Source organism: Myotis myotis, unplaced genomic scaffold (genome assembly GCF_014108235.1).
Source record: "Myotis myotis isolate mMyoMyo1 unplaced genomic scaffold, mMyoMyo1.p scaffold_m19_p_4, whole genome shotgun sequence".
In the NCBI taxonomy this organism is placed as follows: domain Eukaryota; kingdom Metazoa; phylum Chordata; class Mammalia; order Chiroptera; family Vespertilionidae; genus Myotis; species Myotis myotis.
In genome coordinates this window covers 42,220,704-42,292,792 of record NW_023416346.1, presented here as the reverse complement: position 1 = coordinate 42,292,792, position 72,089 = coordinate 42,220,704, and the positions used below count along the sequence as shown (strand labels likewise).

The 72,089-nt window shown below is 40.9% G+C and overlaps 1 protein-coding gene and 1 pseudogene across 1 annotated transcript; both read right to left on the bottom strand.

Annotated features, from left to right (window-relative positions):
- Nucleotides 1-7,136: 7,136 nt before the first annotated feature.
- LOC118653274 (dolichol phosphate-mannose biosynthesis regulatory protein-like) lies at nucleotides 7,137-7,614 on the bottom strand. The gene is made up of 2 exons (XM_036303969.1): nucleotides 7,522-7,614; nucleotides 7,137-7,297 (listed from the first exon to the last, which is right to left on the bottom strand). Exons 1-2 carry the CDS (start codon nucleotides 7,612-7,614, stop codon nucleotides 7,139-7,141), a joined length of 252 nt encoding a protein of 83 aa, XP_036159862.1. The 3' UTR covers nucleotides 7,137-7,138.
- Nucleotides 7,615-47,469: 39,855 nt separating this feature from the next.
- LOC118653383 lies at nucleotides 47,470-48,105 on the bottom strand (annotated as a pseudogene).
- Nucleotides 48,106-72,089: the final 23,984 nt, after the last annotated feature.

The following is a 72,089-nucleotide window of genomic DNA, read 5'->3' as shown; positions in this document are numbered from 1 at the left end:
AAGGGAGAGTAGTTAGAGAAGAGGGGATAAGGACCCAGCCCTGAAGCACTCCCACATTGAGATGTTAGGAGCACAATGAAGAATGTGCAAAGTAAACGCACAAGATGTGGCCGGGAAGGTAGAAGGGAACCCAGAAGAGAATGAACGGTATTCTGGAAGCCACGGAAGTTCAAGGAAGAGGGAATGATCAATTGTGAAACATATTTCTGGTTGGCAAGCAAGAATTCTCAATAGACTTTAGCAACATAGAAATTACAAGTGGCCTGCATAAAAGCTGCTTCAGTGGACAGAAGATCCATTGGAGTGGGTATAAGAAAGAAAAGGAGGTGAAAAATTGTTGATGGGAATATAGACAAGTCTTTTGAAGTTTTACTGTAAACAAGAGCAATGAGACTGTAACTGAAATGGTGTGTGGGATCAAGAGAAGGTATTTAGAATGGAGGAGTGATCACAAGTTTGCTCCCAAAGTACACACTGGTTGCTGGAGTCCACTTGTCCTTTTTCACATGTGTTTCTTGGCATAATAGCCAGTAACTCTCATGCTGTATGTTGAGGGAGGGGAAGTTGCCAGCAGGTTTAAGGGGAACAAACTCTAAGGAAACACATAGACAGCTTTTAATAAAACTGGACTTAGAACCTCTGCAGTTAGCAAAAGGAGAGTATCTCCATGTGTGGGAAAAATTGGGGCCATGAGATCTAGCTGTCCCCCTTCCCCATGTGATGATTCCAGCCTTCTTTGCCAACCTTGGAGGATTTGGCCTCAGTTACACTAAAGAGCCCATGGTCCCTTTCCAAAAACATTTATTGTACAGCAGGGTGAGGAAAAGAAATTCTTACAGATACTGAAAGGATGACTAAACCCCAGGTAGTGTTTGAACCAAGTGGGAAAACTGACATAAAAATTCAGGCCACAGTTGCACTAATTATTTTCCTGTTCCTTGGTGAGAAGTGGCCTCAAGAGCAGAAAATAGTGTAGAGCTGGGCTTGCCTCTTAGCTCTGTGCTTTAGTAGTGATGGCTTTGAAAACACATACGAGTTTGACTGGTTTCCATGTACTGTTTTCATTTGAATTTTTTTCCTATTCTATCTTCAAGGCCCAGTTCAAGTGTCACCTGTTTTGCAGAACATTCCTTGAGCCTCCTCTTGGGCAAAATGAATCATGTCCTTCTCTGCATTTCATTGCACTTTTCCTCTTTCTTTCTTCTAGCACATACTAACTATATTAGAGTGAGTATGGTTGCAAATGGAAGAGGCAGTAGAAAGTGAGAATAGTTAAGAGAAGAGAGGGGAATAAAGACCCAACCCTGAGGCTGGGATAAGGCAGTGAATAAGAGCCTGGGCTCTGGACCTAGGCTGCTTGAGTTGGAATTGTGGTTCTTTCAAGTTGCTTAATCTACTTGGGGCTCAGTTTCTCATCCGTCTCATCTTGATTTAGTAGTAGTAGTAGTAGTAGTAGTAGTAGTAGTAGTGCCCTTATAGGAGTTTTATAAAGATTAAAGAAGTTAACACATATGAAGTACTTAAAACAGTGCCTAGAACATAGTAAGCACTCAATAAGCTTTTGCTATTTATCTCTCTTCTCCTTGAGGAAAAAGACCATACCTTTATCTTGCCACTAATTATTTCTAGTAGCACTGGTCTTGGCACAGAATACTAGGTGCTTATTACATTTTTATGTAATATCAAGTCAATTTAAAGTTTGTGTTTAATAGTTTCATATACATATAACCCTTTTATCAGCTCACTTATTTATTCCTGTGTACCCCTCCTTATAGTGCTTAAGAATGAAGGTTCTAGAGCCTGATTGCCTAGTGCAGTGATGGCGAACCTATGACACACTTGTCAGAGGTGACACGCGAACTCATTTTTTTGGTTGATTTTTCTTTGTTAAGTGGCATTTAAATATATAAAATAAATATCAAAAATATAAGTCTTTGTTTTATTATGGTTGCAAATATCAAAAAATTTCTATATGTGACACGGCACCAGAGTTAAGTTAGGGTTTTTCAAAATGCTGACACGCCGAGCTCAAAAGGTTCGCCATCACTGGCCTAGTTTGTATCATTGCTGTGCCATTTATTAGCTTATTAATCTCTCAGTGCTTCAGCGTCCTCATCTGGAAAATGTGAAAAATACAGGAAGTTAAACACAGAGTTACTGAACATTCAAATGTTAACTCTAGTAATTATTATTTTTTTATAAAAATATATTTTATTGATATTTTTACAGAGAGGAAGGGAGAGGGATAGAGAGTTAGAAACATCGATGAGAGAGAAACATCGATCAGCTGCCTCCTGCACACTCCCTACTCGGGATGTGCCCGCAACCAAGGTACATGCCCTTGACTGGATTCAAACCTGTGACCCTTCAGTCCGTAGGACGACTCACTATCCCAGCCGTGGGCAAACTACGGCCCGCGGGCTGGATCCGGCCCGTTTGAAATGAATAAAACTAAAAAAAAAAAAAAGACCGTACCCTTTTATGTAATGATGTTTACTTTGAATTTATATTAGTTCACACAAACACTCCATTCATGCTTTTGTTCCGGCCCTCCGGTCCAGTTTAAGAACCCATTGTGGCCCTCGAGTCAAAAAGTTTGCCCACCCCTGTTCTATCCACTGAGCCAAACCGGTCAGGGCAACTCTAGTAATTATTAATTTTACTCTTAGTTAAAAGATTTTTTAATATATTTTTTATTGATTAAGATATTACATATGTGTCCTTGTCCCCACGTTACCCTCTACCCCCTACCCCCCGCTCATGCCCTCACCCCCCCGTTGTCCGTGTCCATTGGTTAGGCCTATATGCTTGCATATAAGTCCTTTGGTTGATCTTTCCCCTTACCCCCACCCTCCCCTACCTTCCCTCCAAGGCCCAACAGTCCAATCAATGCCTCTCCGGCTCTGGATCAGTCCTTGTTCATCAGTTTATGTTGTTCATTATATTCCACAAATGAGTGAGATCCTGTGGTATTTATCCGCTCTCCAGTTCCATCCATGCTGTGGCAAATGGTAAGAGTTCCTTTTTCTTCTTCCTCTTCTTAAAGAATACCTTTCAGCATTTCATATAATGCTGGTTTGGTGGTGATGAACTCCTTTAGCTTTTTCTTATCCGTGAAGCTCTTTATCTGACCTTCTATTCTGAATGATAGCTTTGCTGGATAAAGTAATCTTGGTTGCAGGTTCTTGCTATTCATCACTTTGAATATTTCTTGCCACTCTCTTCTGGCCTGCATGGTTTCTGTTGAGAAATCAGCTGACAGTCGTATGGGTACTCCCTTGTAGGTAACTGACTGTCTTTCTCTTGCTGCTTTTAAGATTCTCTCTTTATCTTTTGCTCTTGGCATTTTAATTATGATGTGTCTTGGTGTGGTCCTCTTTGGATTCCTTTTGTTTGGGGTTCTCTGCGCTTCCTGGACTTGTAAGTCCATTTCTTTCACCAGGTAGGGGAAGTTTTCTGTCATTATTTCTTCAAAAAGGTTTTCAATATCTTGCCCTCTCTCTCCTTCTGGTACCCCTATAATTCTGATGTTGGTACGCTTGAAGTTGTCCCAGAGGTTCCTTACACTATCTTCATATTTTTGGAATCTCTTTTCTTTTTTCTTTTTCGGTTGGGTATTTTTTGTTTCTTTGTATTTCAAATCTTTGACTTGATTCTTGGGATCCTCTTGTCTGCTGTTGGATCTCTGTAAATTATTCTTTATTTCAGTCAGTGTATGCTTAATTTCTAGTTGGTCCTTTTTCATGTCCTCCATGGTCTCACTATACTTATTGAGGGATTCATTAAATTTATCGGCGGTTTCCATAAAATTCTTGAAAAACCTTATAAACGTGGCCTTGAACTCTATATCCAGTCATTTGCTTTCCTCCATTTCTGCCATTTGTGACCTGTTTCTTTGTCTCCCCATTTTGGCTGCTTCCCTGCGCGCCAGGTGTCCTATAGGGCCCAGTGGCTCAGCCTCCCCAGTTACCTGAGGTGGACACTCTTGGTGCACTCTTGGTGCCTTGGTTGTTGTAGGATCACTGGGAGGAATTGACCTCCAGGCCAATTGGCTGTGAGAATCAGCTGTGTCTGAAGTGGGAGAACTTCTGTGCTGAAGACACCCTTCTGGGGCAAGACTTGCTTCAGTGGGGCTTTGGTGCTCACGAGTCTGCTCCCTGAGTGTGTCCCTTATGGATCTGAGGAGTTGCAATCTGGATGGTCCCCCTCTGACCACTGGGTACAGTGGCTCCTGGATCTAAGGAGGTGCTAATTCAGCCTCTGCCTGAGGCCACACAGCAGGAGCCACGAAGAGGCTCAGCTGTGAAGCAATGCAAGCCGCTGCGGGGCCTTGGGCCTTCTCTTGGAAGTTCCGGGTCTGCCTGGCTCGGCTGCAGTTTAGGTACATTCACATGCAAAAGCCTCTGCTGCAGCCTGGGTGGGGTGGGGTCTCAGGGAATCAAAGGGCGGAGAAAGCAGCTATGGCTGATTCTCCGCCCGGAGTCGCGCGTCTCAGTGTCCCGGTAATGGCTGCAAGCACCTCTGAGGGAAAGCCGCCCTCAAGTTCACCCGCTGCCCGACAGACCAGCTTCTCCCCGTATGAGTCCTGGGTCCCCAGAGACTTCCCGGAACCGGAGTTCAGAGCAGTCGGGAGCTTGTGATTCAAAAAGACAGCCGCGTCCTCAGGTGCTGCCCCCTTTCCGCGCGCGAGCCGCCGTACCTCTGCACTTCACCTCCGCAGCTCCTCTGGCTCTCAGCGTGCTTTTCTTTCCTTCTAGTTGTAGAATTTACACTCAGCCAGCCTTCCTGTTGTTCTGGATGATGTCTGCTCTGTCCTTTGCGGTATTTTTCAATTGTTGTGGGAGGCGGCAATTTCCCGGTGTTTATCTATGCCGCCATCTTAGTTTCTCCTTAGTTAAAAGATTTAATGAACACCTATATGTGTCAGGGACTGTGATAGACAATAAGGATGCAGAGATGAATAAGATTTAGTTCCTGTTCTAAGAAAACCCATAAGGAAGTGAAGGAAACAAGAGTGAACAAGTCAGTATATATAGAGGTAGTAAGGGAGGGTAGTTAAGTTTTTATAGAGAAAGTACATTCTGAGCTTTGCTTCTGTGGGTTGAGGGTTCTGGGAAAATAGTATCAAATAGATATCAAAATCCCTTTTGTGGTTCATCAGAAATTAGTTTCATAACAGATTTTTTCCCATTAGATTTCCTTAACAAGGGGCCCCATTCTGTAGTCTGGGCCAAGAATAATGTATTGTCAGGCCTACCTGAGTGCACCAAACATTTTTTTGGTATAGTTTTCCTTGAGCAAAACACCTCTCTCCTTTTGAGTTAATTCAGAGAGCCCTTCCATACAGAAGATTGCATTTGGGATGCCTCTGTTTTTGCCCTTTCTCTCCCTCCCAGTCAATTTTCTGAAAAGATTAACATTTATGTTCTTACTTTCCTCACCCCAGCAATCAGGTCGAGGGAAAGTAGAGAGTGGCATGTTTTCTAAGAAAAGGCCAGGACCCTTTTCAAACTTACACTTTTAATAGAGACATCTTAGACATGGTGGGACTGGAGCTATATTTAAATTATTGAGATCAAGGGCAGGGTGTGAACAATGAAAAACTTTATGTCTTTCTTCTCTTAGAAAACCAATAAAACCATTGAAGCTTGTCTGTCTCCCCCAAGTAGTTAATGAGAACAATAGAATTTAAAGTTCCTGGTGTTCCTCTGGAGCTGATTTTGGCAGGTGATAAGCTGCTTGTAAAAGGGCTTATTATTTGAGCAGAGCTTTGGCTGCCTGACTTTTAAGGTTGGTTATTTATTTTGCATGTTGTATAACAGGAGCGTTGGGCAATGTTCAGAAGAGGCCTTCTGGGTGAGAGAGTAAGGGCTTCTTTGAGCATCTCCTCCCAACAGAACCAGATTCCAGCTACAAAATAAGGAGCAAGCTTGTATACAAGGCCTAGGCCATGCCTTTAATATAGCCCCTAACCACCAGGCAGGCCTTTTCATGAGGGGATAAATACATCCAAACTTTCATCAAGTCCTAGCCCAAGAAAAATGTGTGTGTGTGTGTGTGTGTGTGTGTGTGTGTGTGTGTGTGTTTGTGTGTGTGTGTATAATTTCTCAAATGCACACTAATAAAGTGACCTGCTTTTGAAAAAATGTTTTTAAAGATATATTTTGGTCATTTGCAATAAGCAGTCATATGTGGGGGTCCCTGTCATCTCAGTTATTGCAGATGCTCTGAAAGTTGGGGTTTTCTACTGATGACAGTGAGAAATAGCCAAGAGATCTTCCCCGCTTTGTGAAGAGTGCCAAGCCAAAATTGTTCAGGCTTTAAGTGTTGTGCATCTTATCTTGTGCTGGTTTTGTTGGCTCACTGAGATAGATCCATACATTTTAGAGATAGTGAATAAGGTAACTTCCTCTTCTTCTTATTCTAAACTTAAAAAAAATTAATTGATTTTAGAGAAAGAGAAAGGGTAAGAGAAATATAGAGATAAAGAGATTTGTTGTTCCAATTATTGATGCATTCATTGGTTGATTCTTTTTTTTTTTTTTAACACACCATCAACGTTTATTGTTCAGTTCTCCCCAGTAGACCAGTGCTAAGGCTAAGGGACTGGGACTCTATGAGAAGGTCTGGTATCCAGTGTGCCCAGTGACCCCAAGGCCTGTTGGTCCTCCCCCTAAGCTTTCCAGGTCAAGAAGTCCTGTGGAGTCCCTGGCTATGTCAGACACAGAAAAGCTGCCTTCATGGAGGAAAAGGACATATGGGGGTAGAGGCCACATGATGCCTCAAAACCTGCCAATTCCAACATGAGCATGTGACAGGAAGGAAACTGAGGCAAGAGGGTAGAACACAGAGGAAAAAGTGACAGGGGGTCTGAAAGTGAAATAGGGAGGACCAGTATCTTTCAGGCCCTGAGCCAGAATGGGGAGGGAGGGAGATTTCCAGGTACTTTCCCTGGCTCTGGAAGAGTGAGTAGGAGAGAAGTGGGGGTTCTGGTCAGCCAGGGGTGAGTCCTGAACAGCTCCATCCCCAGGGGTGTCTGCAGGGCAGCCATGCTTGAGGGGCTGTACCTGCACAGGTCCTGTGTGCCCCCGCCCTTGGTATGCACCGGAGGGGAGGCAGCTGCATCCCCACTGGGCCCTCACTGAGCCTTTTTGGTCACCTTCTGGTTCTTCAGCATCACATAGGCGATGAACAGTCCCACAAACAGGAGCAGCAGGAGGCCAGCAGGTAGTGGGGATGGCAACAGCATAGGCTGGGGCAGGAAATACTTGGGGATGACATGCTGGCTGTCAAATGGCTGGCATCCAGGGCAGAGCTCTGGTGAGCATTCCCTGCCTTGCCCAGCACCCCCAAACCCAAACATCCACCTCCCCCATCTCAGGGGCTAACCCTACTCAAACCACTGGGACAGCATTTGCTTTTCTTTAAGATAATGGCCATTTGTGTGCCTTGGTTTGTTTCCTTCCTTCATTTATTTAATAGTTATTTACTGGGCACTTGCCCTAAGCTAGTGCTGGGGACTAAAAGAATCACCCAGGTGGCATAGTAGGTGAAGATGATGAGGCTAACGACAATGAGGCTGAGTCCCACCACCTGGTCTGTCCCCATGGCCATTGATCCACGCTCCGCTCTGGAACACCAGCCCTCATTGGTTGATTCTTGTATGTGCCCTGACCAGAGATCAAACCTGCAACTTTGGTGTATCAGGATGATGCTCTAACCAACTGAACTACCTGGCCAGGGCTTCCTATTCTAAACTTTAAAAGTGGATTGAACCAGGGCCCTGAAGAAATTGAGATGGTCTTGATAGAAACTTAGTTGTGTCTCCTTTTTTATTTTTCTCTTCATTTATTTTTATTGGAACCTGAATTTATGAGGATGTTTTTATAGAGGCTATAAGCCAGCATTTTTGTTAGTTAGTGATATTAGTGAAATGGGAAGTAGCAGGAGGTGATTGGTGCTTAGGAAGAGATTTTAGGAGCTATTGAATTAATTGTAGATGCTTTATGGTATTTTGAAGATATGTGTCTTGGGAGAAGTGGCTTTTACACCTGAAATTATTGTTTTAGGATGAACCATCCTCCTTCAGAGGCAACATTTTATTGAAAAAAATCTTGGGAAATGTGAAATCAGATCATCCTCATGGAGTGTGTGAGTGTGAGCAGGTTAATTTCTTGCACTAAAGTCTGTAGCATTATGGATGGACCATTGCTTTGGCTCCTATGTTAGTCAGGATAGGCAGTAACAAATTAATGCAGTGACAGATAAACAACAGAGGTTTACTTGTTGCTCACATAAACTTTGATGAAGGTTAGTTGGACTCCTTCTCTCTTGTACCAACACTATCTGGAACACATGACCTTCAAGGGCACCATGGCAGAGAAAATGACAGCTCAAAGCACATGCCTTAATTGCCTCATCTTAGAAGTGACACACATCACTTCTGCACACATTTCAGTGGCAGGAACGAATCACTTTGCTCTAATTTAACTTTAAGGGAGACTAGGATATGTAGAGGCATACCTGGTATATTTGGTGGCTATTTACAATCTTTGCTATATTCTTTGGTTAGTGACTAACAATTAACTTCCCGCCCCACTCTAGGGAATGTATGAGTGAAGCTGATTGCCTAATTCTGTAACAGGTTGGACTGTGAACATCAACTTACCTCTGACATATAGTGCCTGTTTTATCTAAGGAGAGGAGAAGGAACAGGCAGTTCTCACCCGCTTGTCAGTTACAGTCCTTTTCCTTTTTCCACCTCATTACTCACCATGAAACATATTCTCCCTTCTGCTTCTGGCCTAAGAGTCATATGAACATAAAATTGCCCCCAGGTCAAACACCTCTGTCACTCTTCCCAGGCTCTAGGTATGACTGGAGCTGTGGAGTGTTCGATCAAAAAGTGAGAGAGTTGTTCTTTATGAGGTTGAGCTCAGAAGGTCAGGACAGGCTGTCCATGTCTGCCGTGGTCCTAATGCCTCAGGGCTGGTTCACCATATGGTGAACTCTCTGACAAGACTGAGTGAACAGAATTCCCCAGTGTCCATGAGTATCACTGAGAGGGAACTTACTTCTCTACCAAAGCCAAGTTCTCAATAGTTAAGGTGGTCCTTCTCCCAGGAGGAGTATGACCAGTGGAACCATTTCCAGATTCTCACTAGGAGTGAGGATCAAATTTCTAGAAGGGACCTGAGGTAAAAAGTGGGTGGCTGCTCCTCATAGTGTTTAACTGAACCATAACCACTAGAGTATAATAGTGTGTGTGTGTGTGTGTGTGTGTGTGTGTGTGTGTGTGTGTGTGTAAATCCTGTGGTACTTAATGATTGGTTGCCTGGCCCTTGCAACAATTTGCTTCTGTCATTGTTGTTTTCCCTTTGAATCTCTAAGGAAATAATTTACTCTTAACTTCCTTTAGTTTAGTTTTTTTTTTTTTTTTTTTGCAGATAGTTTCTTTTTTAAAAAAATCTTTATTGTTGAAAGTATTACATAGGTCCTCCTTTTCCCCCCATTAACCTCTTCCAGCCTGCTCCCATCCACTTCTCCCCTCCCCAGGTCCTTACCATCCCATTGTCTGTGTCCATGGGTTATGCATATATGCATACAAGTTCATTGATTGATCTCTTCCCACCCACCCTCTCCTGCCTTCCCTCTGAGGTTCAACAGTCTGTTCATGCTTCTGTGACTCTGGGTCAATTTTTGATCATCAGTTTATTTGGTTCATTAGATTCCACATATGAGTGATATCATGTGATATTCATCTTTCTCTGACTGGCTTATTTTGCTCAGCATAATACTCTCCAGGTCCATCCATGCTGTTGCAAATGGTAAGAGTTTTTCTTTTTTCTTTTTTATTGCCACATAGTATCCCATTCTGTAAATGTACCACTTTATTTTATCCACTCATCTGCTGGATAAAGATTGTTTCCAAATCTTAGCTATTGTAAATCATGCTACTATGAATATAGGAGTGCATATATTCTTTCGGATGAGTGTTTCGAGTTTCTCAGTGTCTTTCATAGGGGAGGAGTGGTTAGAGTTAGTGTAGATCAACCTGAGGAGTATAAACCTGCCAGAATTTCAGTTCAGCCTTCTTGCTTCTGACATACATACCTTCCTGAAGTGCAGGCCCTAAACCAGATGTAAGTTAGCCACAGAGTAGTTTGTTGGCTGATTAGCTAGTTGGTTTAGGAAAATGGGAGGGGTGGCTATAAATATAAGGAGGTAGGGATTAGGAAGGGCTGTATTTGAAAGAGGATCACGTTGATTAGTTTTCACGTTGCCTTCTTTGCAATACTCTGTGTGGGTCTTGTTATCTTGATTCTAGTTGAGACTAACCCAAACAATCAATTCTTAAATATAAATCACATCCCCTTATAGAATCACTGCAAAACTCATTGTGGAGAAAATATTTCTAAGGGCCAGATACAGCATTCACTTCGGTTGGAGTTTACCGTTTAAATTTATTTCACACATGTATTATGGCCTTTACAATGTGTTCTTTTTTTCTCCTTTATCTTTTGTTTTTTAAATTTATCTTTTAACTATAGTTGACATACTGTAATACTGCAATATTATATAGTTTCAGGTATACAATATAGTGATTCAACGTTTGTATACCTTATGAAGTGATCGCCATAAGTCTAAGACCCATCTGTCACTGCACATAGTTATTATAGTACTAGAGGCCCAGTGCACGAATTTGTGCACAGGTGGGGTCCGGCCAGCCCACCCCAATCAGGAGGTTGGCTGGCTGGCCCTGCCCTCTGGTTGAACTCCAGCCCAAGGGACAATTTGCATATTAGTCTTTTATTATATAGGATTATTCCCTCTGCTGTACATTACATCCCCATGACTTATTTTATAACTGGAAATTTGTACTTCTTAATCCCCTTCTTTTTCCACCCATCCCCAACCCCCTTTGCTCTGACAACCATCAGTTTGCTCTGTATCTGAGTTTGTTTGTTTTGTTTTTTAGAGTCCACAAAGAAGTGAACTCATATGGCATTTGTCTTTCTCTGTCCAACTTATTTTACTTAACATAATACTGTCCAGATCCATGCATAGAATGTGTCCTTAATTGTTCCTCAGTTGTTCCAGATTTAATAGCTTTTAAAAGTTTCTTCACAGCCCTAGCCAGTTTGGCTCAGTGGATAGAATGTTGGCCTGCGGGTGGAAGGGTCCCAGGGTTGATTCTGGTCAAGGGCACGTGCCTTGGTTGCAGGCTCAATCCCCAGTGTGGGGCATGCAGGAGGCAGCCGATCAATGATTCTCTCTCATCACTGATGTTTCTGTCTCTCTCTCCCTCTCCATTCCTCTCTGAAATCAATAAAAATGTATTTTAAAAAGTTTTTTCACATAATCTTTCAAAAAGAGAGAGAACTCATAGACATGGACAACAGTGTGATGATTGTGGGAGGGAGGAGGTGGAGGTGGAAGAGGGTATAGAGGGATAAATAATGATGGGGGGAAAAAATAAAGAGAAAAATATTTTAATTCTAGTTGGGAACCCAGCATTTGATGGTTGCTGTTTACATTTTCTCTTTCCTGATAACAAAATTTTGATTCTTCAATTTAACATTTTCATGTCTTCCTCTTCCTATTTCATATCCTTGCTCTTGATTGCCACTTTCCTCACTAAGTTTTCTCCCCCTCCCCAATATCAAATCCTAAGTTTTCCCTTCTTTCCATATCTTTGATTTGAGGTGTTGTGTATAATTTCTAGTAAAAATTTTAAGTGATAGAAGATAACTAACGTTTAGCCAGTTAGAATCTTATGTGATCTTTCCAAGGACTTCAAAGTAATTAGTCTTAAAAACTAATACTCCATGTAGTACTTTGTTTATCATCTCCAAATATCTGGAAACTAGGTAGGGGCTGATTTTACTCCTATTTTAAAAATGGTCAAATCAAGGTTCAGTGATGATAAATAACTTTTGCATTATCATCATCCTCCTGGTTGTTTCATGTCCAGACCAAAGTAATGAAATGATGACCTGTGGATTCCACATTAGTACCTCCATCCAGGGCTAAAAATGACACTGGGATGGGCTGAGGGAGACCACTCTGCATTATGTAGGGGTCAATGGTCTGGTAGAGGCAGAACTCTGGGGCTGAGGTCCCCAGAAGGCAGCGACCCCAGCATTTACACAATCCCCCTTTTATATCCTGTGCATAGCTGGGCCTATGGGGCTTGGTTCAGCCCTCCCAGTAGTAGTCCCTGTCTATAAAGGACGTGAACACTGGGGATTTAGCTGTCAATAATGTTATGAACAACAGAAATTTTCAAGTGTTGCTTCTTTTTTTTTAAATGATGGACTTCATTTTTTAGAATTATAACATTTAAATGTTTTTTAAAATTGATTTTAGAGAAAGGAAGTGAGAGGAATAGAGATAGAAACACTGATTAGAGAGGAACATCATTGATTGGCTGCCTCCTGCACCCCCTCTCTGGGGATCGAGCCCACAGCCTGGGCATGTGCCCCAACTGGGAATCTCTTGGTTCTTGGGTTGATGCTCTACCATTGAGCCACATTGGCTGGGCAAGTGTTGCTGCTTAAAGTAAGAAGTGATGGCTGAGAATGAGAGGGAGAATGGTCTTCTCTGCAGCTTATCAAATTAAGCAGTAATCATGAAAGTGATTTCTGAATTGTAAAAATATGGAACGTGTGGCTATTGCTATTACATTATAAGTTGCATGTGTTGTTTTTCTCCCAAGATTTTTAAGGGCTCAAAAATCTCAAATATTGCTACAGCTAAGAAACTTCAAAATGTATTTAGCTTACTTCTGATTAGTGCATTTATTTTTTGCTTAAAATAGAGCCTGTGCCTTATTTATCATTTTTACCAGCTTCACTGAGTTATAATTGGTATACAAAAAACTGCAAATAATTTATATGTGTAATTTGGTGAGTTTGGACACATGGATGGATGTACACAACCTTATGCTAAAGTAAAATAAGTCATTCACAGAAGGACAAAGTCTACTTGATTCCACTTATATGAGGCATGTAAAATAGTCAAAGATATAGAAGTAGGCAATAGGATGGTGGTTATCAGGGGATGGGGAATGGGGATATAGGATGTTATTGTTCAGTGGGTGTAAAGTTACAGTTATATAAAGATCAGTAAGTTCCAGAGATCTGCTGCATGACATAGTACCTGTAGTTAACAGTAAGGTATTGTGTACCTTAAAATTTGATGAGTGTAATTATATGTCATTGGGTTTTCCTAAAGGTCTGCCTAAGCAGGAGAAATCACCTCTTTAATTTCCTCAGTGCCTCAAAGTTCTGGGACAATGCAGAGATGCTCCTCTGTTGGAAGTTAGAGCAAATTCCCCAAGCCAGTGTTGCCCCTGCTTTGTCAGCATGGCCTTATTTTTATTGTTAGTTATTCTTCCAAATTTTCTGTCACTCAAAGCTGTCTGAGCCAGGGAGTTGATGTGGGGACAGGGGATTTTGAGACCTGGCTTGATGCCAAGCAGATATTTAGTAGAACAGCACTTAACCCCAGGCCAGGCTTCTGGCACCTTCTGTTCTCTGGAAATTTGCCCCAAACCTGGAAGGAATAGCTGCAAACTCCCTCAAATACACAGATAGAGCACTAAAGCCACAAACTTTATTCCCCAGGCCTTTTCTAGCACCTTGTTTATAACCTAGCTCTAAAGAGTTTTGTAATCTGCTTTCCTAGCCATATAGATTAGAAGCAACAGGAAGAGGTATTGGAGTGGGGGTTGGGGCGGGGGTGGGGTGGAGAAGCTCAGATAAATTGTCAGGGGAAGTGCCTGCTGAAGGCCTGATATCCTGAAAAGAGATAGAAAAACAAAGTAGCATAACACAATTAAGGATGTTGATTCTGATTACCCTGAGTTAGCCTAGTTAAGACATCTGGGAAGCATGTAGTATACACATGCATATTTCATGTCATCAAAAATACTGTTTAAAGTTTTGGTATTTAAAGGATAAGATTCCCCTATCTGTACAAATCTAATTATTTCTATCTGCTATACCTCATCTAAACCAAAATTATGAGGTATTCCCTCTAATGACAATACAATGCCTTTTTATAGTAAGAATTTGAAGTCCTGAGAGGGGCTGAAAGTAACACTCATTTTGTAAGAGTGATTCAAGCATTGAATAATAATGTGATTTGCATGCTGAATTCATTCATTCTCTGATTTGCTCCTCCTAGAGGTGTCACGTTTCAGATTTCATCCCAGACTCCATCAACTGCCCATAGTTTTTTTTTTTCCCCTCACATTTCTTCCATTGGCCCAGAAGTTGCCTGAATCCTCCCTGGGAGCCTAAACTGTGTGGGCTTGCAGTTTAGGGCTTGGGGTCCCAGACAGGAAGTGACCTCAATCCTCAGAGAAGTCACTGCTGGCTTGTTGCCTGGGTTCACTGTGCTGATGAACCAGCTCAGCCTATTCGTCACTAACTCTGACTCAGAGGTCTGGGCAGGGCACAGAGGCTGGTGTGCAGATTCCACTCTGGCAGCCTATCCTGTTTGCATGACCACGAGCTTTCTGACGCTGCTCTGAACTGTCAGGCCTTGGTTGGGAGGTGATTTTGGTTGGGCCAGGGCTTTCTGCTGCTGTCATATGCATCTGCAATTACCTCCCTCCTTTTGGCTGATTAATAGTCTGGTCACGCACCTCTGCCAACAGAAAGGTCTGTTTTGTTCACTCCTCCTCCTGACCCGCCACCCCATGACAGAGTATGATTGGCTTGGCTCAAAGCAAAGAAGCAATGAGGCTGCCGAGCCCATAAAGCAGTCAAAAACAGGCCTCACTTAGCCTGTGTAATTGTAATGTCTTAGCTTTGCCTTTTCCCTTCCTTCCCTGTTTTGGCCCTTAACATGCTTCACTGGGGGATGGTTTCTAATTGGGAGATTTACTGCTTCTGCCTTCTTTGGGGATGATTCTTATTTAGTAGAATTACTAAACAGGGCACTAAAATGTGGTAGAGCACTGGACTGGGAATCAGGAAAACTGGGTTCTGGTCCTGGATCAGCTGTGGTCTGCTGTGGGATCTTAGACAAATCTCTTATTTATCTGCCAGATGAGAAGGCATTATGGTTCCATTAGATGTTCTTTAAGGTATAATACAGGGGTGGGGAACCTTTTTTTTCTGCCAAGGGCCATTTGGATATTTATAACATCATTCATGGGCCATACACAAAATTATCAACTTAAAATTTAGCCTGCTATATTTGGCCAAACATTTAATAAACTCACCCCTAATGCCTTGGCAGGACCAGACCAAATGATTTCTCAGGCCTTATACAGCCCGCAGGCTGGACGTTCCCCGCCCCTGGTCTAAGATCCAAACCTTCCATTCACTTTTCTGTTCATCAGACAGAAATGTTTTGGTCCATTTCTAAGAGTGTGTTCTCTTTTCCTTAGTATCCATGTATCTCTTCACCTCAACCTCTCTTTTGGTGAAGTAGTTATTAATCTATTTCTTTTGAAAGCTGCCTTAGAATATGAGAAGACTGTATTAGAGACACAAGTTCTGGGAGTTTTGATTTTGGAACTGCCACATGGAATTCAGGAGAAATAGAGTTCCTGTAGTCCCATGTAGAATTTTAATTACTGAATTACAGGGAGATTAGCCCATTCATCTGCGGCACAGAGAGATTTGGAACTAGACATCTCAGCCTCAGTTTACTCTCTTGTAAGAGACTTGAGTGAGTACAGAAGGAATATGCTCTGCCATCACCTCCCCGCTCATCCTTAGCACTGCCCAGAAAAATAAGGGAAATGGTTAACAAGGGTATGGCAGCAAAGTTGGACATGGATACCAGATAAGTGGCAAAGTTTGTTAAATGCCCACTGTTTGGTGACTGAGCCAGGCATTGTGGAACAGAAAGACTAAGAGGACAGCTTTCTACAAACAAACACTGCCTGTTCTTGCTTTTGGGCCTTCATCAAGTTGTTTTCTCCAATTGGCATGCCCTCCTTTTTCTCTTAGCTTATTCAAAATCCTACCCATCCATCAAGTTCTACCTCTCCTGTTAATTTCAGCAGGTAGTTATTGAAGACCTCCCAGTTACTGAGCCCTTTTTGAGGAATACAAAGATGAATAAAGACTGGGCTGGCTGTACTCTTTTGTCCTGCTGGCATCACTGTTGCTTCATGGATGTTCCTTTCTCCTTTCCAGCTAAAACTTAAGCTCCTGAGGGCAAAGGCTATGTTTCAGGGGTCCCTCAACCACTCCAAGTTGGGTGACTCACTAGAAGGACTCACAAGACATGCCAACAAGTTTTACTAACAGCAAAGGTTTATTGCAACAGAGAAAGACAGTGGGGGTGGAGGTGATACATGCATTGGTCAGATGCAGGCTTCCAAGTCCTCCCCTCTCCAGGGCCACACAGGAACTAGCAGTAAACTACAGGGACACCTGTGATATGCCTTTGCCCAAAGAAGCCCACTCAACTATCAGGGCCTGAGGCTTTTATGAAATTTAACTTAGGAGTCCAACATTGAAACCAGGTATATCATGCATCCTGTTAAACAATCCTAAGAAGTCTTTATGAGTTAGTCCAACATACCCCATTTCCCTGGACATACATATAGCACCATCAATCAGGGACATGAGGGCCATATTCCCAGGGTTAGGTCTAGTGTCAATTATGATTCCAGGCTCCCCTAGAGACATGAAAGGACTGATCAGCTAGACTTTCTGTATTAACTCTTTCTTCCAAACTGTGTCTTACATATTTCATATATCCTCTTAGCATGCAAGAACACAATGCCTGACCTCTTCTCTGAGCTCAATTCATATATATATATTGTGTCCCCAAAAATGTATATACACTTTGAATAATTATTAATTCTAATGGGTTAAATTTGGAAAAAAATATCAACTGAGCTATCAGAAAATAGTGTGTATACATTTTGGGGGATACCCTGTATGTGTGTACACTTTGTTGCTATATATATATATATCTCACTGTCTAGTTGCTATGTCCAGCCCCATAGATATTGGCACTTTAACACATCCAAATATGAACTTGAATTCTGAAGTACCTTACACTGATTTTCTCCATCTCAGTAATTGTCAGCATCATTTACTCTTATTACTAAAGCCCCCGATTCTGGGTGTTATCATTTATTCTCCTTTTCCCGTCACCTCCCACAGCCAATCAGTAATTCCTACTGATTCTGACTCTTAAGTATATCTCAAAGGTGACCACCTCTCATCCTCTTATGTACCCTAAGCTATAAACCATTATCTTTCATCTGAATTACTTGCCTTCTATATGTTTCTATTTGTGTTTCCTATGGCCTATTCTCCATTCACTACCCAGAGTGTTCCTTCAAAATGTATACCAGATTATGTTACTCCCTGCTATTCACAACCTTCAATGGCGTCTCAACAGGCTTGCATTAAAATTCAAACATTTTACTCCCCTGCTCACTCATCATGCTCTGGCCTCAGAACAAGTGAGTGGGTCTGTTCCCTCCTCACATGATATTCCTTCTTCCAAGACTGTTCTTCCCCTAACTCTTCAAATGCTTATATCCTTCTTATCCTTTATGTTTTATTCCACAGTCAGCACCTCATGGAGACATCCTCTGACCATTCTAAGGTAGCTTTGCCCTTCCCCTCATCTAAAATCATGACTATGTATTTGTTTATATATTTGTTTTCACTCAACAGTGACTAGAATGTATGCTCATGAGGGAACACACTTATTTTTTCTCTGTCCCCAGTGAGATCCCCTATATCTAGCATTTTGCCAAATTTGGAGTAGGCATTCAAAAAATACTTGTTGATGAATATAGTAGACAATTAATAAATAATCATTACTTCATTACTTAAACTGATGAGCTTATCTCTGCCCTTAAAGCTTACATGCTACTAAGGAGTTGAGTAGAAAACACACACACCAAAATATATAGAAAGATCTTCTGTGCCTTCTGGTAGGAAATATAGGGCATGTCATGTGGGGAGCCACTATAGGGTTAAACCTCGGACTGACCTGTTGGCAAAGTCACAAACAAGTCCCAGCTTAGAGGGCACAGTCCTCTTAGCATAATTAGGCTTGACCTTATGACGCTCCCTAGATCTTACCTGGGGAGCTAATGGGCTGAGGGAAGTGCAGCAAGAACAAGAACAAAAACAAGTGAAACTCACAAGAACAGTGTAAACAAGTGAAACTCACAAGAACAGTGTAACTATGGAAACCACTACCTTGTTTACCTCTGACTACAAAATAAAGGCTCAGTTTGCCTCAGGATCTTTCTCTGTGGCCTCAGCCAGGCGCAGGAAAATCCACGGAGACTAAAGAGAGGTAGAGAGCTATGAACGCTGTCTCCGTGTAAATCATTCTTCACAGACTCCGTCCACACCTTTGGGAACCCTTGGACCACTGGGGCTGGACCCCGGCAATGTCAGTGTCCTGGATAGGAGAAATCAGCAAGCAGCTGAGGGGCCACATCAAATAGCTTGAATCTCTACAGCCCAATGGTCTCTTTGATGGTCTTCTAGGGGCTGTTTAAAGGGAGATCCCAGCAGTCTCGAAATTTCAAATGGAAGGCAAGGATCATGGAGAGTTGATATCTTTTTTCAGGGTAGTGGCAGTTGTGTTTTTGCCAGAGCAGCACCCACTCTATGGTTGCACCATGTTTCTGGCTTCTTCAAAGCCTGGCTTTATAAGTATTAAGAGATCTCGTGGACTGTCTAGCATTGTTTAATAATTTTTCTTTCTCCTTAAACTAGTCAGAGTGGGTATTTTAGTTTGCAACTAAGAAATCTGACCTATCCAATAGGTTGAAAAAAAGATTGAAAATCAGAATCCTGTGTTGTAATTGACATTTAAACTTGTATGGGAATCTTAAAATTATACTGACATTGGAGGAATTACATCAAAACTGAACCAACACATATAGCCATATCAAAGTGATATGCTAAGTTTAAGGCAGAGTTGTTTACTTATATACCTGGGGGAAATTGTATATATTTTTATATGTTTATAATGCACCATTTAAAAATGAACATTTTGAACATTTGCTTCTTTAAGTTATATGCTATTGTAATCCAGTGTAATCTTTTTATTGCAATTATATCAGTTACTAAGGAAAAATGCTGAAAATATTTTTAAAAGGCAAAACTAAACTATAGTGTTTAAGGCTTCAACTTGGGTGATAAAGCTATAAAGGAAAGAAAGAGATTCCCATAAAAGTCGGCATGGTGGTTAATTTCACAATTGGGATGGACATATGTTGGGCTTCTAAGTTAGCTGGCAAAGCCCTATTTCTTGATCTATATGGTAATTAAGAAATATTTACTTTATAATACTTGATATGCACTTTTCCATTTGTTATATTTTACAATTAAAATGGTTAAAATATGTATATCAATAAGTCAGATGTGAATTATTTTCTGCAAATGTCCTCTGTGTGTTATTTCAAGATCCCTAAAGGCTTTGTTATGGATTTTGTCTCTGGAAACACATGAAGTCCCGTATAAATTTAACAGAAAGTTAGCTTAAAATGTTAATCATCCCTTAAAATCAAAGTCATACAAACAGACACCATTTCCCCTATCAAATTGGCAAAGACTTACAGGTGATGTTATTACTCAGTATTGGTGAAAGTATGAAAAGATGGACACTTACATGCTCTGCTGTTAGAAATGTAAATGAGTACAACCTTTCTAGAAAGTCATTTTGCAATCTGTAACAAGGGCCTAAAAATAGTCATAACCTTTTCCCCAGTAAACTCAATTCTAGGAAATTTATGTTAAGGAAATGACCAGAGATGTACAAGAAGATATATATATAACATTGCAACAGTTTTGTAATAGTGAAATCTTAACAACAACATACATATTTAACACTAGGGAGATAGTATAATCACAAGATAAAATATTATGTACACATCAATGTGGATGATTTTTAATATAGGAACATGGAATAATGATGCTGATGGCCAATATTTATTGATTACTTACTATTTTACAGGAACTGCTAATCCTATTTACATGAATTCATCCTTGCAACAACACTTGAAGGTGAATACTATGGTTAGTCTCATTTTTCCCCCCTGACTTTCTTTAATTTATTCCTTCTATTATTATTTTGTATCACATTTATTATTATACAAATAAACAAAATTATTTATTGATATCATCATAGACACATATAGACTTGAAAATTACATAAAGGAGTTTCCAAATTAAAGGATACCATAATAATTAAAAAAATACAGTTTTCAGCAGCTCATATGGAATTAGGATTAACTCTTTTATAATATTTTGTTTTATACAAATAGAATCATAACTGTTGCCTATACTGCAAAATATAAATATATAGAACAAAACTAACCTTATTCTGAGCAAGGTTTATTCTCATTTTACAGATAAGAAAACTGAGGCTCAGAAAGTTTAAGTAACTTGACCAAGGTCACACTAAGTAAGCAGTAGAGCCAGGGATTGAATCAAGGCCTGAGTACTCCAAATTCATATAAAGGCTGTTAACAGTAGTAATCTTTAGGTGAGGGGATTATAGTGATTTTTTTCTGCTTTATATTTCCCTTTATGCTTTTAATTATATGAAATAATCACTTTAACTTTTATAATCAGAAAAAAAATAGTTGCCCCTCACAGATATCCTTGCCACACACAGATACACTGACTTCTGGTGGAAGTGTCAAGGAATGAGGGTAGGGCCAAGGGTCTTGAGGCAGGAAATACTAACAAGTTTACTTGGACTCAACTCCCCCTGTTCCATGACTAGTCCAGGGTTTCCCTAAGAACACTGCCACCTAACTACGGACTGGAAAAGCAGCTGCCTTGGTTTTGGTTCCTTACTTTTGTACAAGTAGAATCTTGCTGAGGAAGGGAATGGCATATGGGCAATGACAAAGGACAGGGCCTGCCTGCTTTCTGAATTTCCTACTAACATTGCCTGCTTAAATTTCTGCATTTCGCACTGCTTGCCTGCTAGCCATATGTTATACAGTAGGAACTCTGATTTGGCATCTTTTATAGGCTTCTCTGCCACGCCTACCTTCACACCAGGCGTCAGGTAGCCTCCTTCTGGCTCTGGTCGGGGAGCAATCTTGGTTAATCTAGGAGGACTCGTGGCTCTCAGTGGATCCTATTAGCTGTGTACTATTTCCATAAGTATATAAACTACTCCACCTTCAAAACTAGTCTCTTCCCAAAACTTGTATCTTTTGGAGGAAGATGAGACAAGAAAATGCAGCAGACTCAGTGTAAACCCTTCTCTGGGCCTGGGGAAAACTTATTCAACACTCCAACCTTACTAAGAACTAATCAATATATGAATGTATGACACTCAGAGTTTGCCTCAAGGTTAACACAGAGACCTGGGAGTGAAACTTAGCTCTCCTGCTTCCTAGGCCTCCCTGTGCTGTCTATATTTAGCCAAGCTGCCCCGAGCCTTGTCCACTTTGTCTGAAAGCCAAAGTAGGCACACAGTTTGCTCATAAACATTCCTGTGCTTGCCAGCTCATGCCAGCCAACCATTCAGATGTGGTTTTAAAATGCGAGCTTCCCCTTGCACCCAGCTCCTAGGGCCTACAGGGAATACACACCAAGGGATCAACAGCCCAAGTTTTTTCCCAAAGCCAAGTGACCTCAGCCAAATGCCTTAAAATGAAAGGCGTGTCTTTTACTGCTTCATCTTGGCAGGGCTCAGTGAATGACTCCCTCTCAGACCCACTGTTCCTGGTCACAGTTCTTTGAGTGTGTTGACCTACTTTCTCCCCTTCAGAGGGAAGACAGAAACCAATAAATGTCTCCAGTGAGGACTCTTGCTTTCAGGAACATTGATTCTGTCTTTTGCCCCCCCACCCCCCGCCCGCAACCAGTCCTTTCCTTGCTCCATTATCATTCTGCTATAACCACGTCAAGCTTCACTGAACCAGAACCCTGAGTGTTGCTTACTGTCTCCCTTATGCAACTGTTTTCAAGATAGAATGGCCCACACATCACATGATTGGGGCCAGAGCCCTCCCACCCTCCTTTCCCTACTACAAGCTCATCATTAAGTGGCACAAGCTCCACTGAAGTTCCTACTGTATGAGAACTTTTTTGGAATAAAAATTCTCTGATTTCGGCCACCTTTTACCATATGACTGGCAGCATTAGGGACTGAAAGACATCCAGCTTGAGACTACTGACTAGGCTTAATAAACCTGTGGTGTGGGCCTCCAGGAAGTTTCTTAGGTGACTCAGCTCTTCATTTGCTTTGACAGGCAGAACCTCTCTTTGGACAGTGTGTACAGGTGACTCACAAATTTCTTCATTGAGATTTACTGTAGCTAATTGATCATTTCAGGCTGTCCTTACCCTTCCCAGTCTTTCTGCTGTTGTGCATTTCCTCTAGCCATTAGCTGGAATGAGCTTGGAAAATATGTACTCATTTTAATGTCAATCAGAGAAAAGACAATTAGAGAGATACATCTGCTGGGGCTAGAGGTAGGGTGTGGATGGGTCACATAAATATATTTACAGTGTCTTTTGGATTATCTGCTGGTTTTAATATCCTGGCAGGTCTTTTCTCCATGACTATGGGTAATTGAGTGTATCTTATTTAGCTCTCCTATCCCTGGGTGGGTTGTCTCCTTTCTCCCCCACTTCTTTCTCTGTACAGAGCAGATTAGAATCAGCCTGCCTTGTAGCATCCTATCAAATTTCATTTACATTGGATAACATGGGATTTTAAAAATGTTCCAGGTCATGCCCAGCCAGTGTGGCTCAGTGGTTGAGCATCGACCTATGAACCATGAGGTCACGGTTTGATTTCCGGTCAGGGCACATGCCTGGGTTGCAGGCTCGATCCCCAGTAGGGGGTGTGCAGGAGACAGCCAATCAATGATTCTCTCTCATCATTGATGTTTCTATCTCTCTTTTCCTCTCCATTCCTCTCTGAAATAAATAAATAAATTTTTTAAAAAGGTTCCAGGTCCTTTTCATCAGCTCCAAAATCACATTGGAGCGAAAGTGGCCAGAAGAGGCTGCACTTCAGCTTCTCTCAGCACTGCTGGGCCAGAGTCAGGGTGAGTCCTCCCTCTGGTGAAGAGCAAGCAGCACGTGGTAAGACAGGGTGTGACTTCAGACAACAGTCAGGGATCTCTACTTCTAGGAGGAACTTTCATCCCTGTGGCTGTGAAGTGTCTGACCCCTATCCAGTAATCTGGATCGGAGGCAGGATGAGAAGTAGTATTGGACAGGACCTCTACATTCCAAGAACTGGCGACTGGGATGGGGCATGAGGATGAATTATAGACTGTGGGTAGAAAGAATGACACTGTTGAGAAGATGAATGATGGAAGGGACAATAATGAATATTATTACCTTGACATATGCCTCCAAATTTCCCTAAGACTCTAAAGCAGGGGTGGGAAACCTTTTTTATGCCAAGGGCCATTGCCATTTGGGCTACTTATAACATCATTAGTGGGGCATACAAAATTATCAACTTAAAAATTATCCTGCTATATGGTATCAAATATTCAATGAATTCACCCCCAATGCCTTAGCTGGGCCAAATGATTTCACGAACCTTATATGGCCCTTGGCCCAGATATTCCCCACCGCTGCTCTAAAATGAGAAGAGCCAGACTGGCAGAGTAGAGAAAAGGGTGTAGCACTTGAGGAGCCTGCCCTGTCTTAGACAACACACTGTAGCACAGCATTGTCTTATAAATCTTTCTGTGATGAGGGAAATATTCTTTGTCTGTGCTCTCTACTGTGGTCGTCATTAGCCACATGTAGCTTTCAAGCACTGGAAATGTGGCTAGTGTGACTGAAGAACTGAATTTAAGATTTTATTTTAATTAATTTAAATTTACTGAGCCACATGTGGCTAGTGACTATCCCATGGGGGCAGCACAGCTCTTAGAGTCACAGTTGACAGGCAAGTGGAGGCAGTCTACCACAGGGGTTTAAAGCACAGTCTCTGCAGTCAGCAACCCTGGAATAAACCCAGAATTGCAATGTTGGATGAGTTATCTAACCTCTTTGAGCCCATTTTTCTATCTGTTAGATGAAGATTATAACAGTGCCTACATCACAGAGGGCTGTTGGAAATATTAAACGTGATAATCCATGTGAACTCTTAACAAAGTGCCTGGCATCTCTAGAGCTCTCAGTAAATGGTTGCTGTTATGTTTTGATGTTAAGATGTTATATGTTTAGTCCTGTCTTATTTTCTTGTGCATTGGCTCTAGTCGCTGAGCACCAATAGATCAACCTTGCTAGTGCCTAGAGGTGTGAGGATAATGACATTTGTCTGTATTGACTCCTTTGAGCTCCATAGCGAAGGATCTGTTATTTGATTTTGCAACTTTATTGTATCTGAGCTCTGAACGAAATGAGATTTTAAAATGAAAGAAAAGATGAAGTACTCAAGGTCAGAATAATAATATTTAAAAAAATCCCATGCCTCGCATTCCCAATTTCCCATTCATGGAACAGGCATTTACTTAATATTTACTGAGAGACTAGTGATTACAAGCACAAACTCTAGAGCTAGACTGCATGGGCTTGTATCCACTACTTATTAGCTGTGTGACCTTGGGCAAGTTACTTAACCTCTCTGTCTCTATTTCCTTATTTGTCAATTGGTCATAATGCTAGTGACTACCTTATAGTGTTGTTGTAAAGATTAAATGAGTCACAACATGTAAAACACAAAATTACTTGGCACTGATAAACACTTTATAAATAAATGATGTGATTACTATATGCTAGGCCAGGGGTCCTCAAACTTTTTAAACAGGGGGCCAGTTCACTGTCCCTCAGACCGTTGGAGGGCCGGACTATAGTTTAAAAAAAAAAAACTATGAACAAATTCCTATGCACACTGCACATATCTTATTTTGAAGTAAAAAAACAAAATGGGAACAAATACAATATTTGTATTTGCATGTGGCCCACGGGCTGTAGTTTGAGGACCCCTGTGCTAGGCACTACATTAGGTACCAGAAAAGCAAAGATATGTTAGTACCATCTCTGCCCTAATTAAGGTTATACACTAGTAGAGGGAGAAAGATACCTGAACATTTAAATATAGTAAGGTGTTATAGACAATAAAGATAGAAGCATGCACAGGATACTGAAAGGACATTGAGAAAGAAGAGATCAAGTTGGGTTGGTTGGAAGGCAATCTAGAAACTTTTAATAAAGCTGTAGAACAGGTTGTGGTAAGGAGTATTGCAGGCACATATTAAACAAGGATGATAAGCGCACAGGACTAAAAGCAGTTGATAAAATTGGTATGTCTAGGATGTAAGGAAGAGGGAGTAGGTGGAAGATAAGTTTGGAAAGATCAGCAGGAAACAGATCCTGAAAGGCCTTTAAAAAAATTTCTGTGATCCCACTTCTAGGAATATATCCCAAGAAACCAGAAACGCCAATCAGAAAGGATATATGCACCCCTATGTTCATAGCAGCACAATTCACCATAGCTAAGATCTGGAAACAGCCTAAGTGCCCATCAGTAGATGAATGGATTAGAAAACTGTGGTACATCTACACGATGGAATACTATGCTGCTGTAAAAAGGAAGGAACTCTTACCATTTGCAACGTCATGGATGGAACTGGAGAGCATTATGCTAAGTGAAATAAGCCAGTCAATGAAGGAAAAATACCACATGATCTCACTCATTCATGGATAATAGAGACCATTATAAACTTTTGAACAATAATAGATACAGAGGCAGAGCTGCCTCAAACAGATTGTCAAACTGCAGTGGGAAGGCCGGGGAGGGTTGGGGGGCAGGAGGTAGGGGGGTAAGAGATCAACTAAAGGACTTGTATGCATGCATATAAGCATAACCAATGGACATAAGACACTGGGGGATAGGGGAGGCTAGGGGACTGTCTAGGGCGGGGGGAAAAAAAATCCTCGCCTGAGGATTATTTATTGATTTGAGGGGGGGGGGAGGAAGGGAGAGAGAAAGAGTGAGAAACATTGATGTGAGAGAGAAACATTGATTGATTGCCTCCAGTATGTACCCCAACCAGGGATCAAACCTGCAACTTAGGTATGTACCTTGACCTGGAATCAAACCCGCAACCTTTTGGTATATGGGATGATGCTCCAACCAACTGAGCCACCTCGCCAGGGCCTGAAAAGCCTTTTAAGTTCAGTTTAAGAAATTGTACTTTATCTTGAACAATGGGAACCAATTTAAGGGGTTTTAGGTAGGTAACTACCATGACCAAGTCATTTTAGAAGGACCCCTCTGGCAGCAGTGGGGGTGAGACTGGAGGCAGAGACACCAGTGAGAGGGCTATTATAGTAATCTAGACATGAGTTACTAAAGGAACTATCATGGGGATGGAAAGGTGGGGAATGGTACTGGAGATGTTAAACGAAGAGATCCAGTCAACTGATGAATAAGTGGTAGACAATACAGAAGGAGAACCAATTTTGGAGATTTTTATGGAGTCATTATGGGACATGTTGGTTTTATGTAAAGCAATTTGATATGTGGTTCTAAAAAAATGGGAGAAAGAGGTTAGGACAAAAGATGCAAAGATATCAGTCCCTCTTCTCATTTTCCACTTCCTTCTTAAGTTATCTATTCCCAGGGCTTTAAATACTCTCTTTATGCTGATGACACTCTCCAAACTTTCATCTCTAGCCCTGACCACCTCACTAAGGTTTAGACTTCTATAACCAGCCATCCACTTAGGATGTACAGCTGGATGACTAATACACATCTCAAATTTAACATGTTCGAAATTCAGTTCTTGAAGCAATCCCCACCCCATCTGGTCCTCCCAGGTCTTAGAGAATGGCATGCACCATCTAGCTAGTGGCTTAAGCCAAAATCCTAGGGGTCATCTTTGATTTCTCTTTCTCCCTCATCTATCCCCCATCAACAAATCCCACTGATCCTATCTCCAATAAATATATGCATATCTCTCTACTTCTCTTATTGTCCTTGGCCTCCACCATAATCCACTCCACTGTTGTCTATCTCCCAGATCAGTGCAGCAGTCTCCTCCCTACTCTCCCGGCTTTCATAGGCCATTCTCCACATAACAGCCAGAGCCAACCTTTACATATGTAAATCAGATCATATCACTCTCCCTGCTTCAAAACCCTCCAAGGGCTTCCAATTATACTTTTATAACATATAAGCTCTTTGCTTTGACCTGGTAAAATATAGCCCTTGCCTGAATCTCTGATCTCATCCCATCCTGCTTTTCTTGTTTTCTATACTCCTGGCTATAATTTGACAACTATTTGCCTCATTATTGCTGAGTTTCTAGCATCTGGCACAGTACCCAGTACAGGAGCTCAATGAATATTGGTTGAATAAATGAGTTAAGATATGGATGGAGGTTGTTGAAGTCATAGGAAATGTGTAAACTTAGGATCACTTAAAGGAAAGCCTGGAGAGTAAAATGAGATTCTAAAGGGATGAGCAGAGGAAGGAACGCCTACAAAAGCAACTTGGACAGGCAACAGAGTGGTAGGAGGGACAACAGGAAAGTGTGATGTTGCAGAAGGCAATCCCACTTCCTTCTCCAGAAGTAAGCAATACTAACAGATGGGTGGATATCTTTCCAAATCATTTTCTTTGTATTTACATATATTCCCAAATGTTTATATTACATGCATATGTAGTTTTGGTTTTTATGTAAAATGAACTCATAGTACATGCATTATTCTACCACTTGCTTTAAAAAAATAACAGCTTCATTGAGCTATAATTTACATACTACAATTCACACATTTACAAAGTACAATTTTATGGTTTTTAGCATATTTACACCTATGTGAAAACCACTGTAGTAAATTTTAAGAACATTTTCATCACCTCCAAAAGAAACTCTGTACCCTTTAACTATCACCCCGTTTTCCCTGCAAACCTAAGTAACCACTAATCTATTTTCTGTATCTACAGATTTATCTACCCTGGACATTTCATATACTGGAAGCGTATAATAAAGCATGTCCCAAAATTCACGCAAGAAGTAATTTTGATAGAAAACACAGGTTTCTAAATAAAAATTGTAAATTTTTTATTGGTTCATAAAGTATACAGTATAGGGTTATGTATGGAATAGTATTTCGGGTAAATGTCCTCCACGGCTTTGCTGGCACATATGCACTCTTTGTTGAAATTTTCCATGGCTGTTTTGCATAAATGTGGCTAAATTTCAATGAGGCTCATTTTCATCTTGATGGCTTGGTTAATTGACAAAATTGTCGCATTTGGGGTTCAGAAAATCCACGAGTGATTGTTGAGAAACAAATTCATCTACAACGTGTCACTGTTTGGTGCAGATTTTGGGCTGGAGGCATCATCAGACCATTCTTCTTCGAAAATGCGGCTGCTCAGGCAATAACAAAAGAGTGCGTATGTGCCAGCAAAGCTGTGGAGGACATTTACCCGATATGCTATTCCATACATAACCCTACACTGTATACTTTATGAATCAATAAAAAATTTACTATTTTTAATTATAAACCTGTGTTTTCTATCAAAATTACTTCTTGAGTGAATTTTGGGACACCTTTTATGTGGTCTTTTGTAACTGGCTTCTTTCACTTAGCACAATGTTTTCAATGCTTATTCATGTTGTAGCATGTCTCAGTACTTTATTCTTTTTATTGCTGTATAGTAAGTATTCCATTGTTTCTACTAGTATAGACCACACTGTGTTTATCCATTAGTCGGTTGAAATTGGGTTGTTTCCATTTTTTGTTATTATGAATAATATTGTTATGAATATTCAATTATAAGTTTTTGTGTGGACAAATATTTTTATGTCTCTTGATTATATACTTAGGAGTGGACTTGCTGGGTCATATGGTAACTCTGACATTTTGAGGGACTGCCAGACAATTTTCCAAAGTTGCTACATCATTTTACATTCCCTCCGGCAGCCTATGAAGGTTTCATCTTTTTCACATCTTCACCAACATGTGTTAGTACTTATCTTTTTTATTATAGCTACTAGAGGCCTGGTGCACGAAATTCGTGCACTCAGGGGGCAGTGTCCCTCAGCCCAGCCTGCACCCTCTCCAATCTAGGACCCCTCGGGGGATGTCCGACTGCCGGTTTAGGCCCAATACCTGTGGGACCACTGGCTTCTAACTGCTCACCTACCTGCCTGCCTGATTGCCCCTAAACACTTCTGCATGCCAGCCTGATCACCCCCTAACCACTCCCCTGCTTGCCTGATCAACACCTAACTGCTCCCCTGCCAGCCCGGTCACCCCCAACTGCCCTCCCCTGCAGGCCCAGTCACCCCTAACTACCCTCCCCTGCTGGCCTGGTCACCCCTAACTGCCCTCCCCTGCAGGCCTGGTCCCCCCCAACTGCCCTGCCCTGCAGGCCTGGTCCCTCCAACTTCTCTCCCCTGCTGGCCTCATCGTCCACAACTGCCCTCCCCTGCTGGCCAACTTGTGGCTGTGGGTGCTGCCATCTTTGAGGGTGTGACAGTCAATTAGCATATTCCCTCCTCATTGGCTGTGGGTGCTACCATCTTTGCAACAGTGTGAGGGCTAATTAGCATATTCCCTCTTTATTAGATAGGATACTAGGGTGTGATATCACTTGTTTTTTAATTTAAATATATTTTTATTTATTTCAGAGAGAGAGATAGAAACCTCAATGATGAGAGAATCATCGATTAGCTGCTTCCTGGGGATCAAGCCCACAACCCAGGCATGTGCCTGACCAGGAATCGAACCGTGACCTCCTTGGTTCATGAGTTGACACTTAACCTTTAGCCACACTGACTGGTCTTGCTTTTTGATTTAAAGTGCCTTGAATATTTTTCCATATTTACAGATTCTTGCATCTTTAACTGCTATCTAACATTTCACATAGGCCATACTTTTCATGATCCTGTGTATACCATTGTGTTATTTCCTCCCCAGGGCTCAGTGACCTAGAAATAGAAACAGCAGTGGTGGATGATGGCTTGGATCCAGATTTGAAAGTTGTGTGGCAAGTAAGGCAGAAGAATGGTGTTGATGGTGATGGTGAGGAGTACTAGAAGGGAGTTACCAACCCTTGTGTATATCAATCCTGTGTAAGGGACAGTTCCAAGGAGCTGGAGTGGATGATATAGCATAGCTGCTGGAGACCTAAAAGTAGGAGTTTTGCACGACAGGGGAAAGAGTTTTGTTTTGCATTTACCCATTTCCTGTGTTGACTTTTTTCTTTTTCTATTTTAAGATTGCATCATTCACTTCTCTGCCTTCTTAAACAGATGATTCAGAATGTAACATAACCTTGTTTTGTGACTCAGAGTGGCCATTATGACCATCTGCTTTTGCTGTGGACATCTGAGGCATGTATGAATATATCTTTCTCTATTAAATGGATCCCAGATTTCTGTGTTTGAAATTCTCTCCTTCAATTTCCAGCTTTACTTTTTTTCAGTGTCAGAGTCTGAGATCAGTGTATTCTAGGTTCTTCTAATATACAGCTGTTTGACCTAGGATTGATGCCATGCATCTCTTGTGAAGTTTATGGGTTTTATGGTAGCAATTTTACTTGCCATTGAGATGTTTCTCTTCTCTTTAGGTTTGTCATTATGAGAAATCTGATCTCCAGAGAAGTGTTGGTGTTTCTTTAATTTGATATAAGCTATTTTTGATAAGCTAGTTCTTTAGCATTGAAAAATTTTTTGTATTGCTTTTTAGAAAGAGACAGAGAGAGAAACATCGATTAGTTCCCCCCTCACAAGCCCTGACCCAGGATCGTACCTGCAACCTGGGTATGTGCCCTGACTGGGAACCAAACCTGCCACCTTTTGGTGTACAGGACTATACTCCAACAAACTGAGCTACACTAGCCAGTGTCTATCATGGAAGAATTTAATGAATAAGTTTGTATTCACCTTGTTCATGTACTTTTTAAAAAATTGAATTTATTGGAGTAACATTGATTAATAAAATTATACAGGTTTCAGGTATACAATTCTATAATACATATTTGTATATTGTATTGTCTGTTCACCGCCCCAAGTCAAATCTCCTTCCATCACCATTTATTCCCCCTTTACCATCTTCTACCTCCCCTACCCCCTTCCTTCTTGCAATCACCATACTATTATCTGTGTCCATGAGTCTTTTTTTTTAGAGACCCACTCTATTACAGTAATTACTAGCTACATGTGGCTTTTAAAATTTAAATATAAATGGAGTAAATCAAATTAAAAATTCAGTTCCTCAGTAGCACTAACCACATTTCAAGTTCACATTGTCACATGTGGCTAGTGGCTACCATATTGGAGAGTGCAGATATACAAATTTCCATCACCATAGGAAGTTATATTGAGCAGCAGTTGTCTAGACTTTGAGCCAGTCTCCTCTCAGGTGTCACCTTTTCAGACTGGAGTCTCATGTTTTTAGCATATCCTTGTGCAGGAGCCAGGCCCCTACTACTCTGCAGTATTCCCTGACCTCCCACACCTGATCATGACATTTGCCCTCTGTTGCAACTATAACAAATCACTAAAAACGTCATGGCTTAAGACAACACACATTTATTACCCTACAGTTATGGAGATGAGATGTCTAAAATCAGCCATTTTCCGGTTTCTAGAGGCCGCCTGCATTCCTTGGCTCATAGCCCCTTCTCCCATCTTCAAAGCCAGCACATGCACCTGCAAATCTCTCTTTCACTCTCTGACCTTTAATTCTATAGTCACATTGCCTTCTCTGACTCCTACCCTCCTGTCTCTCTCTTATGTGGACTCTGTAATAAGATTAGCCTTACCTAGATAATCCAGGATAATCTCCCTATCTCAATAGCCTTAATTCAATCACACCTGCAAAGTCCCTTTTATCATGTGATGTAACATATTCACAGATCCCAGGAATTAGAACATCCTGTAGGGATCATGATTCAGCATACCAGAACAGGCGGTCTTCTCTAGCCATTAGTTAGGTTTTGTTTTCCCCATCACACATAAAACTGGTTTGGGAGCGTCGACTGCCCAGAGCTGGTTCTTTAATCGTTACTCCCTGCTCTGTTTCCCAGGTTCCACAAAAACAACTTTCCCCTGCAGTCTCTGTGAGTGACCCCAATTGGGCGATCCTATGTATTGGGTTTAATAATCAAACGCAAAGATTTAAGGGGAAGAGAAAAAACAAGAGCCTGAGAAGTTGCACGAATTCGCAACCCTCCACCTTCCAGCTCTGTGCGCAGTCTCTTTCGCACGTCCTCTCTCCCCTGGCACTAAGCAGCCAGCACAAAATCCGAGGCTGCCTTTTTGCATCCAGTCCAGCTATGGGCTTATTTTTAGCATTCCCTTCTGCTAGCAGCCCTGTGGGACCCCTTCCACACTCGCGGATCATGCTGGCCCCAACGGCCGTGGACTTTGTGGGGCACAGATTTCCCCATGCACGTTCCTCTCTCCAACCTGAATTACAAACCACATCTTTATCTAGGTGAAATCTAACCTTTCCATGAGGAGAAGCAGGGCTCCTCTGAGTCCACGTAGTCGCGCTGCTTGAGATCTGGTGTTTCCGGGTTAGTAGCCGATCTCTGGATACCACGGATGCCGGGTCTTTAGATGTATACGCTTCCAATAACAGCCACTCAAGATGGCATGGTCTCCGCGGCTGAGCTGCCTCTCTGGGAGAGATTTCAGCTGCAGTCTCCAACCGTCCCCTTTCTCCGGGAGTCCTCTGCCTTTCCTGGCTACAAACTGTCTCCCAGATGAATATCTTCTGCTTATTTGGGCTGTATGTTACCCGTTTCAGCTGCTCACCCTATCTGCTCCACGACAAGGCACGGGACATGTCCATCTATACCTCTGCCATTTTCTTCCTCCCTCATGGGCTATGAAGTTTCAATCGCACTATATGTGCACGCCCGCACATGGTATTTTGTGGAAGAGCCACACTCAAGGGGCCAAAGAGGTGCATGTGGCTTGCGAGCCACAGTTTGCCGACCACTGAAAGCATGTCAAACTCAAAGACTAACACAGGCCAAATAAACAAGGTTTAAGTTTATGTGGGCTGCAAAAGAACAAAAGCTTCAATTTTCATAGAAATGTAGGTTTATTTCGATAGAGACATGCTGAATACAAAAGGCTGAAATAAATGAGTAATCTTTAACATAAAATAATAGAACATTTTAATAAAAATTACTGTTTTTTTGAACATGAACTTACCAGCCATTAAATAACTGCACAAATTAATAAGCGTAACACAAATAAACCTATTTTTCTTGTTCTCTGAAATTGAAATATTTCCTGTTGTGCACACCAAATAGGTTAGTCCAAATCCAATGACATGGCAATCGACTGCTAAAATATTCACTGCTAGTATTAGTGGGAAGAATGGTGCGCCTGCGCATAAGGGGCATAAGGGAAATGAACGCAACACAATTATAGTGATCAGTCATTAGCGAACGTTGTAGTTTGTTATTACTAATTATGTATAACAGGATATTTTAAAAATTAAGTTAAAAAATTATTATTAAAATGTTTCTTACATATCGTTATATTGTCTGGGCCACAAAAATATTTGTTGTGGGCCACATGCGGCCTGCGGGCAGTGAGTTTGACATGCTTGACCTAGAGGCATCAGGCAACCCAGCCTGGTGAAGTACATTCTGCTCCCTCAGACAGCACTAGGAGGGATGTGTGGCACCACATTAACCAAAGCAGACCAAAATAGCACCACAGAGGCTCTGAAATGTAAATTGTCATTGAAATCACAGCCTACAAAAATAGCTCAGGACCTGTGTGCTAAACCTAAGCAGAGTGACTGCCTGCTAAAATAAAAGACTTCAATAGTCTCCTAACATAGTACCCAAAATGTCCAGAATACAATGACAAATCATCCATCATACCAAGAACCAGAAAAATCACAACTCAAATGAGAAAAGACAATCAACTAACATTAATACTGAGATGAATCAGATGTTAGAATTATCTGACAAGGATTTTAATGCAGCCATCACAAAAATGTTTCAATAAGCAGTTTCAGAGTCCCTTGAAATAAATGAGAAAAAATATCTGAGCAAAGAAGTACAACTTATAAAAAAAAGAACCATATTACAGAACTGAAAAATACAATAATGGAATTTTTTAAAAAAAACTTGTTGAATAGGCTCAATAGTATAGTGAAGATAACAGAGAGTCAAATCAGTGAACTTGAGGATAAATCAACAGAATTAACTCAGTCTGAAAAACAGAAAAAATAGACCGAAAAGAAAGAACCTCAGAGACCTGTGGGAAATAAGAAAAGATCCAACATTCATATTATCAGAGTCCCAGAAACATACCAAAAGCAAAGACAGAGAGAGAGAGAGAGAGAGAGAGAGAGAGAGAGAGAGAGAGAGAGAGAGAGAGAAATTATAGACCAGTATTTGTCATGAACTTAGATACAAAAATCCTTGGTAAAAATGTTAACAAAATGAATCTAACATTGTGTAAAAGAATTATATACTCTGTGACCAAGTGGGATTTATTCAGGGTATGCAAGATTGGTTCAATATTTTATTTTATTTATTTTTAAAGCCATTCTTATGTTTTTTAATTTATCTGTACTGTTGAAAGTATTATAGATATCTCTTTTCCCCCCATTGACCCCTCTAGCCCGCACCAGCCCCCCATCCCCAAGCCTTCATCACACTATTTTCTGTGTCCACAGGTTATGCATATATGCATACAAGATCTTTGGTTAATCTCTTCCCACTCACCCACCCCCACCTTCCCTCTGAGATTCAATATTTTTAAATCAATCAATACAGTCCACTAAATCAAAAAAGTGAAGAAAACAGTCATATGACTATATCAGTGAACAGGAAAAATGTTGACAAAATTCAACATTTATTTATGATAACGCTCATAAAGAACATCTATAGAAAACCTACAGCTAATATTATACTTAATGCTTTCCCTCTTAAGATTGGAACAAGGAAAGTGTGTCTGCTCTTATCACTTATATTAAATGTTGTATTGGAAGTTATAGCAGTAAAAAAGGACAGGAAAAATAAATTTAAAAGCATACAGATTTGAAAGAATAAAATAAAATTGTATTTGCAGAAGACTTGATTGTCTACATAAAAATCACAAGGAATAAAAAAAACCACTTCTAGCCCTAGCTGGTTAGGCTCAGTCTATAGAGTGTCAGCCTGTGGACTGAAGGGTCCCAGGTTTGATTCTGGTCAAGGGCACATGCCTGGGTTGAGGGTTCAGTCCCCAGTGGGGGGCATGCAGGAGGCAGATGGTCGATGATTCTCTCTCATCATTGATGTTTCTCTCTCTCCCTCTCCCTTCCTCTCTGAAATAAAAATAAATAAATAAATACATAAATAAATAAATAAATATCCAACATTTCCTTTAAAAAGAGAAACAGTACTTCTAGCACTAATAACTGAATTCAGCAAGGTCATATGATACAAGATCAACACACAAAAATAACTATATTTTTATACAATAACTGGAAATCTAAATACAAAACAATACCATTTAGCCGTAACCGGTTTGGCTCAGTGGATAGAGCGTCGGCCTGCAGACTGAAAGGTCCCAGGTTCGATTCCGGTCAAGGGCATGTACCTTGGTTGCGGGCACATCCCCAGTAGGGGGTGTGCAGGAGGCAGCTGATCAATGTTTCTCTCTCATCAATGTTTCTAGCTCTCTATCCCTCTCCCTTCCTCTCTGTAAAAAATCAATAAATATATTTTTTTAAAAAACCAATACCATTTATAATTGTTCCAAGAAAAATGAAATATTTAGGTATAAGCTTAAGAAAACATGTAGATCTGTATGCTGAAAATTATAAAACACTGATGAAAGAACTCAAGAAAGACATTAATAATTTGAGAGACTGTGTTCATAGATAAGAAGACTCAACATAGTAAAGATGTCAATTCTCCTAAATTGATCTATCGGTTAATGAAATCCATATCCAAATTCCCGTGAGGATTTCTGTAGACATAGCTAGGTTTATGATAAAATTTACTAGTATTTGGAAAGGCAAAGGACCCAGAGTAGCTAAAATGTTTTTTACAATGAATAAACTGGGAAGTGGGGGACCCTAGCCGGTTTGGGTCAGTGGATAGAGCATCAGCCCACAGACTGAAGGGTCCCAGGTTTGATTCCAGCCAAGGGCACCTACCTACTGGTTTCAGCTTACTCCCTGGCCCTGGTCGGGCACATGTGGGAGGCAATCAATCGATGTGTCTCTCTCATATTGATGTTTCTCTGTCTCTCACCCTCCTTTCCACTCTTTGTAAAAATAAATGGAAAAATATCCTTGGGTGAGGATTAACCTAAATAAATAATTTTTTAAAAAAGAATAAACTGGGGGGAATCACTCTTCCCAATGTAAAGGCTTACTATATAGTTACAGTAATCAGGACGATATGTAATAGTGGTGGGTAGACACATAGATAAATGGAACAGAGCAGACAAACCTAGAAATAAGCCTACACAAATTTGTTCAACTGATTTTTTTCCCTTTTTATTGCTTAAAGTATTACAAAGGGTATTACATATGTGTCCTCCCCCCCCCCCCCCCGCCCTTGACAATCCCCTGGTCAACTTATTTTTGACAAAGATGTAAAAGTAATTCAATGAAGGAAGGACAGCCTTCTCAATAAATAGTGCAGGAACAATAGACAACCATAGGCAAAATAAGTGAACTTTTACTCCAACATTACACCTTATACAAAAATTAACTCACAATGGGTCACGGACTTGGAGTATACTAGTAAAAGTGTAAATCTTACAGGAAAGAAAAAACAGGAGACAAGGAATATATCCTAAGAATCTTGAAACACCAATCAGTAAGAATATATGCACCCTATGTTCATAACAGTGTTATCTATAATAGCTAAGATCTGGAAACAGCTCAAGTGCCCATCAGTAACTGAGTGGATAAAAAAGCTATGGTGCATTTACACTATGGAATACTATGCAGCTGTAAAAAAGAAGGATCTCTTACCCTTTGAGACAGCATGGAGGGACCTAGAGAGTATTATACTAAATGAAATAAGCCAGTCAGAGAAAGATAAGTATTCCATGATCTCACTTATATGTGGAATCTAATAAACAAAATAGATTCAGAGAAATGGAAGCATGCAGTAGACTGAGGATTCTCAGAGGGAAGCGGGAGGAGGGAAGAGATCAACCAAAGAATTTGTATGCACATATATGCATAACCCAGGACATGGGCAATAGTGCGGCGAAGGCCTGCGGTGGGGGCAAGAGTGGGATGGAGGGGGTCAGTGGGGGGATAGAGGGGGAAACCTGTAATACTTTCAACAATAAGGATACATTTTTTAAAAAACAGGAGGAAATCTTCATGGTCTAAGGCTCATCAAGGAGTTTTTAGGCTTGACACCATACACATGATCCATAAAAGGAAAAATATATTAATTAATTTTTAAAATTACAAAGTTTGATTGTATGAAAGATCCTATTAAGATTAGCTACAGACTGGAGAAAATATTTACAAACCACATATCTGACAAAGGATTTGTATCTAGAATAAAGAACTCTCAAAACTCAAATTAGAAAATGGGCAATTAGAGAAATTAGAAAATTGGCAAAAGATACACAGACATTTCACTAAGGAGGATATGCACATGGTAACAACACGTGAAAAGATGTTCAGCATAATTAGCCATCAGGAAAATGCAAACCAAAGCCATGACAAAATATGACCACGCACCTATCAGAATAGCTAAAATTTGGTATTATCACCAATTACCAAATGCTGGCAAGGATGTGAAGAAACTGGATCACTCATACATGTGTTCTTCAACAGATTAGGACATCCATGCAAAGGAATGCTGCTCAGCAATTAAAAGAAATGGGATATCAGTTTATGCTATAACTTGAATGAGTCTCCTGGGAATTTTGTTCAGTTGTATACTGTATGATTATTTATGTAATACTGCTGAAATTACAAAAAAAAAAATAGAGATGGTGAACAGGTTAGTGGATGTGAAGGGTAAGGGAATGGGGCAGATGGAAGGTGAGTGTAGCTGCAAAGTGTAGTAGGAAGGATTCTCGTGGTGATAGCACAGTTCTGTATTATGTTAGTGAATACATGGACCTATATGTGTGATAAAATTGCATATAACTAATTACACAGACACAAATAAAAATGATTACAAATAAAGCTTGGCAAATCTGGACAAGATCAACTGTTCGTAGCAATGTCAATATCCAGGTTATGGTATTATACTACAATTTTACAAAATGTTAACAGGGAAACTGGGTCAAAGTACATGATCTCTCCCTTTATTATCACAATTGCATGTGAATCTACAATTATCTCAAAATAAAAGTTTAATTAAAGAAAGATAAAGACAAACAATTGAGGCCTTGAACATTTTGCTGGAAGCTGGACTAAGGAATTTGGCTCATTGTAGACTTGAAACTAATTGGCCATCTGGCTATCAGACTGGACAGTTATAAAGAATAAGGACTCCACAAACCTGAGTATGCAGCACTTTAGGGGGTCTCTAATAATGCAAAGATGTATTGTTCACCTGGAAATTCTGAGGCAGGCAGAGTATCATTCCTGAAGGACTCTGGCCATGGCACCTGTGCTTTAAGCAGGTTTGCTAAGGCACAGTCCAGGAAACCAGAGAACTTGGCATTAACATATCCTAAACCTTTGCAAAGTAATAGTCTCAAAGGAGGTGTTTTTGTTTGTTAGAAAGAGCAGAAACAAAATACACCTATGGAGCTAGTAAGGCCCAAATATGAATTGGAAAGAAATGCACCTTCAGAGCTGGTGCAGTCGGGAGCCTTTCATGTTGAGGCACGAACATTTTCAACTGGGCCAGTAACCTCCCCTACAATTTGTTCACCTAATTTTCCATTTTAGTTGCTCATTCTCTTTATCCAGCCCCCCCACTGTGGGGCTGCACACTAATTATCTCATGGCAGCGATACCATCTGCTGAAAAAGCTGGCAACTGAGCAATTCCCATCTTCCAAACTTGGGGCCTGCCTCTACCTGTCCTGATACAAGAAACAGAAAGGCAGTGTTTGTCCTCTGTACCCTGCTCAGGGAACTGACTCAGCTTCACAGATTAAAGCAGAAACTGAGAACTTGACCAAGCTGGAGCCTTTGCCTGTAGTGTTCAATACTGAAGTTTTGGGACTCATCCTATGTCTATACCTTGGTTAATGGTGAACCAGATGACATGGTCAATTTAGTTAAAGTAGTTGGCTAAACTACTTTCATGTGAGGTTCCAGGCATGTGAGGTTGATAGTCCTGGGTCTGATGCAAATGAACAAGTTAATTTCTTGGCTACTGCTTTACCTCTCTCTGGCCACCTGGGCACAAATGAAAGCTGTTTGGTCATTTGAGGGTGAGAAGGTACAGATGATACAGAATAATCTCATCTTCAACCGTGGAAAAGAACTGAAAGGATATGCTTTACTCATAGACTTGTTGTACCATCTTTTTGTAGAAAGGATAGCTTGATCTTTATTCACAATCCCACTCTTGAAGTGTTTTCAAACTTCAGAATTGAAATGAGTAATTTAGGTGAATTGTTCCTCAACAATGGTGAATCATTCCTAGCTGGCAGTATGAAAAAGGTGTGCATGGTACACTGACCCTAGTCTAATTTCCACTCAATGAAGTTTTGAAAGTTTGGTAAGAATCGTTGGTGATTTGAGAACAATAAACACCCTTTCTTTTACATATATTAAAACATTCTTGTCCAACTGGCGTGGCTCAGTGGTTGAGCGTCAACTTATGAACCAGGAGGTCATGGTTTGATTCCTGGTCAGGGCACATGCCCGGGTTTCAGGCTTGATTCTTAGTGTGGGGCGTACAGGAGGCAGCCCATCAATTATTCTCTCTCATCATTGATGTTTCTGTCTCTGTCTCCCTCTCCCTTCCTCTCTGAAATCAATAAAATTCTATTTTAAAAAATATTCTTAATGCTGTGACAACTGGGAGGGATGTTATGAACAGAGAAAGCTATTCACTATTTCCTCAAAAGTTAGCAGGATAGGGGAATAAATCTTGATTTGACTAGGAAAAAAGGTGGTTTGAGTTTTCTACTTTTGAGCCACTGACTTATCTCAAGGGACCACAGCCTTACTGTTGTGCAGCTGCGTGCTGACATGAATAGCAAGACGTTAATCACATTTTCCCTTTGACTCTCACTTTCTTTTACTTACCGTATTTTGTGGTTGCCTTAGCCCTTTGGATGTTTTTTCTTTTGTCATGAGCTTGAAAAGAACATCATCACCATACACCCATTTGTATTAACGTAGGAGAGCATTGCTAAAGCTACAAGAATAGTGTAAATAAACCAGAAATCAAAGAATCATAGAGTGTTCCAACCCAAGGAGCAAAGGAGCAATAGAAACAACTGAGGCCAGCCCCTTCACTTTTACATAAGGGCAACAGAAACCCAAAAGGGGGAGGTGGCAGATCTCATGATTCCCATTTCTGTCCTCTTTTTAGAATATGATATATGACTTTATTGTTACATACTTTCCTTTCTAATTATGATTTGTAAAGATTATTAGTTGGCATTCCTTGTATCCAGTTAGGTGTTAAGGGGAATGGGTCCAAAGTCATTCAATGGCAGGGAAAGCTAGACCCAAAATAAACATTTTTCCTGAATGATCAGATCTGGAGTTGATACTCACTTGCATTATGAATGTTGGCATTCTCCTAGGTCAGGGGTGGGCAACCCTGGCACGTGTGCCAAACATGGCACGCCAGTAACTTTTGCTGGCATGCAAAACCCTCTCTTATAATCTTCCATTTACAATTTTTGTGAACATTTGAATGACTTAAATGTTAAATTACAAGGAACTGGCAAGAAACTTGACATTATGTTTGGTTACATAAAGGCTTTTGAAAAGAAACTGGAAGTCTTTAAGAGGGATGTGGATGGTGAGAGATTTAGGTATTTCCCAAACCTCAAGAGGCACATCAAAGACCTCCCAAAAGATGACAGAACAGACTGTCAAAGCCTTCAAAAGCTGTTTTTAAATATCATCGAGTCAACTATTGAGCAGTTCTTCTCAAGATTTGCGAAATTCAGAGAACTGGAAGAGACAGCAAAATTCATGAGGTTTCCAGACAGCATGAAACTGGAGGAACTAAACTTACAAATATTTTCATGGATAGACATGGCTGACTTTGAAATGCAGTTGATTGAATTTCAGAGTAGCTCAATTTGGAAGCAGAAATTTATTGACCTTAGAGTTGACTTGGAAAACATTGAAAAAAAAGTGATTAGAGACAGGAGTACCAGAGAGAAGTGTCAAAACGAACTACTGAGGACTTGGAATGCCATTCCAGAAATTTTTTTCTGTTTAAAAAACTTTGCAACAGCATTACTCTCCATGTTTTCATCCACATTTGCCTGTGAATCTTTGTTCTCAGTGATGAATTTTGTTAAGTCTCGTAATAGGAGTAGCCTGATGGATGAAAGTAGTAGCTTGTGCATATCTCTGAAGCTCACGAAATATAAACCTGATGTAAAATCTCTGTCATCAGTGATGCAGCAGCAAAAGTCCCACTGATAATATCAAACAGAGTCATAAAGTTTTCTGTCGGACTATCAGTGTACATGTATACATTAAAAAATAAATGCATTTTTCATCATCATATACTGTGTTTTTGTTGCTCGAATGAATTTTATTATTTCTTCAAGGTTCTTCACATATGTACACCTTAAGAGATATCAAGTAGACGTAACATGTTCTCAAAAAAATTAGGGTTGGCACGCAGAAGAATTTTGAGTCAGAGATTTTGCTGGTTTTGGCACACACTCACAAAAAGGTTGCCCACCCCTGTCCTAGGTTCTGTCCTTGGTCCTCTTTCCTTCTATTAAGAATAGCTCTGTGGTCAGGGTTGGTCTGTATGGAGATTACAAGACTAATTTTGAATTGAAGGGCTGCAACTACAGTTATTAAGATTTTCTGCCTATTTCAGGGGGTAATGTGTTCCTTCTCCAGTTCAATACCATTCTTTTCACCTGCTCTTTTCTTAACAAATATTTGCTCTTCCCTTATACTCTGCCACATTTATAACCACAACAAAATATCTGTTTTGTTTTGGTAAAAACAACCCAAAATCTTTTTACACAGTGTCCCCTCAGCTATTCCTTCATTAGTCAAACCTCTTGAAATAATGGTCTATACTTAATGTTCTACTTTCTTCCATTCCCTTTCACCCCAATGCCAAACTCAATGGACACCCTTTCATGTTTATTTTCAGTAACTCTGCCCTGCAGCATTTTAAAAAATACATTTTAATTGATTTTTAGAGAGAAGAAGGAAGAGGGATAGAGACATAGAAGCATCAGTTAGATAGGAACATCATTGGCTCAATGTATAGAGTGCCCCACACTGAGGATCGAGCCTGCAACCCTGAGTATGTGTCCTGAGAGGGAATCCAACTGGTTACCTCTTGGTTCCTGGACCTCTTGGTTCCTGGGTGGATGCTTAACTGCTGAGCCACACAGGCCCTGCGTGCCCTGCAGCATTTTTTTATTTTTTATTTTTTTGTTAATCCTCACCTGAGGATATTTTTCCATTGATTTTTAGGGAGAGTGGACGAGAGAGAGGGAAAGACAGGGAGAAACATCGGTGTGAGAGAAACACATTGATTGCTGCCTGCACAAGCCCTGACCAGGGCTTGGGCCTGGGAGGAGCCTGCAACCAAGGTACTAGGCCAATGCTCTATCCACTGAGCCAAACCGGCTAGGGCACCCTACAGCATTTAACACTGTTCAACCGCTCATCTTCTTGGAACTCTTGTTCCTGGTTTTTCTGCTCTTGATTCTCCTGCTCCTCTTCCTGAAGAAGTTCATTTGAGAGTAGTTATATTTTGGGTTAATGCTCAGCTTAAATCACCTTATTGCAATACTTTCTAACCTATAATCTCCCAAGAAGGGAAGATAGAGCCCCAGGACACAGCCAATAGAAGAACCAGGGATAGATATATAACTGGAGGCAGATGCCTGACCTGAGGGAGTACATTCTCTTTTCCAGGGATGTAGCACCACAGAGGAAGGTGACTGTAGGGAATCAGGCTGAGAGGTCACATAGATTCAGAGGCTGGAGCTACAGTTTTGGCCACATGGGAGTGGATAGTGACTAGAAGACACTACGGGGCAGAGAAGAGGGTGGGAGAAAGAAAGCCAACACTCCCAAAGAAGCAAGGAAGAGATCTTGAGCCAGAGAGAAATGTGGAATAGCAGAAGGAGAGGGAGAGAGGGGAAAAGTTGTGAGAGGAATAAGAAGAAGAGAGGGGAGTGATGAGAGAGCACAAGGGAGGATACCTAGACAACTTTCTAGTTCCTGTGAGGTGCTGCTGAGCTTACTGCAGTAAATTTCTATGTGAGTCTCCTGTATCCTTGTAATAACTCTCTCTTTTTAGTAGATTATTATTTCTTTAAAGGTAACATTTCCCCTAAGATACTTCTTCTTCCACCAACTCCTCAAACTCTACCTGAGTGATCTCATCCACATTTTTTACAGTTTATCGTATTTTTATTTCTATCATACAGCATATAGCTTTTAAAAATACATATCTATTTATTCATTTCAGAGAGGAAATGAGAGGGAGAAAGAGACAGAAACATCAATGATGAGAGAGACTCATCGATCGGCTGCCTCTGGCAGGCCCCATACTGAAGATTGAGCCCGCAACCCTGGCATGTGCCCTTGACTGGAATTGAACTCAGGACTCTTCAGTCTGCAGGTAGACGCTCTATCTACTAAGCCACATCGGCTAAGGTTAGCATATAGCTTTTTTGAAAGACTACCAAGGGCTTTAACAATAAGTAGAAGCCCCTCTGCCTACTTCTTTCCTGCTTCCCAGAAGCAATCACTCTTTGAAGTGCTCCTTATGGCATTTGCCTCAGTCATGTAAAATAATATGATTATCCTATTTATTTTATTACTATGGTAATATACATAGCACAAAATTTATCATTTTAACCATTTTTAAGTGTACAGTTCAGTGGCATTAAGCACATTCACATATACAACTATATCACCACTATCCATCTCCAGAAATTTTTCTTTATCTCAAATTGAAACTCTATAACTCTATACCTATTAAACAATAACTTCCCATTCCCTTTCCCTCCAGCCCTGGTGACCACTGTTATAGTTCTAGTCGTTATGAATATTTCTCTTCTAGGTAAGTCATATAAATGGAATAATACAATATTTTTTCTTTGATGTCTGCCTTATTTCACTTAGCATAATGTCTTCCCAGTTTATCCATGTGATAACATATTTGAGAATGTTATTCCTTTTTAAGGATGAATAACATTATATATATATATATATATATATATATATATATATATATATATATATATATATATATAATAGAGCATATATTAGTATACACACTATATTTTATTCATTCATTCATTAGTTGATGGACATTTTGAGTTTTCCCACCTTTTAGCTATTATGAACATGCTTCTCTGAACACAAATGATCACTGCATTCACTTCTTTTAGGTATATACCCAGAAATGGAGTTTATGGATCATATGGTAATTCTATGTTTGCTTTTTTGAGGAACCACCATGCTGTTTCCATGTTCTAATATTTCTTGACAAATACTTTTTTTAATAAATGGAGAGTAGAAATCCAGGTGGTCTCTCACTTTATTTATTTATTTTAAATTACATTTTATTTATTTATTTATTTATTTAATTCTCACCCAAGGATATTTTTCCATTGAGCTTTTAGAGCAGTGGTTCTCAACCTTCCTAATGCAGTTCCTCATGTTGTGGTAACCCCAATTTCATTGTTACAAATTGAACATAATTAAAACATAGTGATTAATCACAAAAACAATATGTAATTATATATGTGTTTTCCGATGGTCTTAGATGACCCCTGTGAAAGGGTCGTTCGACCCCCAAAGAGGTCGCGACCCACAGGTTGAGAACTGCTGTTTTAAAGAGAGTGGGAGTGTGGAAGAGAGACGGAAAGATAGAGAGAAGCATCAATATGAGGGAAACATTGGGCCCGCACTAGAGAGGAGCCTGTAACCAAGGTACGTGCCCTTGACTGGAATCCAACACGGGACCCTTTGGTCCACAGGCCGACGCCCTTTCCACTGAGCCAAACCAGATAGGGCTTGACAAACACTTTTAAAATATCATCTACTGATTTTATAATATGGTAGCTAAGAATTCATCCACTCTTAAAGTATTCTCTAGCTCCTGTATGCTAATGATTTCCCATCTGTATTTCTAGTCCTGACTTCCCCTTGAGCTACAGATTTGTATTATGCAAATGCTTGCTGAATATCTCCATGTAGATGTTAAGCTCAGAGTACCCAAAAATGGGTACCCACACCCAAACTTTCTCTTCCTCTGGTTATTACACTGACCCCTATGTCAGTGAGTGTCATCAATGTCTACCCAGTCACTAAAACAATAAGCCTGGAAGTTATAAGAAAGTGCTCTGGGATCTTACCATCCAATGGATCACCAAGACGTGTTGATTTTACCTCTTAAGTATTTCTTAATTTCATTCTCTTTTCTTCTTACTCACTGTCACTGACCTAGTTCAGGTCTTTGTCATCCATTAATTAAACCATTTGCAGCAGTAGTCTCCTATTTTGTCTCCCTGCCTCCATATTTTCCCTCCTTCAACCCTATTACCAACTGAGTTAAGCCAGTTTATCCTCTTATATTGTCAGGAATTTTTCTTTTTTTTTAAAAAAAAATATTTTTATTGATTTCAGAGAGGAAGGGAGAGGGAGAGATAGAAACATCAATGGTAAGAATCATTGATGCCCCCTACTGGGGAATGAGCCGGCAACCCTTGACCGGAATCGAACCCGGGACCTTTTAGTCCACAGGCCAACACTCTATCTACTGAGCCAAACTGGCTAGGCTGTCAGGTATTTTTCAATGACTATCAGTAGCTTCCAATGACTAGAGATAACTGTGGGTTGAAGGCTTCATCCTTGACAATCTCTCTACCAGGTGGTATGTTATGTTCCAATGAAAACAGGACTTCAATTCAGTCCTGCCAAGCATACACTTAGTAGCATTTAGACATAGACCTGTAACCTGTCCTCATAAGATTAAGCCCCCATGCTGGAAAGGTTCACTTGAAGTACGCTTAGGAACTCTCCAGTAGTAGCATTTTAGCTAAATTTATGTTCATATTAGGCAACAGAATCATCCATTAAGTGTCAGGATTCAGGACCTAATGGATTCCTAGACCTAGAATGCCACTCTGGAATCCCCAGTTTCTTAAGACCCATTCATGCAAGGGCAAATAAAAGTATGGGTCCACAAATCTAGAGCACCATTTATTTCACCAATGAATGTTTATTCCTAGCATCCATTATATATTTTTATTTTCAAAAACAACTTTATTTATGACACATATTTTAAAAACCTCCCATCCCCTGGAAATTAGCTGGGGGGAAAAATCCACCTCCACCTCTTTGTGCCCACTTCCTCTCATTCCCTTCAAATAAAGGAGAAAAGGGCAAAGGGGGAAAAACAAAAAATTGAAAAAACAACCCCCCTAAACATGTTAGTACATCTCCCCAGGGGGGAAGGGGAATTTACATTGGACCTTCAGGGAGTGGAACAGAGTTCTTCTATCTACAGAAACCTACCAAAAAAGACACTCAAAGCAAACAAAAAAAGAAACACAAAAGTAAACAAAATGGATCGCCAGGCAATCTGGAGGGGCCGAGAGTTAGAAAAGAGGATAAGAACAGGCAGGAGGGGGCTGTGAACATTAGGAAGAAGATGGAGGGAAGATAACAAGCAGAACAATTTGGTTCCCTTGTAAAAAAAAAAACCCTCCTACCATCCATGTCCATTTACACTTGAGCAGCCCCCAAGGGGGTGAAGTTAGGGAAACAGGGAGCAGCTTGCTTAGTTAAGATGTATCCATGGAAAATCCCCAGAGTGAATGAGTAACCCCATGCCCTACTCCCTGTACCTTACCCTACTCCCCAAAGCAGGTCCCTCTTAATCAATTAGTTGTGGGATTCTCCCCGCTTCTACAGGATATCTTTTTTTAAATATATTTTTTCCCATCAAGGTCATCTTCTGTTTTTCTTTTCTTTTCTTTCTTTCTTTGTTATTGCTTAAAGTATTACAAAGGGTATTACATATGTGTCCTTATTTTTCCCCCCCGCCCTTGACAATCCCCTGGCCTCCCCTACCCCCCAGTGTCTTATGCCCACTGGTTATGCTTATATGCATGCATACAAGTCCTTCGGTTGATCTCTTACCCCCCTCCCTCCTGCCCCCCAACCCTCCCCGGCCTTCCCGATGCAGTTTGACAATCAGTTTGAGGCAGCTCTGCCTCTGTATCTATTATTCTTCATAAGTTTCTAATGGTCTTTATTATCCATGAATGAGATTTTGCCAGTCTGCCGGCTACTTGGTGCCAGGGGCCAGAGCGCGCGCAGAGACTCTGCGCAGATCTTTTCTTAAGTTTCCCCTTCTTTTCTCTTTTTTCCCCTCTCGTCTCTTACGTACACTTTTATTTTTAGTAAGGGGAATACCATGAAGTCGCTCTAAGCCAGCTTCTGTAGTTCTGACCCCAGGGTCTGCTCTTAAAACCAATGTAGTCTCTAGAGCTGGAACTGTTGTACCTGGTGGTCCAGGCATGGTATGGAGCTCCTGAGAAACACTGGTCTCTTGCTTCATTTTGGGATCACCTTGATGTGTCTTCCTCTAAATAGGGACTCATCTAAGGTCAGGGAAATCCTCACTGACTTTTTGTTTGAGAGGTCTATATATGCAAACCCTTTCGGATAGCCGGTAAATTTGTCACAGGGTATGGTACCATGGTGACTGAACCACAGGCATGAAAGTGTGCTTCTAGCTCTTCTGCTGTTGCAGTAGAGTCCACATTGCCAACATAGATGGAACAGCATCAGCCTCCATCTTCCCCTCAATAGACATGATCACTGGGCCAGCATTGCCTGGAGGTGGACTCATATTCATCTGCTTCTCCACCTTGTTCTGTAGTTCCTTTAACTGGTCACCTGCTTCCTCCAATCTCCCTGACTGAAGCTTTCAGCTTCCGGTCCTCAGGTTCACAATGGCGCCATCCCCAGGTCACCCTCAACCAGTCCCGGCTCCTCCTTCTCCTCCTGGCTGCCAGGGGCTCTTGAGCCATGTCCAGGGCCCAGATCTGGGGTTGGGGATCAGGGCTCGGGCTGCTCCTCTTTTGGCTCTGTCTCTGGCTGGGGCTCCAGCAGCAGCTCCTTGGTTTCAGTTCCTCAGACTCCAGGCTGTTCCATAATCCCCTGTGACCCCCTGGACCTCCTCCCAGGCCTTCCCACCAGCCTGAGAAACAGATGGAAATAACTACTTGTAGACCAGAGCCGCAGCTACCAGCTTCCCTTATATTAATGAGCAAGCCCACTAGTGTAGATTTATTTTTTTTTTTTTTTTTTTTTTTTATTGCTTAAAGTATTACAAAGGGTATTACATATGTGTCCATTTTATCCCCCCGCCCTAGACAGTCCCCTAGCCTCCCCTATCCCCCAGTGTCTTAAGTCCATTGGTTATGCTTATATGCATGCATAGAAGTCCTTCAGTTGATCTCTTACCCCCCTCCCTCCTGCCCCCCAACCCTCCCTGGCCTTCCTGCTGCAGTTTGACAATCTGTTTGAGGCAGCTCTGCCTCTGTATCTATTATTGTTCAAAAGTTTATAATGGTCTCTATTATCCATGAATGAGTGAGATCATGTGGTATTTTTCCTTCATTGACTGGCTTATTTCACTTAGCATAATGCTCTCCAGTTCCATCCATGACGTTGCAAATGGTAAGAGTTCCTTCCTTTTTAGAGCAGCATAGTATTCCATCGTGTAGATGTACCACAGTTTTCTAATCCATTCATCTACTGATGGGCACTTAGGTTGTTTCCAGATCTTAGCTATGGTGAATTGTGCTGCTATGAACATAGGGGTGCATATATCCTTTCTGATTGGTGTTTCTGGTTTCTTGGGATATATTCCTAGAAGTGGGATCACAGGGTCAAATGGGAGTTCCATTTTCAGTTTTTTAAGGAAACTCCATACTGTCTTCCATAGTGGCTGCACCAGTCTGCATTCCCACCAGCAGTGCACAAGTGTTCCTTTTTCTCCACATCCTCTCCAGCACTTGTCGTTTGTTGATTTGTTGATGATAGCCAGTCTGACAGGTGTGAGATGGTACCTCATTGTTGTTTTGATTTGCATCTCTCGGATGATTAGTGACTTTGAGCATGTTTTCATATGTCTCTTGGCTTTCTGAATGTCCTCTTTTGAAAGGTGTCTATTTAGGTCCTTTGCCCATTTTTTGATTGGATTGTTTATCTTCCTTTTGTTAAGTTGTATGAGTTCCCTATAAATTTTGGAGATTAGGCCCTTATCAGATATGACATTGGCAAATATGTTTTCCCACACAGTGGGTTTTCTCGTTGTTTTGTTGATGGTTTCTTTTGCTGTGCAGAAGCTTTTTATTTTGATGTAGTCCCATTTGTTCATTTTCTCTTTAGTTTCAAGTGCCCTAGGAGCTGTATCAGTGAAGAAATTGCTTCGGCATATGTCTGAGATTTTGTTGCCTTTGTATTCTTCTAGAATTTTTATGGTTTCCTGTCGTACATTTAAGTCCTTTATCCATTTTGCGTTTATTTTTGTGTATGGTGTAAGTTGGTGGTCTAGTTTCATTTTATTGCATATATCTGTCCAATTTTCCCAACACCATTTATTGAAGAGACTATCTTGGCTCCATTGTATGTTCTTGCCTCCTTTGTCAAATATTAATTGAGCATATTGGTTCGGGCCGATTTCTGGGCTCTCTATTCTATTCCATTGATCTATATGCCTATTCTTGTGCCAGTACCAGGCAGTTTTGAGAACAGTGGCTTTGTAATACATCTTGATATCTGGTATTGAGATCCCACCTACTTTGGTCTTTTTCAGGATTGCTGCAGCTATTCGGGGTCTTTTTTTATTCCAGATGAATTTTTGGAGAGTTCGTTCTAGATCTCTGAAGTATGCCGTTGGTATTTTAATGGGAAGTGCGTTGAATTTATAGATTGCTTTGGGTAGTATGGACATTTTAATGATGTTGATTCTACCAATCCATGAACACGGTATGTTCTTCCATCTGTTTATGTCTTCCTCTATATCTTTTTTCAACGTCCTGTAGTTTTCTGAGTAGAGGTCTTTTACCTCTTTAGTTAAGTTTATTCCTAGGTAGCTTAATTTTTTTGGTGCGATGGTAAACGGGATTGTTTTTATAATCTCTCTTTCTGAAAGTTCACTATTGGTGTATAGAAATGCCTCGGATTTCTTGGGGTTAATTTTGTATCCTGCTACATTGCCAAATTCATGTATTAAGTCCAGTAGCTTTTTGATGGAGTCTCTAGGGTTTTGTATGTATAATATCATGTCGTCTGCAAATAAGGACAGTTTTACTTCCTCTTTTCCAATTTGGATGCCTTTTATTTCTTCTTCTTGCCGAATTGCAATGGCTAACACTTCCAGTACTATGTTGAACAGGAGTGGTGAGAGGGGGCATCCCTGTCTTGTTCCTGTTCTTAGGGGAAATGGTGTTAGTTTTTGTCCATTGAGTATGATGTTTGCTGTGGGCCTGTCATATATGGCTTTTATTATGTTGAGGTATGATCCTTCTACTCCCACCTTGCTGAGAGCTTTTATCAAAAATGGGTGTTGAATTTTGTCAAATGCTTTTTCTGCATCAATTGATATGACCATGTGGTTTTTTTCTTTCAATTTGTTTATGTGATGTATCACGTTTATTGATTTGCGGATATTGTACCATCCTTGCATCCCTGGGATAAATCCTACTTGGTCATGGTGTATGATCTTTCTGATGTACTGCTGGATCCGATTTGCTAAGATTTTGTTGAGGATTTTGGCATCTATGTTCATGAGGGATATTGGCCTGTAATTCTCTTTCATTGTGTTGTCTTTACCTGGTTTTGGTATTAGGGTGATGCTGGCTTCATAGAATGAGCTTGGAAGTGTTCCTTCCTCTTGAATTTTTGTAGTAGTCTGAGGAGGATAGGTTTTAGTTCTTCCTTGAATGTTTGGTAAAACTCCCCTGTGAAGCCGTCTGGTCCTGGGCTTTTGTTTGCTGGAAGCTTTTTGATGACTGCTTCAATTTCTTCCATAGTTATTGGCCTGTTGAGATTTTTAGATTCTTCCTGATTGAGTTTTGGAATGTTGTATTTTTCTAGGAATTTGTCCATTTCCTCCAGGTTGTCTAGTTTGTTGGAGTAGAGCTGTCCATAGTATTTTTTAACAATCATTTGTATTTCTGTGGGGTCTGTTATTATTTCGCCTCTATCGTTTCTGATTTTGTTTATTTGGGTCCTCTCTCTTTGCTTCTTGGTGAGTCTGGCTAGAGGTTTGTCAATCTTGTTTATCCTTTCAAAGAACCAGCTCTTGGTTTCATTGATTTTCTGTATTGTTTTTTTGGTCTCTATGTCATTTATTTCTGCTCTAATCTTTATTATCTCCTTCCTTCTGCTCACTCTCGGGTTTTCTTGTTGCCCTCTTTCTAATTCTTTGAGTTGTAGAGTTAGATGATTTACTACCATTTTTTCTTGTTTGTTGAGATAGGCCTGTAGAGCTATAAACTTCCCTCTCAGGACTGCTTTCATTGTGTCCCATAGGTTTTGGATTGTTGTGTTTTCATTGTCATTAGTTTCCAGGATGTTTTTAATTTCTTCTTTGATTTCATTGGTAACCCAATCAATATTTAATAGCATGCTATTCAGCTTCCAAGTGTTTGAGTATTTTGGGTTGTTTTTATTGTAGTTTATTTCTAATATTATGCCATCATGATCTGCGAAGACGCTTTTTATGATTTCAATTTTCTTGAATTTTGGGATACTTTGCTTGTGACCCAATATATGGTCTATTTTTGAGTATGTCCCATGAGCACTTGAGAAGAACGTATATTCCCTGGCTTTGGGGTGAAGTGTTCTGAAGATGTCTATTAAGTCCATCTGATCTAGTGAGTCATTTAGGATTGCTGTATCTTTGCTGATTGTTTGTCTATAGGACTTATCCAGTGCTGTTAGTGGTGTATTAAAGTCCCCTACTATGATTGTATTGTTGTCGATCTCTCCTTTGATATCTTCCAGGAGTTTTTTTATGAATTTGGGTGCTCCTGCATTGGGTGCATATATGTTTACCAGGGTTATATCTTCTTGTTGTATTGATCCCTTTAGTATTATGAAGTGGCCTTCCTTATCTCTTGTTATGGCCTTCACTTTGAGGTCTATTTTGTCCGATATAAGTATTGCTACCCCAGCTTTCTTTTCCTTTCCATTTGCCTGAAAGATATTTTTCCATCCTTTCACTTTCAGTCTGTGTGAGTCCCTTCTAATGAGGTGGGTTTCTTGTAGACAGCAGATGTATGGGTCATGTTTTTTTATCCATTCAGCCACTCGATGTCTTTTGTTTGGAGCATTTAGTCCGTTTACGTTTAAAGTTATTATTGAAAGGTACTTGTTTGTAGCCATTTCTGTTTTTGTGTGGCTGTTTTCTTTCTGAGCTTTTTATTTCTTATTTTTATACCAGTCCCTTTAGCATTCCTTGCATTGCTGGCTTGGTGGTGATAAACTCCCTTAGCCTTTTTTTGTCTGTGAAGCTTCTTATTTCCCCTTCAAGTTTGAATGATAGCCTTGCTGGATAGAGTATTCTTGGATTTAGTCCTTTGCTTTGCATCACTTTGTAAATTTCCGTCCATTCTTTTCTGGCCTGATGTGTTTCTGTTGAGAAATCATTTGACAATCTAATGGGAGATCCCTTGTATGTAACTTTCCGTCTCTCTCTTGCAGCTTGTAAGATTCTCTCTTTGTCCTGAACATTTGCCATGGTAATTATGATGTGTCTTGGTGTGGGTCTTTTTGGGTTCAACTTCTTTGGGACTCTCTGGGCTTGTGTGACTTTTTTCTTCCCCACCTCAGGGAAGTTTTCTGATATTATTTCTTCTAATAGGTTTTCTAATCCTTGTTCATCCTTCTGTTGTTCTGGTACCCCTATTATTCGTATGTTGTTTCGTTTCATGTTGTCCCAAAGCTCCCTTAGGCTTTCCTCCTGTCTTTTCATTTTTTTCTCCAATTGCAGTACGTTTTGGGTGTGTTTTGCTTCCTTGTCTTCTAAATCACTAATTCGGTCCTCCGCTTCTCCTAGTCTACTGTTGATACTTTCAATGGAGTTTTTCATTGCAGCTATATCACTCTTCATTTCTTCTTGGGTCTTACTTAAGTTGTTGATTTTTTCATCTGTTTCTTCTAGCTTCTTGCAGAGGTTGTCGATTTTTTCCTCCATCCGGTTTATGCACTCTAGGACCCTTATTCTGAATTCTTTTTCTGTCATGTTGCATGCCTCTGTATTACTTAGCTGCTTTTCTGGAGAGTCCTCCTTCTCTTTTCTTTGGGGGTTTCTTTGTCTACCCATGTTTGATCTCGCTGACATATCTAGATGTTGAGTCGTTCAGTGGCTGCTCCCTTGGTGGCAGTGACTCCTTGGTCTGTGGTTGCTCTTCTGGCGGTTGCGGTAGCAGCTGCTCTTCAGTTGGCAGCAGCTCCTCTGGTGGGTGCTGGTCACAGTTGTGGTGGCTCTTCTGGCTGGTGGGGCAAGGTTTCACGTACAGCTGCTGTTCCTCAGCAGAGGGTGTGGTGCTCAGGAGGTTGCTGTTGCTTGGATCTGCTGCGTTGATTTAAAGGCACAAAATACAACACAACAAGGCACCACGTACCAGGCACTATACACAAATATATTCACGATATGAATAACCCCAAATAAAGGTGACCACCTGAATTAAGAGAATTAGGGGATAAGGAAGAAGGAAGAGAAAAAGAGAAAAGAGAAAAAAGAAAAGAAAATTAGGGACCAAAAAAAGGAGTGCAAAAATGAAATTGGGAAAAAGGAGGGGGGAAAATAAAAGCGAGAAAAGAAAAGAAAATAAAAAAAAAAGAGCGAAAAGAGAGAATGAAGTGGAAGAGGGGAAGAGACTTTTTTATATGAGGAGAATACTCCTATAGAACAGCCATTAATCCCAACAACTTCCAGCAACAGCTCCCTGGAGATGAATGCAAACTAGAAACAACCAATAATATAACGATGAAAATAGAATGGAGAACACTAATCCCAAAATAAAATAAACAGAAAATAAAATGGCACTTTAAAAAAAAATGGTAAAATGGTAGCAGTAATAATACTGGTTAAAAATAAGAAGGTAGTAATTAAAAGGGTAAAATCAGGTGATGGAAAAAAGAAGAAGAAAAAAAAAGAAAAAAAAAAGCAGAAGAAACGAAAAAAAAAATGGTTTCTTAGTTAAAAGGTGAAAAAAGAAAAAAAAAAATATTGCAGTAGTGAAGGTCCTTCGGTTCTTCTATTCTTCAGTGTGGCTCGCCTTAGACCTGCCAGGTATTCAGGAGAGTGTTGAGTTTCCCTGCGATACACTGTTCCTCTGTGTTGTAAACCACAGTCCTTATTTTAAAGCAAGCCGCATTTGTTTCCCAGACTGCCTTATTTTGTGTTTAGCAAAGAGTCAGTTTGTGGGTCAGCCTCTGGGTGGCAGTGTTCTGGGGTTGGCCTCTGAGGCTATAGGGCCTCTCTGTCCAGTGGAAGTTCACTGCCCAGAGCTGGCTGCGTAAGAGTTACCAGTGCTGTGTTGTTGCTGGGATTGAAAATCCCTCTATAGGCCAGACCCTGTTAACTCCCAGGGACTGATCAGGTTATTTTAATCCTTGATCTCCTACAGGGTGGAATCTGGGTGTGGCTGTGCTCCTTGCCTGGGGGCTGGGGGGAGGAGTCTCACTCTCCGGAGAGAATGGCTGCCTCAGCCCTGGGCTCAGGGGTGGCTCAGCACTCAATTCGCTGCCACCTCTCCCTGCCCCCCTTCTCTCCTCAGTCTCTCCCCAGATTCCACTCCTCCGCACACTCTCCCTCTCTTCAGCACAGGTGAGTGTCTGTATCCGACATGTCCCATGAACAGGGTTCAGTGAAAACAAACAAACAAACGCCGGCCGCGGAAACGGGGAAGGCTTGGTTTCTGTAAGCTTCTTCTCTTACCGGGACTGCATGGTCTGATCAGCTCTTCAGGCTGCCCCCTTTAGGCTCAGTCCTCCGTGATCACAGACCCAGCTCTCAATTCCCCCGGCGGCGCCAGGAATCCCGCGGTTCTCCTTTCCCCTGTTAGGGGCTGTGCCTGTCCCAAGGGACGCGGCTGTCTGCCACGCGGTCTCCCTCCGACTCCACACTAGTGTAGATTTAGATAAATTGGACAAAGCTTTCCAGTATCTGCCTCTAGAGTGTTATGGAGTGTGTATTTATAATTAGAGTCTTTAATATGCACATTAAGCTCAGTTGGAGTGTATTTCTCATTGGGACACTTCATATATGAACTGTCCCTAGGGAGTGTGTGTGTGTGTGTGTGTGTGTGTGTGTGTGTGTGTGTATCTCACACTGTCCATGCTGAGTATTTTTAAATATATTTTTATTGATTTCATAGACGAAGGGAGAGGGAGAGAGAGATAGAAACATCAATGATGAGAGAATCATTGATCGGCTGCCTCCTGCACACCCTCCACTGGGGACTGAGCCCTCAACCCGGGCATGTGCCCTTGACCGGAATTGAAACTGGGACCTTCAGTCCGCAGGCCAACGCTCTATCCACTGAGCCAAACCAGCTAGGGCCGTGTTGAGTTATTTTAAAGTAAATTTCAGACCATATAACAAATCTACTCTCCCATGTACATCTGCACATATTATTTCCATCCACAAAAGCCTTCTCTCCTATAGTTTCTTGTTCCACATAAGATAAAGTCCAGACATTTTCAAGTGATATATTAGGCCTTTCCAGACATGCCCCCATCTCTTTCTTTTTTGTACCTTACACTCTATTCTAGAATTAAATTGCTTATAGTAAGTCCCCACCAATGATGCTGGTTTGGAGTCAAGCACTCTGTTCTGTCTGGCCCACCTTTCCCACTTTTCTTCACCTGGCTAACTTGTACTCATCCTCTATGATAGCTCAGGCATCAGCCCTTTCAAGAATCCTTTCCTATAACCTCATTCAGTGTTAAGCTTACTTATTTTCTTTACCATGTGTATGGTGCTAATTATGTGCCAGGAACCATTATAAGCACTTTCTTTTTTTAAATATATTTTATTAATTTTTTTTACAGAGAGGAAGGGAGAGGGATAGAGAGTTAGAAACATTGATGAGAGAGAAACATCGATCAGCTGCCTCCTGCACTCCCCCTACTGGAGATGTGCCCGCAACCAAGGTACACTTCCTTGACCGGAATCGAACCTGGGACCCTTCAGTCCGCAGGCTGATGCTCTATCCACTGAGCCAAACCAGCCAGGGCCATTATAAGCACTTTCAATCCTCACAACAACTCTATGAATTAGGTTCTATTATTATCTCCCTTTTCAGGTGAGGAAACTGAGGCAATAGAGGTTTAATTTTTCCAAGTTCACATAATTGGTAAGTAGCAAAGCCAGACTTCAAACCCAGGCTGCCTGGCTCCAGGCTGTGCTCTTAGAAATCCATATGCTGTGCTGCTTTTCTCAAAGACTCTTTCTCTGTATTCCCACAGCACCCTAGGCATACCTCTATCTTAGCATTCAGCATGATAGTTTGAAACTATCTGTGTGTGTGTCTGCCACTTCACCATGAGAGTCTCAAAGCTTAATAGTCTCTGAGATATACCTGTTAGATCATAAAGTTTGGAATGAGGCATACCTGGGGTTAAGTCCTGCCTCTGCTCTGTACTAGCTGTGTAACCTTAGGCAAATTATATAACCCTTTTATCCCTCCTTTTCCTCATTTTACAGTGGGGCTAAGACTACCTCAGGGTAATAGAAAGAATGAAATGAGATGGTATATCTAAAACACCTAGCACAGTCCTGACCGGTTTGGCTCAGTGGATAGAGCGTCAGCCTGCGGACTGAAGGGTCCTAGGTTCGATTCCAGTCAAGGGCATGCACCTTGGTTGTGGGCACATCTCCAGTAGGGGATGTGCAGTAGGCAGCTGATCGATGTTTCTCTCTCATGGATGTTTCTAACTCTCTATCCCTCTCCCTTCTTCTCTGTAAAAAAGTAAATTAAAAAAATATATAAAACACCTAGCACAGAGTTTCACATGGTAAAAAATAAACAACAACAACAATAACAACAAAACCACATCTTGGTAATACTTGACTATTACTAGTAGTTATTATCATTTTTGCATCTCTAGAAACTAGCATAGTGCCAGGAAAATAGAAATTTGAGAACCATTTGTTGAACTTCGCTATTATGGAAATCTTTAGACTGACATAGATATCTAAAGTATATCTCAAGATATATGACTTCAGAAATGCTCCCCTGTAGCTAAGCAGGATATGCTACCTCGTTTTGCTGGGGCATCCATAAGAGTTTTACCTCCAAAGGGTAAATAGCCCTGTATACCTCCATATAATTAATATGCATATTATTCTGGTCCTTGCAACCATCCGTTTTAAACTCAAATGGGATAGCTCATCACTTCAAAGTGAGTCTTTTTATCCCTAAGTCACCTCAGCTTCCTTCAAAATGACAGAGAACCCCATTTTGTTTTCTTTTCCTAGAACAAGGGCTTCAAAACTCCTCAGGACTACCCATTCTTCTGGGATCACTAACCTTTTAGTTCTGAAATTCCTATGCAAATTTATTCCACAGCATCCTGTAGGGAGCACCTCTAGAGTTAAGCCTCAGATTGACCTGTGGCAGAGTCACAAACAAGTCCCAGCTTAGAGGGCAGAGCCCTCTTAGCATAATTAAGCTTGACCTTATGGCCGACCCCTAGATCCTTTCTAGGTAGCTAATGGGCTGTGGGAAGTGCAGCAAGTGTTGCCAAAACAAGTGAAACTCACAAGAACATTGTAACTATGGTGACCACTACCTTGTTTTTCTCTGACTTTAAAAATAAAGGCTCAGCTTGCTGGCTGGATCCTTCTCTGTGGCCTCATCCAGGCACAGAAGATCCACTGTGCCCTAGCTATATTCTCTTTGTTTGTCTTTTCTTTAGTCCTTCACTGCCCCTCCTCAGGCTCACTGAACCCTTGGCTGTGCTGGCACGGCACAGCATCCCAGGACTTTGACCCCCTCTGCTATAAATTTTCCTAGTCAAATGGATGAACTAATACAGTTGTCAGATATGCCCAGGTAACTTTTAGATAGTATTGTTGTGATAGTTTAATTTTTCCAAGTTCACATAATTGGTAAGTAGCAATATTGATTTTTTTACAGAGAGGAAGGGAGAGGGATAGAGGGTTAGAAACATTGAAGCAATTAATACTTGGTATCAATTAAGTGCCCATCTTCTTGTACAAGAGCAGCAGAAGGTGCTACTTGAAAAGTGGAAGTAGACATATATATCACACCCAGGGAATAACACAACCCCCTCGCATACTAGGGGACTGGAAGCTCCTAGAGCAGAATTTTTTGGTTAACTTGGGATTAAGGAGAAAAATCAGTTTGGTTCAGCTGGCCAATCTTTAATATCTGAACCCACTTTACTTCATAAGAGCACAGTCTAGTGACCACTAATTCTCTTTTCATGAGAATCCTGCAGAGGCCCTAGGCCAACCTCATTACTATCAGTGAGCACTTTTCAGAATTTTAGTAAGTGGAAGAAATTGCAATGAATTTGAATGGGCCCTGGTCACAGACTAAAATCTGTGTTTGATTAAACCTCTGATAGTTCTTTATATTGTCATTTTTCTCTTTTCCCCTAAAATCTGGTGGATAGAATTCCACCACCACTACATACACAAAAAAGTCCAGTTACTTAAAGGTTCTGGATTCTCAGGTGCTAAGGGAATTTAATGTAAGGGAGTAATGACTGTAGTGTGGTTTTGGTTAGGAAAGGCTGCCTGGAAAAGGTCCCTGCCAGTCCATGAAGGATCGGTAGACTTTAGGATGGTAAGGGCTCTCAGAGTTGAGGAAGAAGGGTTGTACATGAACCAAAGCACACAGCGAACATAATAAACTAAAAGTAAGCCTCGTGTTTTACGCTCAGGACAAAACCCTGCCCTCGCCCCCCTTTTTTTCTGTACAGATGGATGGTCAGAAACAAACCATGGAGGGTCCAGAAACAGAGGTTGGAAAAGTTTACCTCTAGGGAAGTATACTGGGCCAGAAGTGAGGAGATATGATTTCGTTTTTTTAAAATGAAAGTAATGCTATAGCTCTGCTGGTGAATATATATATATATATATATATATATATATATATATATATATATATATCCTGTATTGTGTCAGGAGTTTTATTTATATTTTATTTTTTTAATTTTGTTTTATTGCTTCAAGTATTACAAAGAGTATTACATATATCTCCTTTTTTTTCCTCCCCTTGACCATCCCCTGGCCTCATTTACCCCCCAGTGTCTTGTGTCCATTGGTTATGCCATACAAGTCCTTCGGTTGATCTCTTACCCACCCCCTCAACCCTCCCCAGCCTTCCCGCTGTAGTTTGACAGTCTGCTCGATGTTGCTCTGCCTCTGTATCTATTTTTGTTCATCAGTTTATAATGGTCTTAATTATCCATAAATGAGTGAGATCATGTGTTACTTTTCTTTCATTGACTGGCTTATTTCACTTAGCATAATGCTCTCCAGTTCCATCCATGCTGTTGCAAATGGTAAGAGTTCCTTCTTTTTTACAGCAGCATAGTATTCCATCATGTAGATGTACCACAGTTTTCTAATCCATTCATCTGCTGATGAGCACTTAGGCTGTTTCCAGATCTTAGCTATGGTGAATTGTGCTGCTATGAACATAGGGGTGCATATATCCTTTCTGATTGGTGTTTCTGGTTTCTTGGGATATATTCCTAGAAGTGGGATCACTGGGTCAAATGGGAGTTCCATTTTTAACTTTTTTTTTTAAAATAGATTTTATTGATTTTTTACAGAGAGGAAGGGAGAGAGATAGAGAGTTAGAAACATCGATCAGCTGCCTCCTGCACTTCTCCTACTGGGGATATGCCCGCAACCCAGGTACATGCCCTTGACCGGAATCGAACCTGGGACCTTTCAGTCTGCAGGCCAACGCTCTATCCACTGAGCCAAACCGGTTTCGGCCATTTTTAACTTTTTGAGGAAACTCCATACTGTCTTCCATAGTGGCTGCACCAGTCTGCATTCCCACCAGCAGTGCACAAGTGTTCCTTTTTCTCCACTTCCTCTCCAGCACTTGTCATTTGTTGATTTGTTGATGATAGCCAGTCTGACAGGTGTGAGGTGGTACCTCATTGTTGTTTTGATTTGCATCTCTCAGATGATTAGTGGCTTGAAGCATGTTTTCATATGTCTCTTGGCTTTCTGAATGTCCTCTTTTAAAAAGTGTCTATTTAGGTCCTTTGCCCATTTTTTGATTGGATTGTTTATCTTCCTTTTGTTAAGTTGTATGAGTTCCCTATAAATGTTGGAGATTAAACCCTTACTGGTGATAACATTGGCAAATATGTTTTCCCACACAGTGGGGGTTCTTGTTGTTTTGTTGATGGTTTCTTTTGCTGTGCAGAAGCTTTTTATTTTGATGTAGTCCCATTTGTTTATTTTCTCTTTAGTTTCCAATGCCCTAGGAGCTGTATCAGTGAAGAAATTGTTTCGGCATATGTCTGAGATTTTGTTGCCTTTGGATTCCTCTAGTATTTTTATGGTTTCCCATCTTACATTTAAGTCCTTTATCCATTTTGAGTTTATTTTTGTGTATGGTGTAAATTGGTCTAGTTTCATTTTTTTGCATGTATCTGTCCAGTTTTCCCAACACCATTTACTGAAGAGACTATCTTGACTCCATTGTATGTTCTTGCCTCCTTTGTCAAATATTAATTGAGCATATTGGTTCAGGTCGATTTCTGGTTTTTCTATCCCCTAATATTTTTTTTTATTGATTTCAGAGTGAAAAGGAGAGGGAGAGGGAGATAGAAACATCAATGATGAGACAGAATCATTGATTGGCTGCCTCTTGCACGTCCCTTACTAGGGATTGAGCCTGAAACCCTGGCATGTGCCCTTGACCAGAATCAAAGCCAGGACCCTTCAGTCCGCAGGCTGAAACTGTATCCACTGAGCCAAACCAACTAGTGTGAGGATATATGATTTCTGATCCTGGTTCTACCACTGATTTGGCCCATAATGGTGGGTAGGTCATGTAAACCGCTCTCAGATCATTTTTCTTGTCAAATAAAATAGATATATGATCAAACTACCACATAGAACTAATGGGAAGATAAGAGAGAGTTTATAAATATCCATCAGATATAAGTTGCTGAGATACTATTAATAAAATGTAGATTCTACTGGAAGAGAGACCATTGTCAGTTTGCATCTTATTGGACAATACATACCAGCTGTTCAGGGACTCCAAGAAATGGGTGTTGGGTACACAGAAGAGAAAGGATTTTTTTTTTAACAAGTGAAGAAGTCAAAGCTCAAACAGTCAAAGCCAAATGTGAACTACTTCACTGCTTTGCTCCAAGAACCTGAAAAACTATTTGTACCTCTTTGGAAGGCTTTTTAAGAGTGACTGTATTATTGGTGAGAATTTCAGGGACAGTGGAAAGTTACTGAGGGCAATATTTTGGAGGTTGGCAGCTGATCTCAGATAGAAGTAGTTTAATCTCTGTATGCCTTAATCCATACTGTTCTCTGAGTGACTTGATAGCCCCTTAAACTACCAGTAGGTACTACCTGTAATCCTTTTTACTTCTAATGATACAAAATTGTAATAAAAATAAATTTATTTTATGTATTTTTATACATTTTGATTCTAGTATATGTGAACTATATGTCATTCCTTTTGAGCCTAACTTGGAAGAGGGAACTGGGAGTTGATAACACTGAAAAGGGAGGTAAAATACCTTTAAAGTAGTAAATATTCCTGTAGTAAAGTCTCAGGAGAAAGTAAAGGAGTGAAAGGAAAGTGACCATGGCAAAGATTTGCACTCTGGTGGAATCAGTGAGGGGAGGGAATTCATGTTTGTATAAGAGGGCATGTCATTGGGTACAGGGAGAGAGGGGAAAGGGGAGTATCCATTTTTTCTCAGCCAAATAATCTGTAAGTTCAAAAGGTAACAGAAACATTTCTTCTTATACAAAATGTGGCATATAGCCCAACCGGGTGTGGCTCAGTGGATGAGTGTTGACCCAGGAACCAAGAGGTCACTGGTTTGACTCCCAGTCAGGGTGTATGCCTGGGTTGTGGACTTGATCCCAGTTGGGGGTGTACAGGAGGTAGCCAATCGATGATTCTCATCATTGATGTTTCTATCTCTCTCTCCTTTCCTCTCTGAAGTCAATAAAAATATATTTAAAAAATAAAAATAAAATGTGGCATATATATGGGAGTAGAGTTTTGATAAGCATTTATGAGTTCCCTGCTGGTGGATTCAACAGCCTCCTTGGTGATCTTATGGGCACTATGTATATATTATGCCCCCTTCCACCTAGGGGCCAGGACATAGTGTCTGCAGAATTATATATTCATTAAAGTAACACTAGTTCTGTCATTTTAAACATATGGCACCCAAGGTCATCCTGAGTGCTGAAAACCAGCCAACAGATGGGAAAAGAGAAAGATTGGAGATGGCCTGAATGACACACCCCTTCCATCAACATTCCATTGGTGAGGACTTATCATAAGGCCCCACCTATATGCAAAGGGAACTGGGAAATGGTAGTTCCTGTCTGCAGAGCCATTTCCCAAACATAACTTAATCATGATGAAAGGATAGTACAGATATTTGGAGGCTAACTAAGCATCTTTACCATAGTTGTATTGTGCCAGTTATTAAGATCTTGTCTCTGTTCCAATCTCACTGTGCCTGCTCCCTTTCTTTGTGAGGCTGGCATTAGGACACTACAGGCCACTTTTTCAGGTTTGTTGGTTGGCTCTATGTTAGATTCTGCCAATAAGGGGCAGTAGAGGGAGATTGCAAAGCTGGAGGAGGAAGAGACTTGCTACTACCTGCTTGCTTACTATAGGTTTCCTGTATGCTTGCAGTTCCTGAATCACCCCAGCCTTGCTTCTTAAATTTTTTTGTTAATCCTCACCTGAGAATATTTTTTCTATTGATTTTTAGACACAGTGGATAGAGCCTGCAACCAAGGTACCTACAATTGACCAGAATCAAACCTAGGACCCTTCAGTCCAGAGGCTGATGCTCTATCCACTGAGAAAAACCAGCTAGGGCCAGATCTTCATTTCTAATACCCTGTTTGGGGTGTGTGCAGGAGGCAACCAATCAATGTGTCTCTCTAACATGGATGTTTCTCTCTCTCTCAGAGATCTCTCCCCCTCCCTTCAACTCTCTAAAAAACAATGGGAAAGTATCCTCTGGTGAGAATTAACAAAATAAATAAATAAATAAATAAATAAATAAATAAATAAATAAATAATTAATTTTTTAAAAAGTTACTATTTTTCCAATGAATTGCCTTTGTACCTTTGTAAGAAAATAGTTCTCTATGTTTGTGTGGTTATATTTCTGGATTCTCTATTTATTCCATTAATATATAGTAGAGGCCTGATGCATGAAATTCATGCACTCAGAGGGGTCCCTCAGCCCAGCCTGTGCCCTCTCACAGGCTGGGAGCCCTTGGGGGGTATCTGACTGATGGCTTAGGCCTGCTCCCCATGGGAAGCGGGCTTAAGCCAGCAGTCAGATATCCTTAGCGCTCCCACCACCACTGCTGTGCTCGCCAGCCAAAAGCCCAGCTTCTAGCTGAGTGGTGCTCCCCCTGTGGGAGCACACTGACCACGAGGGGGCAGCTTCTGTGTTGAGCGTTTGTCCCCTGGTGGTCACTGCACGTCATAGCAACTGGTGGTTCTGTCATTGGGCCGAAACCAGCTCTCTGACATCCCCTGAGGTGTCCCAGATTGTGAGAGGGTGCAGGCCAAGATGAGGGACCCCACCAGTGCACAATCAGGGCCAGGGAAGGACGTGAGAGGTTGGCCAGCTGGGGAGAGACTGCAGGAGGAGTCTAGGGCATGTCCAGCCCATCTCACTCAGTCCTGATTGGCCAGACCCCAGCAGCAAGCTAACCTACCAATCAGAGAGTCTGCCCCCTGGTGGTCAGTGCACGTCATAGCAACTGGTTGAGAGGCCTTAGCATATCATTAGCATATTACGCTTTGATTGGTTGAGTGGATGCCCGGAACTTAGCATATTAGGCTTTTATTATATAGGATGTTTTGTATCATTACCACACTGTCTTAATTATACTGTAGCTTTATAATACATCTTAAGATCAGGTTATGTTAGCCTTCCAATTTTTTTTTTTTTCAAAGTTGCTTTGGCAATTCTAGGTCATTTCCATATGAATTTCAGAATCAGCTTGTCAATTTCTACAATTATCATGCTGGAAATTTGAAAAGGATTGTATTGAATATATAAATCAATTTTGGAAGAATTGTTATCTTAACAATATTGAGTTTTCTGACCCATGAACAAGGTATAAATCTCCATTTAGATTTTTAGTTTTTCCCAGTAATGCTTTATAGTTTTTAGCATACAAGTTTTGCACATCTTTTATCTGATTTATTGCTAATTATTTAGTATGTTAGATACTATTGCAAATAATATTTTAAAATTTCAATTGTTCATTGTTTCAATTGTTCATTACAGTTGTTTCAATTATATAAAAATTATATAATAACTAGAGGCCTGTTGCATGAATTTGTGCATGGGTGGGGTCCCTTGGCCTGGCTGGAGATCCAGGCCTATAGGGGGGCAGGCCGGCTGGGGGGAGGGACCCCGGGAGGCTGGCTGTGAGAGTGCACTGACCACCAGGGGGCAGCTCCTCCATTGGACATATGCCCCCTGGTGGTCAGTGTGCATCATAGTGACTGGTCGACTGGTTGTTCCAGTCATTCATTCGGTCATAACGGTCACTTAGGCTTTTATATATATTTATAGATAGATAATGTAGCCTACAACTTTACTAAGCTCACATATTAGTTATACAATTTTTTTTTAGATTACAACCAATTTTCTGCATATGAACAGGTTATCTGCAAGAAAATTGTACTTCTTCCTTTGCAATTTGGGTCCTTTTATTGAATTTTTTACCTAATTGCTCTGGAAGAGCCTCTGGTACAGCGCTGAATATAAGGGGTGAAATGGATATCCTTGACTTATTAGTGCCCTTATAGAGAGAGCACTCACTCTTTCACCATTAAGTATGATATTTGTTGTAGATTTATTGGTACTCTTTCGAATTGATTAAATTCCCTTCTCTGCCTAGTTTGCTCAGAGTTATTATCAGTAATGGATGTTGGATTTTGTCAAATGCATTTTCTTTATCTATTGAGATGATCTTATGGCTTTTATTTGTTAACAAGAGGCCTGGTGCATAAAATTCGTGCACAGAGGGGTGTGTCCCTCAGCGCAGCCTGCACCCTCTCCAATTTGGGACCCCTCAAGGGATGCCTGACTGTCCATTTAGGCCAGGCAGTCAGACATCCCTCTCATAATCCAGGACTGCTGGCTCCTAACTGCTCACCTGCCTTTCTGCCTGACTGCCCCTAACTGCTTCTGCCTGCCAGCCTGATCACCCCCTAACCACTCCCCTGCCAGCCTGCTCACCCCCAACTGCCCTCCCCTGCAGGCCTGGTTGCCCCTAACTGCCCTCCCTTGCAGGCCTGGTCACCCCTAACTGCCCTCTTCTGCTGACCTGGTCACTCCCAACTGCCCTCCCCTGCTGACCTGGTCCCCCCCCAACTTCCCTCCCCTGCAGGCCTGGTCTCCCCAGCTGCCCTCCCCTCCAGGCCTAATCTCCCCCAACTGCTCTCCCCTGCAGGCCTGGTCCCTCCCAACTGCCCTCCCCTGCTGGCCTGATCACCCACAACTGCCCTCCCCTGCTGGCCATCTTGTGGTGGCCATCTTGTGCCCACATGGGGGTGGCCATCTTGTGTGTTGGAGTGATGGTCAATTTGCATATTGCCCCTTTATTAGATAGGATTTGCTAATATAATGAATTACATTGATTTATTTTCAGATATAAACCACTTTGCATTCCTGACATAAACACACTTGCACTTGTAATTCCTTTTATATCTTGCTGGATTCAATTTGTTAAAATTTTATTTTGGGTTTTTGCATCTGTGTTCATGAGGAATATTGATCTATATATACTTTCATTTGCCCCATTTCATTATCAGGGTAATGCTGTCCTCATGGAATGAATGAGTTAGGACTTATTCCCTTCTTTCCATTTTCTGGAACACTTTGAGTAAAATTGATATTCTTTCTACCTTAAGTTTTTGGTAGAAATCAACAGAGAAAACATCTGGGCCTGCAGTTTACTTTGTGAGAAGCTTTCTATCTGAAAATTCAATTTCTATAATAGGTTTAGAACTGCCTATTCATGTTATATATGTGTGTTTGAATGAGTCTTTAAAGCAATTAGTCCATTTCCTCTAAATATTCAAGTTTATTGACATAGTTTGTTCATAATGTTCCCCTATTATTCTTTTACTATTTGTAGAATCTGCAGTGCTAACAAACGTCTGTCTCATTTCTGACATTGGTTATTTTTGTCTTCCCTTTTCCTTATCAACATAGCCAAAGTTTTATCAACTTTGCTGATTATCTGGAAAAAAATCATTGTATTTCTCTATTGATTTTTTGTTTTCCATTTTATTGACTTCTGTTTCTTACTTTGGCCTTAATTTTGATCTACTTTTTTTAGTTTCTTAAGGTAGAAGATGATACCATTAACCTGAAATATTTCTTCTTTTCTTGCATATGTATGTAGTGCTATAATTTTTTTTTTTGCTGCTTTATGGCATCTTAGACATTTTGATGTGTTGTGTTTTCATCTTCATTTAGTTAAAAATACTTTACAATTTCCCTTTTGATTTTTTTCCTTGACAGGTGTTATTTATAGATATGTTCTTTAGTTTACAAATATTTGGGGATTTTCCAGATGTCTTTCTGGTATTAAAATCTAATTTAACTCCAGCCTTGCTGGTTTGGCTCAGTGGATAGAGCGTCAGCTTGCAGACTGAAGGGTCCTGGGTTTGTTTCCAGTCAAGGGCACATGCCTGGGTTACTGGCTCGATCCCCAGTAGGGGGCGTGCAGGAGGCAGCTAATCAATGATTCTCTTTCATCATTAATGTTTCTATCTCTCCCTCTCCCTTCCTCTCTGAAATCAATAAAAACATATTTTTAAGATAATCTAATTTAACTCCATTAATGTCAGAGTCATATTTGGTATGACTTGAATACACTTTTTGCTTCATGTATTTTGAAGCTTTATTATTAGTTGCATAAATATTTAAGATTGTTATATCCTCTTGATGAATTTATCACTTTATTATTCTCATCCCAGGTAATATTCTCTACTCTGAAATCTTCTTTTCTGTTACTAATGTAGCCATTTGTCTTTCCCGTATCTGGTGTTAGCATTAGTTAACTAGGTTTATTAGTTTCCTGTGGCTGCCATAAAAAATTACCAAAGTCTTGGTGGCTTAGAACAACAGATATTTATTCTTTCACATTTCTGGAGGTGAGAAATCCAAAATCAAGGTATAGACAAGACCATATTTCTTCCAGAGGCTCTAGGGGATAGAGTATTACATGAAAAGTTGAAGAAGGGTATTCAACTTTTGTTCCTTGCCTCTTCAGCTTCTGGTGTCAGCATTCTTGGGCTTGTGTCTGTATCTTTTTCTCTACTCAGTATTCACATTGCCTTCTCTGTGTCCATTCTCCCTCTGTGTCTGTCTTATAAGGATACATGTGATTGCATTTAAGGTCCTCCTGGAAAAGCTCCTCCTCTCAAAATCCTATGTTTATCACATCTTTTGCCTTATAAGGTAATATTCACAGGTTCTAGGGATTAAAACACAGATATATGTTTGGGGCCACCATTCAGCCTACTACACATGGTATATATTTTCCTATCCTTTAATTTGTAACTTATTTGTGTACTTATATTTAAAGAATGTTCATTGTAAACAGCATGAACTTAGTTCTTAATTTTTAAACCCACTCTGAAAATCTTTCCCTTTTAACTGAGGTATATAGTAGATAATAATGGATCCCCAAAGGTTTCCACATTCTAATCCTGTGAACCTATACCTATGTTACCTTACATGGCAAAAGGAACATTACAGATGTGATAAATCAAGGATTTTGATGTGGGAAAATTATCCAAGATTATCAGAATAGGCTCAATGTAATCACAAAAGCCCATAAATAAGAGGCAAGAGGGTCGAAATGAGAAGGAGATGTAATGGCAGAGCAGAGGCTTGAGTGATAAGCTTAATACTGAGGAAGGGGCCATAAGCTAAGGAATATAAGCAGCCTCTAGAAGCTGGAAACAGATTTTCCCCTAGAGCAGTGGTTCTCAACCTGTGGGTCGCGACCCCTTTGGCGGTTGAACAACCCTTTCCCAGGGGTCACCTAAGACCATCCTGCATATCAGATATTTACATTACGATTCATAACAGTAGCAACATTACAGTTATGAAGTAACAACGAAAATTATTTTATGGTTGGGTCACAACATGAGGAACTGTATTTAAAGGGCCAGAAGGTTGAGAACCACTGCCCTAGAGCCTCCAGAAAGAACATAGCCCTGCTGACACCTTAATTTTAGCTCAGTGAGAACCATGTCAGATTTCCGACCTACAGACTATAATAGTGCACCTTCATTTCCCCTCTCTTGGCCTTCATACTATGATTTTCATGTATTTTACTTATATATGTTATAAAGCCCACAATACATTTTTATTTAGTCAATTATCTTTTAAAGAAATTTAAGAAATAAGAAAAATATATTTACTCATGAAGTTTGTTTTTAATATCTTTTATTTACTTCGTGTAGATACATATTTCCATCTGATGTCATTTTATTTATTTATTTATATATCTTTAAAAATCTTTAACGTTGAGAGTATTACAGTTGTACCCCTTTTTCGCCCATTGTCCCCCCTCCACCCAGTTCCTGCCCTGCCCCAAGCCTTTTCCACCATATTGTGTCCATAGGTAATGCATAGATACATATAAGATCTTTGGTTAATCTCTTCCTATACCACCCTCACCCCTTGCCTCTGAGATTTGTCAGTCTGTTCCATGTTTCCATGCCTCTGATTCTATTTTGTTCATCAGTTTATTTTGTTCATTAGATTTCTTGTTTATTTTGATTTTAAGATTCAATTGTTGATAGATATGTATTTATTGCCATATTATTGTTCATATTTCTTCTTTTCCCTTCTTCTCCTTCTCTATCTCCTTCTCCTTCTTTCCCCTTCCCCTTCTTTCTCCTTCTTCTTCCCCTTCCCCTTCCCCTTCCTCTTTCCCTTCCCCTTCTCCTTTCCCTTCCCCTTCCCCTTCTCCTTCTCCTTCTTCTTGAATACCCTTCTTCAACTTTTCATGTAATGCTGCTTTGGTGGTGATGAACTCTGTCAGCTTTTTCTTGTCTGTGAAGCTCTTTATCTGACCTTCAGTTCTAAATGACAGCATTGATGGGTAGAGTAATCTTGGTTGTAGGCCTTTGCTATTCATCACTTTGAATATTTCTTGCCACTCCCTTCTGGACTGCAAAGTTTCTGTTGAGCAATCAGCTGACAGTTATATGGACACTCTCTTACAGGTAACTAACTGCTTTTCTCTTGATGCTTTTAAGATTCTCTCTTTGTCTTTAACTTTTGTCATTTTAATTATGATGTGTCTTGGTGTGGTCCTCTTTGGGTTCCTCCTGTTTGGGACTCTCTACACTTCCTGGACTTGTAAGTCTATTTCTTTCACCAGGTAGGGGAAGTTTTCTATCATTATTTCTTCAAATAGGTGTTCAATATCTTGCTATTTCCTTCTTCTGGCACCCCCATAATGCAAATGTTGGTACACTTGAAGTTGTCCCAGAGGCTCCTTACACTATCTTCATATTTTTGGATTCTTTTTTATTTTTGCTCTTCTGATTGTATGTTTTTGTTTCCTCATAATCCAAATTGTTCATTTGATTCTTGGAATCCTATACTTTATTGTTAAATCCCTGTAAATTATTCTTTATTTCACTTATTTTATGCTTAATTTCTGACTGGTCCTTTTTCATGTCTTTGACATTCTCACTAAGATCCTTGAAAGTCTCACTAAGTCTCTTGAAGCTCTCATAAATCCTTTGAAGCTCTCATTAAGTACCTTAAAGCTCTCATTAAGATCCTTGAGTAACCTTATAACCTTTGTTTTGAACTCTGTATCCAGTACTTCACTTGCTTCTATTTCTTTCATTTGTGACATGTTTCTTTGTCTCTTCATTTTGGCTGCTTCCCTGTGTTTGTTTCTATAAATTAAGTAGAGCTGTTATGTCTCCTGGAATTGGTAGAGTGGCCTTGTGTAGTACATGTCCTATAGCGCCCAGTGGCTCAGCCTCCCCAGTCACCTGAGCTGGGTACTCTAGGTGCGCCCCTGTGTGAGCTGTGTGTACAGTCTTATAATTGTGCCTTGATTGCTGTTGGTGTCGCTGGGAGGAATTTACCTTCAGGCAAATTGGCTGTGAGGACCATCTGCATCTACAATGGAAGAGCTGCTGTGCAGGAGACACCCCTATGGAGTAGGACTTGCTTCAGTGAGGCTTTGGTCTCACTGAGTCTGTCTCTTGAGTGTGTTGCTTGTGGATGTGAAGAGTTGTAATCTGGTATGGTCTGCAGCTGTCTACCAGGTGCACTGGCTCTGGGGTCTCCCTGGAGGTGCAAAGTCAGCCTCTGCCTGGGGCCACCCATCAGGATCTGTACATGGCTGCTAATTGTATTGGTTTAGGAAGTGCTCAGGTGAGGTCCAGCTGTGAAACAATGTACGCTGGTGCCAGTGCTGGGTCTTGGACCTTTTATTGATAGGTTTGGGGCACGCTGACTCCAGCTGCTGCTTATTTGATTTTAGCAAAGTCGGAAGCCTGAGCCAGGACAGGCCATTCATATGGAAAAGCTGCTGTAAACAGCTGGGGTAGGGCTCCAAATTGGGTGGGGTAGGGCCTCATATAATCACCAGGGTTGAGGGAACAGTGTGGGCCATGCTGATGAAAACTCAGATATGGCTGCCAGTCAGCTCTGTGACCGGAGAGGTCCCAGCACAGGAACAATGACCCCTATGTGCACCCCTGTCCGGGAGAAAGCCACCCCCAAGCTCCTGCCCCGATGCCAGACAATCCAGTTCCTTTCTGTATGTCCCTGGATTCCCCCAAAGCAGTGGTCGGCAAAACGTGGCTCGCGAGCCACATGTGGCTCTTTGGCCCCTTGAGCGTGGCTCTTCCACAAAATACCACGTGCAGGCGTGCACATACAGTGTGATTGAAACTTCGTGGCCCATGCGCAGAAGTCGGTTTTTGGCCTGGGCGAGTCTATTTTGAAGAAGTGGCGTTAGAAGAAGTGAAGAAGTGAGACGCGGCCCAGGCGGGCCACGGGATACGCAGCGCAGGGGAGGTGCGCTCAATTCATGCAGGAGTTGAGGATGGGAGAGTTGGAAGGGGTCGACCTCAGCGAACTGAGGACGTTTTCAGCAAAGGCCAGCTTAGGAGTACCCTAATTAAGTTAATAACAATGTACCTACCTATATAGTTTAAGTTTAAAAAATTTGGCTCTCAAAAGAAATTTCAATCGTTGTACTGTTGATATTTGGCTCTGTTGACTAATGAGTTTGCCGACCACTGCCCCAAAGCTGCTGACCAGTGCTAGAGCTCAGAGGAAGCAGAACTGTGTAAATCAGTGCACAGGCCCTTTAAGAGGAACACCTGGGATTTCAGCAGCCCCTGTGTCAGCCACAATCCCTGCTGGTTTTTACAGCCCGAAGTTATAGGGCTTCTCTTACCAACTCTGGAACTCTGGGCTGGTGGTCTGGTGTGGGGCTGGGACCCCCTGCTTCTCACAGAAGGCCTTGGAGATAGCTGTCCCATTTAAAAATAATGCTACATGTGGGTTTAGGACCAGCCCATTCCATGCCTCTGCCCCACTGACCAGTCTCAATGTGCTTTCTTCTTTACTTCTCTAGTTATAGGACTTCCACTCAGCAGATTTCAGATGATACTGAATGATGGTTGTTCTGTATTTTAGTTGTAATTTTGATGTGGTTGTGGGAGGTGGTGAGTACCAG

Excerpts from the sequence above, each read along its gene's own strand:
- LOC118653274 (XM_036303969.1), bottom strand. The coding sequence starts at position 7,614 with ATGGCCATGGGGACAGACCAGGTGGTGGGACTCAGCCTCATTGTCGTT. Across the intron at positions 7,298-7,521 it reads CCACCTGGGTGATTCTTTTA|CCATTTGACAGCCAGCATGT; the intron begins GTCCCCAGCACT and ends CCTGGATGCCAG.